Source organism: Coffea eugenioides, chromosome 2 (assembly GCF_003713205.1).
Source record: "Coffea eugenioides isolate CCC68of chromosome 2, Ceug_1.0, whole genome shotgun sequence".
Classification (NCBI taxonomy): Eukaryota; Viridiplantae; Streptophyta; class Magnoliopsida; order Gentianales; family Rubiaceae; genus Coffea; species Coffea eugenioides.
This window is the reverse complement of record NC_040036.1, coordinates 25,630,078-25,701,973: the sequence shown is the minus strand read 5'-3', so window position 1 is coordinate 25,701,973 and position 71,896 is coordinate 25,630,078. Positions and strand designations below refer to the sequence as shown.

Here is a 71,896-nt window from a genome sequence, read left to right as displayed (position 1 = left end):
TCATTGAAGATGGCCTCTGGCTTGATGGATGGACTTGGTTTGCTCAAACCAATACAAAATAAAGCATTACTATATTATTGTCAATAACAATGTTTGCCTTCCCCTAGATATCAATGATTTGGATGTTGTTTTTGGTATTATTTGAATTGTATTCTACCTCTTTAATTCATTTGCACTTTAGTTTATGTCATTTTATAATAGTTTTCAATTTTTTTCAATTTTTCTTATTTTGATTGGTTGCTATTAATGATAATAGTGGTTTATATGGTACTCTTTAAGATTTTTTTTTCCAGTTTAATACTAATACTTCAGTTATAAAGGTGTCATCATTTTTTGTATATTGAAATTCCATTGGGTGCAACATGAAAAATTCTTCATATTGGTAAAAAGGTGTATAATTGTAAATACTCGTGATATTTGTATGAAGATTGAAAATATACATATGAATATGGGTTTTCTTCTCCTTGTATGTTTCTCTATTTTCTGGAGAGTATCTATTTTTTGAAATTATACAATCTAGACTACTTACTAATAAGAGGATAGGAAAGGGAAGCGACATATGTGCCTGCTGTGGTGACAATGTGGAAACCATTGAACATATGTTATTCTTTTGCCCAACTGCCAAAGTGGTATGGAAACTTGCTCCAGTGAAATGGGACGGGATAGCTGAACTACAAGACAACTTTTGGAACTGGTGGGTTGCTGTGATGCAATCAGCAAAGGAGGCACATGGCCTGGACAGAATCCAGCTTACGGTTAGCATTTTATGGCAAGTGTGGAAGGCTAGAAACAAAATGACTTTCCAAGCTGAGAGGGGGAATACAAAACTGATTGTCGACAAAGCTCACAGTGAATGGCTTGAGTATGAAGCTTGCAATGAAACCAATGGAAGACCAGCTACACCAGCAGAGGAGAATGGGCAATCACAACAGAAATGGGAACCACCTAAAGAAGGTGTGATAAGGATAAACACGGATGCGGCACTCTCAGCTAAGATGGTCCGGACAGGCCTGGGGATCATTGCGCGGAATTGGCGTGGAAAGATAGTGAAAGCTAAAGGCATCATGACACGGAGGAGAGGAGCACCAGCAATCGAGGAAGCAATGGCAATAAGGAGTGCGTTGGAAATGGCCACAAATGCAGGATGGACTACAATAGAGGTCCAATCTGATTGCAAATGTGCGGTAAGCCTAATCAACTCAAGCAATAGACAGGATTGTAAGCTGCAAACGATCCTAGATGACATTGAAGACTTGAAGAAGAACTTTGACTGTTGTGTGTTTTTGTTTATTCCCAGGACTGCTAATACTTGTAGCCATGCTTTGGCTCAATTTGCAGTTAAGTCAGTTAGGATAATTGAATGGGAGAGATCATTCCCATCTTGGTTATCAGAACTAGCTAGGAAAGATATGGGGATAGTTACCCCATTTTGTAATTAACTCTTGTAATTTCAAGTGTTAATATATATAAAATTGGTATCTTTTGTTGGAAAAAAATTAAGAAATTTTGATACGTATAATAATTGGAGATGGAGTCTAAGGATAGGTAAATAGTTTTTAATGAGCAATGTTTAATTATAATTACCAATACTATTAAGATGTGATCAATTGGAGTGTTTTATTTCTTTTAATTAGTGCCACATTAAAATGCAATAATTCTAATTAAAAGACATGAGGGTAATTTAGGGATAACAAAAACTAAGATAAAAAAGTGATTACACTTGCACTCCCTAATACCAAAATTCATACTTTTTATATAGTAATGATAATGATGATAATGATAATGATGTGGGGAGGGAGGAGGAAGAAGGGGGAGGAAGAAAGAGAGGAGAAAGAGGAGGAGGAGGGAGGTGGATGGAGGAGAGAAGGGGAAGGGGCGGGTGGTGGTGTATTTTTTTTTTTTTTTTTTTTGTATATTTGGAGTTGTTTTTGATATATTGTATGGATGTGGTGTTCTTGAAGTTGTTTTTATTTATATATTACTGTAGCATTGTATATTAAAAACTTGTTTTTTCAGAAAGTGAAGAATCCAAACAGAAATGCATGCCTATTGAATGACATTTGGTTATACATAAAATATGAATAGCGGTGAATATAGAGCTATACAAGGTGGCCGTCTGCAAATGAAATTCATTAGCCTGATTTGACATCTTGTATGTGTAACATTCAAATATTCTTCAGACAACAGAATCATGACAAGTTCAAAACTCAGAAATATAAACATTTATCAGTAGTTCAATCAGCCAGAATTGAGTTTTGACAATATTGTCGTGAACGTACAAAAAAATCCATCAAAGTAAATAATAATAGTGTGGAACAGAAAAATAGTAGCATACTTGATTTGAAAAATAGCAATAGCTAGCCAACACCAATTCCATAAGCAATCAGAAGTTGTTAAGCATCAAATCTGATCACAGAAATTGATTTGGCAACAAATTCTTATATTTAAATCATGAAAACTGGGGTCTAGGCTAATAGTAAAAATTTAATTTCCCATTAACTGATGAGAATTGACTAGGCTGCGATCCATATTTCATGCAGGTCTTTCAGATTCAGAACACAGAAGTGCAGATACTAAGTTATAAAACAAGCTAGTCAACAAATTAGGTGTTTACTGTAGTGGATTCCAGTGTCCTTTTCACAATGCATAATGCATCGTGCAAAGCCCTGTCCATCTCATCCAGCATAAAGTCATTTGCACCTCTTAGTATCAATGAAACCTGAAAAAATTAAGAAGAATAATGTCATAAAACAATTGATATTGGCATCTGTAGCATTTGAGTTAAGTTTGGCAATCAACGTTATCTTTTCTTCTACCTCTTTTTTTTTTTTTTTAAGGTGCCCCTTGGGGAGATGTGGGAAGTATTCTACTTACCGCACTAGTTGTTTTGGTCCCTTTTATCATGATCACGTCATCATCAGCAACATGCTCTTCCACCACTTCATCGGCATGTCCAAGAAGTGATGGATCAAATGTTTCTTCACCTTCCATATCAGCGAATGTTGAGACCTGCAGAGTGGCAAATCCATCAACTCAACACAAATATAATCAATAAAATCAATTTTCAACACTTGTTATCTCTCTGATTCTGATATTAGACCCCCCAAATGGTCAAACTTTTCACAGCTGTAAGTAAACAAAAGTCATCAAGTTGATACTCTACACTTTTCCTTTGCTCCAATCACTGTTTCCTCATGAGGAAATGCACAAAGCATATTTAGGAAATGATGCAAATGATTTTACAACCTCTAAAATCATTCGCAATGACAGGACAGTTTTAAAAAAATTCAATAGAAAAGGAACTAATCACTCTTAATAGGACGAATTCAACTCTCTTCTCTATACTTAGCAACCTAATTTCTTCCATAATTCCCTCATAGAACAAAGACATTAGGTAAAATTTTATAATCCATTTATCCTTACTTTCTAGGGAAAATAGTTTCCTGAATGAACCTTCTCTATAGACACAAAGCATACGAGGTGAAATTCATTGCTTTCAGTACAACAATCCACTGATCTTGGTTTCTCCAATTGCAGCAGTTAGGACCACAGATTACAACTTGCTAGAGCAAAAGAAAAGTCCACTCAGATACCTTCAAAGGTGTCAGCTGGAAGCTATGTTACTCGGACTCTTCACTTTGCCCTGCCGTACCCATGGCCGACTCTTCTTTTTGCACTAGAATAGCCATGTCGTCAGGACTTGGTAGCAGAGTCCGAGTAATGTAGGCTGGAAGTACCTCAAAAAAACTAATACAGTGAAGAACAAGGTGCAAAATATTTCCACCCAAATTAACAACTACATCCCCTCCCATAAATTTGACTTAGTTGTGTGCCAACATAGCCCAAGAAACAAACACATCTACTGGTCCTGCGCATACTGCAGGAAAGATTTTACCGGTAAAAGCTTAGGTCTCCTCGCTTATACATAATCAACTAGTCATTTGAGACTGCAACTGACAAGGATACCATGTACAACTTTCTCTAACTAACATGCCAAAAATGTCAACTTTATAAGCTTTACAAGTGTAATCCAATCTTCCATCAGATCAGAGAAGTACAGAACAAGGAAAACCCAATAGAAGTATACAATTCAAGTTTATATAAGAGGCCAAGAAACATACCACAGTTGCTCCTGTAGCCTTGGCAACATGGCGTAAATCCTCTTTACGGACACGTCTAACAGCAATTGCACCAGCTCCTACAAAGTACTGAAACAACATAGCATGCTTGTTATCATACCATAATTGAGCAATGAGACATCCATACATGTGGTTGCCACAAGGGTTACGACAAGACAATTACTATGTGTGACATTATGAGATGAAGCAACCAAACAAAGTAACCCTAGTCCCCAGGATATTCAATAGTACTTCCACAGTTCCACTAGAAGTTTGATTGATCAACAGAACATAGGCCTAAAACGAGTAAAGGTTGGTAGTTTTCCCATGCATATTGTATGTATGGTTCGAAGACTCGGCCGAGACCGAGACGTCTCGGCCGAGTCGTAACCGTCTCGGCCTAGGCCGAGACGATACCGCGACGATTCGAGACCGAGATATTCGTCTCGCCGAGACGTCACCGCGACGGGTTGTCACGGTCGAGTCACCCCGAGTCATCCCGAGTCAAGGTGAATTTAACAAAAAATCTATAGAAAAAAAGCAAAAGGGACAGTACTATCACGTGAAAAGATGCGTTTTCTTTTCCACGTTAAAGTGAAGGTAGTACCTTCACTTTACTTTGAAGGGTCCACGTTCACTTTACTAAATTATTGGACTAGTAGTGTTGCAGAACGTAGTAATCCTTTCCGTTTCCTTCAATTCTTCTTCATGGTAACTTAACTCTGTCTTCTTGCCGAGCTTTGGAATTCCGCCCTCTGAAACAAAGTAGAATGTTGCAAAAAGATAGTGCCCAATGGAGTCATTTGGCCATACCTTCACAGAGATAACCCAGATGGTTGTGATTCATGTCCTTTTTGCCTTGTTCTCCCTTGCCTTGTCAAGCTTAAGCAGGTAATTGATTTTCTTATTGTACCTTCAGATATTCTGCTTGTAAGGTGCTCTAAGACATTAGAGTTATTAAAAGAAACTGATCCATTACAAGGGCCAACTGTAGCTTTCCCAGACAGTCGTTTCACTTATGATATGAATATACAGATTGGTTTAGGATAGAGTATCCATTTTGGAATGCTCCATTAAGTGTATCTGTATGAGTGCTAGTAGAATTTTGGGGTTGTTAATGTAATTTCACGTTCAGATAGGATGCATTTCATTGTTGATTACAATTTAATGCCACTAAGTTGTTGCTTTTTTTCCTTCATTTATTAGGACTATTAAGTTAACATTCAGATTGGATAATTTTCATTGTTGATTACAGTTTACTGCTGCCGAGTTGTTACTTTATTCCTTCATTTGTTAGGACTATTAAGTTAAATTTAGAGCTGGGCTGCTCAATCATCCAGTGACCTTTGCAGTATAGATTCTTCATTTTTTTTTACCAATCTATCTTGTTTGTTTTTTCCAAGATTGATTGTGGATTTTATCCTTTAGTTTGACCCATGAACTTGGCTAATCTTTCCACATTGTTAAGCATTTTGAGGCTTTACGCAGAACGTAGCATGCTGGTGTCCATGAAAAATCTCACGAGGGTTAGCAAATGAGCATGCTTCTTAGCTCATTCTAAAATTCCATTGCTCCATGCACTACTGTTCCTATTGCTTTTTCAGCATCCTCCCTCCAAGCATCATGTTGGGTTCAGGGCACTCAATTTTGTCCTAATAATTTGTGAGATTGGTCATTTTTGGTGAGCAATAGCTGTGTGGATGCATCAATCACGACATTATTGCTTTGCTCATGTGTTGTTCAGTTGATGCCAGTAAGGAATTATTGGGGGCCTAGGTTGTTGAATAGCTGGCCGTCCTGCTCTTCCCTCCTGCTGATAGGTATCCCCAGGTGGAAATTAGCAATCTGCATTCACAAGTGACTCCAAAGCGTGAGTAAATTTCTTGTCTTTTTACCGGCTTTTTAATGGTTAGTAATCTTGGAGGTTGGATTTGTACTTTGCTTACTAATCCATTGCGATGCTTACTAAATTATTCTTTTTTCCAAGAATAATTTTTCCTCTATAAATTTAGTAATCCTTATGTATAAAACAAAAACTTTTGTAATTCTTGGACGACTAGGTAGCAAAGTGAGTGAAAAATCATGTCTAGTTATATATATATATGACGATGGTTAACAAAGAAATTGGAGAGATATGAGAATTGCTTCCACTGTACGTGTATATTTTTGTGCTAATAGAGTGGGACATTTAGTATTATCTTCCAACTTATTATAATACATAATCATCCTGGTGATCATGATCATGAACTAAAAACTATAGGAAGATGGAGAGCTAAATTATATGTTTAAGTTAATCACCCATCAACAAACAAAATGCCGAAGTTCTTATAATAAATGAAAAAATGATCATTGTTGCAGGTTTACATTATAGATTAGATGTTTAACTTACTAATTTAATAGAAATAAATTATTATAATTACAAAATGTTAGAAACTGCTTGTTGTATTTTTTTCATATATCTTTAATTATTTTGTGATGTATTAACCATTTATATTGATATGTGTAATAGTTACAATGACGAGCAAGGATATTGGTTGGGAACATGGTAAACCCGTGGGAGGGAATAGAAAAATTGTGAGATGCAATTATTGTGGAAAAATAATGCATGGTGGCATTACAAGGTTGAAAGAACATGTCGGTCATGTCATAGGACAAGTTGAGCCTTGTCCAAGGGCCTCAAGTGAAGTTAGAGATTTAATGAAAATGCATCTAAAGATTGGTAAGATTCAAAGAGCTACAATAAAACAGAAAAAAGAAGAAATATTGAATTCTTTCCAACAAGAAAGTATGCATGGTAATTTCAACATGGTTGGCGACGAGGAGGACGAAGCCTTTTTTGAAATTGATGAAGAAAGTCGGATGGCGTTGGAAAAAAAACAAATGAAGCAAGCAATTAGAGAGAGCCAATACTTGCAATTTTTAGACGAACAACGAAGGCATTCGGTATCTGGGAGTCGACCTTCTATGTTTATGTCAGGTATGATTTGTAAACTAAAATATTATAACAAATTTGATACTATTTTATTAAATATAATTACATAAAGTTGCAATTTAGTCATTCATTTTTTATTTGTTAAATATTGTGAATTTTAGGGAATATGGGTGTTGGCACTTCAAACCCAACGACTTCTGAAAATAAAAGAGGATTGTCACGTAATTTCAGTGTCAGACAAGCAGATGAAATGACAAGCAGAGGAATTGAATCACATATGTTTCCTTCGAAACAAAAATCAGTCAAATTAATGTTTGCGAAGGAAAATATAAAAAGAGTTGGTAAGGCAGTTTCAAAGTTTTTTCATTTCAATGCTATACCATTTCATGCAGCTGACAATCCTTATTATCAATCGATGATTGATGAAATTGCCAAAGCTGGTTCTGGTATTAAAGGCCCTTCAGCTTATCAAATTGGAAATGAATATTTAGATGAAGAATTTGAAGAGCTTGAGAAATATCTTCGAGATATTTATGATAAATTTTCAACTTTTGGTTGTACACTTATGTGTGATGGGTGGAGCACTCGTACAAAACATCCAATAATAAATTTTATGGTATACTGTGATAGGCACATGATATACCATAGTTCAGTTGATTGTACCAATATTAAGAAAACTGCTGAATATATTTTCAAGTTAATGGATGAGGTAGTAGAGGTTGTGGGGGAAAAAAATGTTGTGCAAGTTGTGACAGATAGTGAATCTAGTATGAAAGCTGCTGGACAACTGTTGATGAAAAAAAGAAAAAATCTTTTCTGGTCACCTTGCGCTGCGCATTGTATAGATTTGATGTTGGAGGATATTGGCAAAATGGATAATGTAAAAGAAACTATTGCTCAGGGGAAGAAGATAACAAGTTTCATATATAACAGTGACAAAGTAGTGAATCTGATGAAGACATATACAAAAAAAAAGGGAACTGCTACGTCCAGGTATCACTAGATTTGCAACTGAATTCATTTCTATGGAAAGTCTTCTTCGGCATTGTACAGAACTGAAAAGAATGTGCACCTCAGATGAATGGGCAGAGTTTAATAACACTACCAAGAGAAAAGCAGAAGCTATTAAAGTAGCTGAGTTGATATTGTCAGAGAAGTTTTGGAAAAAAGTTAGAAATGTGTGTGCAATAATGGAGCCTCTGGTCAAAGTTTTAAAAACTATTGATCAAGATAATAAGCCAACATTGCCAATTATTTATGAGGCAATGGATAGAGCAAAAATGGCTATTCAAAAGTCGGTGAAATCTTGGAAAACAATTTGGGAAGTGATTGATAATAGATGGTACAATCAACTTCATCGGGATTTACATGCGGCAGGTAATTTAAAATATTACATCCAATTTAAATATGTAATTTATTTATTTATTTATTTTCTAATTTTGTTATTTTATTGTATTTAGCATATTTTTTGAACCCGATCCTTCAATATTCTGGAACTTGTGAGTTTAATCTGGATGAAGTTCGAAGAGGGTTAAAGAACGTCATTGCAAAGTTGGAGCCAAATTTAGATGCACAAGTTGATTCAATAAATGAGGTATTCTTTTGATTATTTTATTTATTTATATTAATCAACAAATTTTAAAATTTTAACACTTGTGTATACATTATTTTTGTAGATCAAAATTTTTGCAGACAAAAAGGGAGGCTTTGGAAGTGCTATTGCAGCAAGAGCATTACCAAAATCTTTACCAGGTTTCAACTTAATTCATACTTACATAAACATCCAAATCATATAAATGAAGTTAATATTTTTATAATATTAAAATAATAATAATAAATGAATGTTATTATTACTTTGTTTGTTTAGCTGAATGGTGGCTTAACTACGGTGAAGATGCGCCAAATTTAAGGAATATTGCAGTGAAAATATTGAGTCAAACCTGCACATCCTCTGGTTGTGAGCGAAATTGGAGTACATGGTCATTAATTCATACAAAACTACGCAACCGTTTGGCAGTTAAAAAATTGCATAAATTAGTTTTTGTGCATTACAATATGCGATTGAAGGTGAAAAATTTGATGCATCAAAGAGATACTGATGATTTCTACAACCCAATTGACTTGAATCACATTTTTCACCAAGATGATATATTGGATGATTGGATAAGAGAAAATGAACAACCCACATTGCCTGAAGATAATCTGGATTGGTTGGATAAGGGCATTCATCAAACTGAATCAAAAAGTAGTGAATATCAAGAACATGACAACGATGGTTTTGGTGATACATTGTCCCAATATATTACCAAAAGAAATAAGAAAGGTCTTGCTGCATCCTCAAGTAGGAAACAAAAAAGTAAGACTAAACAAACCAGTAAGCAGACTGTTCCGTCATCTTCAAATAAAAGTGACAGCAGTAATGATGATGATGACAATGGTGACAATGGAGATGGAGGGAACAATTCTTCCAGGCATAGTGGTTACAATCGAGATAGCCAACAAGCAGGAGGTATGTCATGGGCTCAAGGACAAGATAATTATTATGCCACTCAAGATACTGATCATGGCTATCGTCCTGGTATAGAAGCACAACGTCAATTCCTCAATGATTTAACTCAATTTTCAAGTGAGGATACTTTCTCTCACCATTCAGGGTCACAAAGATATAGAGGAGTCAATGATCAGATGCAAAATTTGGGTATATACTCAACTTATGAGCATGAATCTAATCAAAACCGTAGTACTAGTCAATTGGGATATGGCTATGACCAATCATATGGAATCACTCCTGACTATTACAGTGGATATCGGCCATTTGACAGACCTGGACAGGTTGAAAGGTCTACTAGCATTCATGGTAGTGGATACTATGAAAAGGAAATAGATAAGTCTCATGATGGTTCTTCTTTTGATTCCAATAACATTGGATTTTATGGTCATGATTCTACTGCATCATATGGTACCAGCGATAGTGTTAACTATCGAGGATTTGGATACTACCATCAACAAATCATCTCCAATCCAGAAGTTCTTCCGTCCAATGATTATGGAACATCTAGTCAATCCTCACATCCAGTAAATACACCAGATAACTCGTTTACACTACCTACTCAAGGTCCTATGCCACTTCCACATCTGTTTTACCATTCATCGACCAATCAGGATGATTTTGAACCACATCGTCATTCTACTTGGTATTAACAGGTACGAAAATATAAAGTACTAGTATATCTTTTTACATATTTACCTTTATCTAATATGATTTCTTTTTATTTTTGGCAGGAGATTGATCAAAATATTCCAACTTTATGCTATAAATAAATCTTTAGTTTGTATTGTTAATGGTTGATATTACTTTTGCAATTATTAGTTTTAAAATTGTGGTCTATGTTATTTTGATTTTATTTGTGATGCCATTGTTTTAAATAATTAAAAGTACTTATCGTGTGTAATATGTATAAAAATAGTACGTTTTACAAATTTTCTTTTGTTATTTTTTATTATTTTTGTTTAGCATATTTTTTTTTATATTATTAACAGTTTTTAGAATATTAAATGCTTTAAAATTTACGTCTCACCGAGACCGTGACCGATATGCCGAGACCGATGTGGAACGTTCCGGGCCGCGACCGCGACCGCGACCGCGACCGCGACCGCGACCGCGACCGCGACCGCGACTTTGAACCATGTAGATATCTAAAAGAGTACATGCATGAGTGGACTGAGGATAAGCTATTCATTTGATGTCGCACCAAAACAAAATTGCACACTTCAAGCACATCTAGTTATATATTCATTTTAGAAAGTGCAATGCAACATTACACAGGGCAAATAAAAGCAAGACACAATTTTCTACTCAAACAGGTTGAGGGTTTTCCCAAATGTGCCTACAGTTTCATTCAGCTACAGAATTGTCAAGTGCTGAATACAGCTGTGAAAGAAACACAACAATGCAGGAACTTACCTTCAGTGCCATGTCATCAATCCCTTTTGCAGTTAAAACAACGTTGGCCCCAGCCTTGAGAAGCTTTTCAATGCGTTCTTTTGTCATGTCAGCCTCTCTGTGAGAAAAATCTGTCAATGCTAAAATACACTACGAAGTATGATTACTAAAAGGATGTTTGCTTGATATGCTTTATGAGGAAGATATTTTTTTTGGAGAACATGGGTTTTCTGTTCACCACCTACCAAACGATGCATATATATGATACTGAAGCTCTTGCAGCCATAATTCAAATTGAAAATAAAGTATGACAGTGTAACATACTTCATCATAAAGAATCACCTTTGACGAATTTTTTCAAGCTCCCGGGGATCAGTGACTAAAACTTGAACACCCATTTGCATTTTTGTTTTCTGAAGATTAAAATCGAGGCAAGCAATCCGGGCAGGGGCAACTCTCATCTCATGGGCATCCCTTGGGCAGCACGTCCTGTATTCAAAGCATACCCTTTCAACAGATAGCTATCCCTTGCACTTTTTCCATGGGCTTTAAGTATGTTAATTCCCTGAAAAGAGGAAGTGTAAAAGTTAGTCAAGTCAAAAGAATGGAATGGATTTAGCAAAATTCTTATCCTCGACAGAGTCCACTTTATATGTTTTATGGAAAACCATTTTCCCCAACAGAAAGCAGATTCACAAGCTTAATTGATTCAAGATCTGATTATATACAACAAACTGTGCCAAGAGAAATTTAACAATACATGCGACCGACTTTGATCGGATATTTCACTTCACCCCGAGCATTCGTCATCTTTACCGCCTGTACTGCTTCAACAACCTAATCATAACACGGTTATCAAAAAGAAAAAAAAAAGACTCTTGATTTTAGATACTTCAAAATCAATCCAATTTAGAAAACATCAAGGAAACAAATCCAATCCGTGGAGAACCCTAATCAGATGTTCATCCTTCATGCATCACAGAATAGATGCTGGGTTTTCAGTTCTCAGTGTTCGTGGTTGCATCCTTGGACAGAAACGTCCTTTTCAAGAAGATGGTCACAATAAGATATTGCATGGAACATACGGGAAGAATACTGCAAGTGACATGAAAGCGTGATTATGATCCCGCAGCAGAATGCTCGGCACGTTCTATGTCGTGTGATCTTCAAACGTCATCCTCACAGTATGATAAGATACTACTGCCTGGCAGGCTCCTCAAGTTAATAATTCCACTCAAATTAGTCTACTACTTAGTCTGACTAGTCATCAGAAATGGCAATGGATAATGTGGATTACCAGATTCGAGCAAGGTTATAAAGCAAAGTTTGAGAGTTGTGCTTCAGCAGTCAATCCCGAAAGAAATCCAAGGGAAAAACATTGGTAAAGAACAAGTACGATATCATTAATGGAAGGTATGGTAACAAGGAAAACGCTGCATCAGTAATAAAGAAAATATTGCAAGATCACATGACAGGAAGAGTATCGTGAAAAAGCAAAGAAGTAGTGCAGGGTGTTGGAGAAAGTTAATCACGAATTGTACTTTCTCAAAGGATAATCCTTGACGTGAATCCTTCCGCCGCACGTGTAGAAACAGAAGAGAGTGCGGCTGGTCGAGACATGCACATCTAACTACTAATCATTATTATACTAATCTGAATCCGTATCTCGTCTATTTCGAACTGAGAAGAAGCTATCAGTGTGGAGGCAGAACAAAGGGGCTTCACCCCCTGGAATGTCAAAGCTTTTCAAGCTTTTCAATTTCCTAAATTCATTATGCTGGGAGCTGTAGCACCAAACATTCGGTTGCCACGTGAGTCCGGTCTCCATCCGATGCCCAGTCCTGTAAATTAGTAAGCTACCATCGCCATCGACATCCCCGACAACATCAATATCATGAAATTCATAGTCAAAACCTGGCAATGGAATGCTCAACTCTTTTATCCATGATGATGTCGTGGTGGTCTCCTGATACTTATCCTTTGTCAGCACCCATATATCCACCATGGAGGTGGGTTCTATAGTTGCTGCATATGGATCCACCAAACAAAGGTTTCCTTTCAATTCCACCAAACTTGGAAACCTACAGTAATCGTCTAGGTACCCGTTTAATAGCCCTCTAGCCGGTGGCCGGGGAACATCTTCAAATCTTTCTTCATCCAAATTGAAGGATAAGATGCGAATATTGTTGCCGTCTTCTGTCTCCACTCTCCAGTAAAAGATACCATCTACGAAAATTCCCCAACCCTCCAGATCAACAGCATCGATCTGATAAGGACACTTGCTACCAATCTTTTCCCATGATCCCCCTAATAATATACCACTACTACTACTATTGACATTATTAGTATCTCCAGCACCAGCAGCAGAAACGGCGGCCGAGATTCTCAGGATCTCACAACCAATGATAGGGCTTGGCCCGCTGGGTTTGGGAGCAATCAAGTGGATCACGATATATTCGTTCCTGGTGTCAATGAATCCGAAACCCCCTCCGTCGACATAGAGGCGCCCAACGGTGGGCTCTGGTAGCGTGATTAACTCTTTGAGGCTAGGGTTACACAGAAAATATCTGTGTGAATTGGCTAAGCACACTAGACCACGGGCCACTGAAGATGATGACAACATTCGAAGCCTGCCATCAATATGACTAATGCCAGTGCTAATCGTCATAATCTCATTGTTGCCGGCAGTTGGATCTTCCTGACCATCATCTAAATCCAAATTCGTGGAGTAAATTATGTCTCTGTCATCAAAGGTATAGGTATCCAAAACCAATAGCATAGGATGTTTCTTGGAGAGCTCATAGTGTAAACTTTGGAAAAGAGGGTCCGACAAAAGATTACGCCACTGTTTGCATACACACCTTAACTTGCACAGAGTCTTCACTCCAATAAATTCTGATAGTAATATCTTAGCCAGAAGATCGTCAGGCAGATCATCCCATGTCCTGCCTTCAGCCCAAAGCATATTTGGCGGCTGCTCCATGCAATCTCTGTAGTCGGCTACCACTGGAAAATGGGGTTAATTACTTTTCACCTTCCTTGAAACTATGCTTGTGTTGATACTGAAAAACCTGGTGCTCTGACAATTGAAACATAAAGGGTTTTTTTTTCTGGATAGGATCGGAGCCATGAGATTTAGTCGCGACCACCTTATTCTATCCCCAGTAGCATACGTCTTCTTATTTTTCAAACAGAAAAATAAAAAGGTTTCCTTCTTTGAGATGAAATTAAATACTAACCGATAAGCATTAAAGATCCCATTTTAATACGCAGAATCCATCACTTAGCCGAAAATCTTCAAGATTAGTTATCCAGCGTACTACTGAGATTAGTGTCCCCTTTCTGAATCACTTAGCCGAACATCTCTCTAAGATTCGTTATCTAGCGCACCACTGAGTCTAGTATTCTATCCCAAGTTCCACAGGTCTTCTGATTTTCCAAACAGAAAAATAAAAATGTTTCTTTCCTTGAGACTTTATTAAATACTAACTGATAAGTATTAAAGATCCCATCTTCGATAAGCATTAAAGATGCCATCTTTAATACGCAGAATCAATCACTTAGCCAAAAATCTCTTCAGGATTAGTTATCCAGTGCATCACTGAGATCACTTAGCCGAAAATCCCTCCAGCATTAGTTGTGTAGAGATTAGTGTCCTTTCTGAATCGACGTCCCAACTCACAAGTTCATGATAATAGTAATTTTCTTTTTAGTGTTAATATATAACTACGCTTCCCCCCGAGAAGTTTGACCAAATCAGGGGTCAATATTGTGGTTGATCTTCTTGAATGCAGTTCGAATACTGTGCTTGCAGAATCGTAGACCAGTTTAACGGATTTGGAATTATTTTACTCCCTCCGTCCCAGAAAGTGTGTCGCATTTCGGGAATTGTAATTATTATCAACAGTGCAAGACTTTTAAATGATTTGCATTTAAGTTCCGGCAATGGCCCTTGACTTTCAATATATTCATAACGTGGGTGAATGATAAAAGGGGCATAAGTTGTGATAAGACATGCGGGACCCAAAAGATTTAAATGTCTCCACACTACTTTGAAGGAAAGTGTCATGCACGATTGCTATTACCATTTCACGTGAGAGTCACGAACTATTGAGTGTAGTGTTGGTACTTGGTAAGTGAACAGAAATGTGTCACATTGGGCCCACTAAAAGGTAAGAAAAGGCTGTCACATTGAAGGGTATGGAGCGGAAATGTGTGAAAACTTTCATTGCCAATTTTAGTAAGTGACAATTATTTTGGGACGGATAAAAAAGGAAAGTATGACACTATCAATGGGACGGAGGGAGTATTTTTTATTAGTTTTCATTGCTTCTACTTGGCTTAAGCCTTGAATTGCAAAGCTTCCGGTTATTCTTTGCCTTTTTAATTTTAAAATTTTGAATATTACTCAATTACAGGCTTCCTAATCGAAATCAAATTATGCTGGTGTGCGATTAGCTAGCCAAGGTTCTTCTTGGACAAGGTTTAACTTTTAATAGGACACTCTCTAAGAGGTGGTCAAGAAATTAGCCAATGGCAAATTTAGAAAGGAAATAAGTTTTCGTTGTTTCAAACTTCAATGTGAAAATGAATACGCAAATGATGGCTGAATAGCTTTAACCCTTTCATGTTTTCCCAAGGTTTCTGGGGAATGTTCTGGAATGAAACCTAGATATTTTTTGAAGGGGCAGTTTGAGAACATATGAGTGTATGAATGGCAAGATGAGTTAAATTTTGTTATCTGGTTAATGGTAAGAGAAGTGATTGATAATATATAGTAATCTAGAAGGTAAATCTCTATTATCTCAAAATTGAGAAGGGAGGTGTATAGCATTTCTAAAAAATTAGAGGGGAGGTGAGTGTAATTTATCCTTAATTTTATTATAATTACAGGGGAGGAGAGTGTATAAATGTTAGGAAAGTTAGACAAACCTTAACTTAAGAAGCACCACTTTTGCCGTGATTTATTTACCTTTTTTCTTTTGTTTTCTGGTTCCATAAATTTGAGATCGTATCGCGCAAATTTGAGCTTTTAATCGAGAGAACTGCCACAATAAAAATCACCCCATCATAAATTAAATCCATCATGTGGTTCTCTCTTTGCAAGCCCTTCTTTAAATCCATATACGAAAACAGTTTCTTAATGCACCAGCAATTAGATTCTAGGTCATAGAGTTGTACATCGAATTAAATAGTTTGGTACTCGATTTGAACCCAACTTGAACTAAAATTCGCTCAAACTTGTTTGCTTAGGTATCAATTCAAATTTGAACATGACTTCAAACTCGAAAATATTAGCGAACCAATCACGATCTTCACGATATTCGACTCTATATGTTCAGAAAAATATAAAGCAAGTAAATTTCATAAAAACATACCTATAGTTTCCTTCCTTATTCCGCTTCTGTTCTTCCTATATATTATTGTTTATCTTATAAAATAGCAAGCATATAATACTCTTGTCTTTTAAATATGTATAATTGATTTTAATCACATCCCTAACTCATCGTAACAGATTTCTTGAATATGCAAAATTGACTTTAATCACATCCTTAATTCATCATAATAGATTTTTAAATATCATAGAGCAAAAATTAAGAGCAAAAAGCAACAAATTTGTGTGAAAATCTAATATAATGCAACACAAATTTCAAGCTAAGCCAAGTTTTGATTGTATGTGTTTGAATTTGACATTTTGACAAGCCCGGTCAAACTTTTCATGAACATATATTTGAAATTTCAAACCAAATTCGATCAGTTTCTTTCAAAAAATTATCAAATACAAATCAAGTTCAATTTTTTTTTTTAAAATTTTCAAACTAATTTTGAACATACCTCTGTTTGATTCGTTGAAACTTGTTTTCAGCCATAGCCAAGACAAACTTTTCATGAACATGCATCTAAAATTTCAAACCAAACTTGCTAAATGTCTTTCATAATATTATCAAACACAAGTTAAGTTCAAACGTTACTTTTAATCTTTAAACTAATTTTAAACATACCTCTGTCCGCATCGTTGAGACTTGTTTTCAGTCCTACTTGGTCAGAGTTCTACAAATCAGCATTTAACATTTAAATCATATATTTATCCAAGAAAAAGAAAAACATTTAATTCCATAAGGCGGTGGAGTTAGTTTTTTTTTTTTTTTTTGTCGGTAACGGTAGATGTCCTATAACCTAATCTAGGGGGAAGGGGTAAGGGGAGATGGTCAACTAAGACCAGCCACATATTGTGGCAAATTTGAGGGACGCAGGGGTAGAACCCCTGACCTCCAGCATCACCAAAGAGGGTGATGACCACTGAACCAAATGGCCAGTGGCAAAATGCAACTATCAAGATTCGAACTCAAGACCTTTGTAATAGAAAATCAATGTATTAACCGTTGCACCATCACATCTTAAAAAGATGGAAACGCTTTCGAATCACCAAAACCAAAACAATTTCAACGTCAATTTTGTTAGTACCCAATAACATGGCTGCAACGTGATGCTGCCCAGGATCGAACTGGGGACCTTTAGTGTGTAAGACTAACGTGGAGTTAGTTGTTATTCCGCTAAGTGGTATGTGACGACCCCACCTCCCCCTAAGGCGTACCAAAGGGTTCGGCGGACCGCCTGCCCAGCTCTCGCCAGGACTCACTCACTATCTCAATCGAGTCACGTACACACATCCATGAACCATAAATAACATTCCCAATTCAAGCTTATAATTTACATTAATAGAAATCGAAGTACAAAGTCTCAATACACCAAACTAGTTCAGAACGTATACAATCCAAGTACAACATGTTTCATTCGAGGAATAGCGCGAGTACAAGACCAAAAAGTCAAAAGTCAAACAAAAGGCTACGCTAGTCTTTTACAAGTCTCACGCATCACTCGTACCCCTGAAAGGAAAACAAATGGAGTGGAATGAGCTAAGAGCCCAGTGAGGTTCCAAATAGCAAATTGACCATTATTTATAAGTACGAGTTTTCGATATAGCAAAGTAACGAGTGCATAAAGTGTTCATAAATGTGAACAGTAGCACGTCAAGTAGCAATCTTAAAATGAGCGCATGTAGAAAATTTTTCAAAAGAAACAATAATCCAATAAACAATAATCATTCCAAAGTATAAGGATACGGATGACTCTCAGGAGTCAAATTCCCATTGCATTACCAGAAGCTTGATCCCGTAGTAGTTGACACTCCGTCAACTTTCAAGTAAGTAACCAATCCAGTAGAACACCACTTAAACGACTCTCCGTCCACCGTTCAACCCCCAGCTGGGCCCAAAATCCTCAAGAACACGGGTGGTAATACTCGAGTATACCGATTAGTCGAGGATATATCACTCCACTCGACGATACAAGAGACCCAGGGTTCGTTACCCAATCGACCAAGCCCTTGCCGGCTCGACTAGAGTAACTCGCCACAGGGTTTCTGGAATTCCAGGAAGTGCGCGCATCATAAACAAGTATATCAAGTCAATTGCAACAATAAACAAGTATATCACGTAAGGGCAAGTGCGATAAAGTACACTCTTGCCCTTACAATTCACGTATATAACATGTAATCAGATTGGTCACGTATCAAGTTCAAGTATCAAGTTCAATTCGGTATTTGAAAGCACTCACCCAAAAGATATAGTGCTACTGGTCACTTTCAGGTTATACTCCGAGTTCGGAGTCCAAATCTGCGATAAAACTCAATTTGAGAACTTTGAAACATGACTAGAGTTCGAAACTTAGACGTTTCGTTCAATAAGAATCAAGAAATTGAAATTCACTTGGAGAATACTCGTGAGATACTCGCTCACTTTTTAAATGATAAAACTTTGTAACATTTATACTTGAAATGGTCATGCGAGTCGAAAGTACAAGGGAAAACGTACTTTGAACAATCATTATTTCATTTCTCAAGGGTACAAGCTCGGCCAAGTCCTTACTTATATACCTCGAACAAGAAGACTCAAGTACCCTAGATGGTTCAAGTACTATTCATATCAACTCGACCCAAGTCGCAAGTGTATTTATATAGTCCTCGAGCGTAAATTTGGGCAGCATGCCCTTTGTGTTGACCTAATTTTCCAGCCATTTAGGCTTCATTATTTTTCTTCAACAACAGCCCAACAACATACATATCAGCAATTTATGTCAAGAGCCGTTCCATAGGCTCACAATATCATAACAACAAGAACCGCATCAAGTACAAGTGCAGAAATTCAATGTGGCACAAGACAGATTTGACGTATACAAGCGGAAATAACTTATCCAAGGCTACACTTATCGGATTAATACGAAACCTGTGCCATTTCGAAGCTAAGACACAAAGCTACAACATTTATGAAGGTCACTTAGTCCATTTCCTAATGTAACTTAGTAAAATCTCAGACTACTAAACCAGAAACCAATTCATCGGCTGTTTAAACGCATTATGCTGTAGCGGACCTAACTCAGTGTACACAAGTCCGAATCAGGTTTTCTTTGAGGCATTTTAAAGCTACTTCAGAACACTACAACTTTTATGTTTTGGCCCAGAGCTAAATCAGAATGGATCCTGATCAAAAATCGTGATAAACTGGACTGAACTGAAGAAACGGACTGCTGGGAAATTCTTAAAACAGCAAGGGTATTTTGGACTTTTCACGACCTCCGTTGCTCCGATTGAGCTGAAATTTTACAGGCACCTATAAAATGCCATTCTCTACAACTTTCCTTCTTTGACCAAAGGCCAATTCGGCCTCTAACATATAGGTACAATTTCGGACAGAATGCTTGGGAAATTTTCCAGAAATCTGGAATTTTTAGCTCTAAGTGTAATTTCCTTAAATTTCTGGTTCTAATCACCACTAAACAACCTTATATAACCTTAATTGCAACATTTACACATCATACATCACATTGAGCAGAAAATCAGAACCCCTAGTTCATCAAATAAATTGGGGAAAACCTCTAAATCATGCTAATCATCCATGATTCCACCACTATAATCAAACTACTAACTTAATTTAACAAAATCAAAAGCAAAACTTAGAGAGATGAGTTCTCTTACCTTGGTTAGAAGTCTCTAAAAGCAGCCCCAAGCTTTCCTTTTCCAAACTTTCACCACCAAACACTAACTAACCACTCAAAGACAAGATTAATCGGTTTCTTTTGTTTGATTTCTCACTTTGTTGGTGGATTGAAGAAGAAATGGAGAAGAGTTTTGTTTTTCCTCTCTTGTTCTTACTCTCTCTCTCTCTCGGCTCTTAGCAGCAGAAAATGAAGAGAAATGAAGCTGATTTTTGTCTTATAAGGAGTAAGAAGGTTAGAGTTAATTAAGACCACAATTTGGCTAACACTTGGACAATTCTTAGCCACTAATTTTTCTCTTTCTTCCCCTTGCTTATAAGCCACAAATTTCGGTCCCCTTAGCTGTAATATAAGAAGATATTTTGGCTCAAATATCAATAAGCTTGTGGTGCAAGAAAGTGGTGGTCCAGTGGTGCGTTCAAACGGTAGTGCGCGGGACCCGCCGGTTCGCGCCGTTTTTCTTAAAAACTCACGTACTAGGGTTTTTACTTCCCATTCACTAACCTTATTTTACTGCTACTACTCACATATTATTTTTCACTTAAAAGTCACTTTTAATCTCCAAATTTAATCCTTACTCTGTACCGAAAATTCATCCGGCGAAAAATCGCGAAAACCCTAATTTTACTCCAAACTTGAAACCAAAGCGTAAAACCTTATTTTCTAGGTTTATTTACACTTATCATGGGATAATTGGATAGTAGGGCTTTAATAAATGATAATCTTCAAATAAAAAGAAATTTTTAAGAAAACGTGAGGAATTTTCCAATTCCAGTAATTAAAATTAGGGTTTCAATTAAAATATGAGAGATTTCGGAAAACCGGTTAGTCACAAGTAAACTAGGGTTTTTGGCTACAATATTAGGGTTTCTAGTCTTTTAAACCAAAATAAGGTTTTAAATCAACCCAAAGAAATACACTTTAATATTTTCTTCACAAACAACCTCCTAATATTCGGGATGTTACAGGTACGTCCATGATGCTCTGGCACATCCTAGGCGTGGTGCCAGGAAAGTACTGGAACCCACTTCCAGCCCAATGCCCACGTTTCAGACCTGCCAGCCTTAGCTTTCTACTAGCTTTAATTGGAATTAGACATCACGCTCAAATTGGGATAAAACACAGTTTGTATTCAAAGAATAGTCATGCCATATGACCGATTACATAAATCAGTGGGTATTCAAAGAATAGTAATGCATGGTCTTCCTTTGTCTCTGCCTTTGATTTTTTCCTGCGCTCTATCCTATCCTAGCAGTCCGATTCAGCTCGACGACATTATAAATATCCACGCAGTCCAAGACGGGAAACAGAACCTTAGTAACTAGCAGCTAAGCTAAGAACTCCTGCTAAGAACTCCTAAAATCCCCAGACTTCAAACCCCATGGCGGATAGACTCCCACGCGTACAGCAACCCAACCCTCACCCACCAATGCCCGTCCAACTCCCCGAAAATGCAACTGGAGGGTCATTCTTCATATGCCGAACCAGATGGAATAAGGATAAAAACAAATTTGCATTCACCGGAGAAGCTCGCGACTGGATGAAGCAGCAAAATATAAAAGAGCAATGTAAAAATGGTATAGAGGCTCGACTGCTGTGGTTGGACCATTTACAAGGATTTACTGGTACCCTGAAATATTCAGGGAAAGAGCTTCGAATACAGGGGCCAGGACTCAAAGATTGGGTAGAAAATATTTCTCGGCTCGACGGAAAAGAGATCGTGGATATATGGAGCTATACTCTACCCTAGAGTAGAGTCTTTGTTCTTGGACGTCCTTCTGCTGCTGAGTAGAGTCTTTGTTCCTCCTGCCGCTGAGTAGAGTCTTCTTGGACGTTCTTGTTCTTTTGTTCTTGGACAAAAGATTACGCCACTGTTTGCATGCGCACATTAACTTGCACAGTGTCTTCACTCCTATAGTAATATTGCTGATAGTAATATCTTAGCCAGAAGATCGTCGGGAAGTTCATCCTATGTCGTGCCTTCCGCCCTACTATGCATTTTTGGCGGCTGCTCCATGCAATCTCTCTAGTAGGCTACCACTGGAAAATGGGGTTAATTACTTTTTACCCCCCTTGAAACTATGCTTGTGTTGATTGTATTGATATAAAAGACCTGTTGCATTCTTCTTGTACCGTGCTCTGACAATTGAAACACGAAGGTTTTTTTTTTTTTTTTTTTTTTGGGATAGGATCGGACCCATGAGATTTAGTCGCGATCACCGTATTCTATCCCAAGTACCACAGGTCTTCTAATTTTCCAAACAGAAAAATAAAAATGTTTTCCTTGCAACGAACACTACTCACTCAGAGATCAAGACAGGAACTATGGCGAAAATTTTTCACTGTATGTCTAACCTACTCAATTGGAGAGTAGGAAAACTTTAAAAGCCTGAATAGAAGTCCTCCGAAAAGGTACCAAAAAATAAAAATTGGAAGGTAATCTTAGGCTGGGAAGTTTAATAATCAAGAATGAAGTTGTATCCAATTTGTCAATGGTTCAAAAAGAGATGGGGAAAAGAAAAAAAAATCACAAGTACGAAGGTGAAATGGGAAGTAATGAAGAAAAACATCTGCCAAGAAATCAATTTCCAGAATTCTATATTGTTAATGTAAAAAATGGGGTTTTCCCAGCTCAATTGGTTTTTTTTTTTCAGAATATTTAACTAAGGTAAATTGTTCGGTTGTCTATATAAATTCGAGATTTGATTTGAGGTGCTTTTAGGGAACAAACTTTCTTCGTCCTAACATATCTTGGTTGAACTTCAGGGTTTTATAAATCTTTTAGATTTTTTGAGTTTTTTACCCTTTATTTTTTCTGTCCGAAATGATATACAGATATATCCGAATTGAACACACAAAAATACTATAATTAAACCTTTGGAATTCTGGCTCATCTGTCCATCCCTGAGAATCAACTTCCTCAAATGCATACAAATCAAACAAATCTATCTAAGACTCCGGTTAGTTCACTCTGGCCAGCGCAAGACCAGTTATACAGCGAGTCCTCAATCCTCTTCATTTTGGCTTTCATCTTTGACAAGCTTTATCATGTCATCGATTCGAAGAATAGTTATAGCAGCTTCAGTGGCAAACTGTCCAAAGAGAGAGACAAACACTACATTTGTCAGCAACTGAGTTGCAAAAAAAAATATATATATATCAATCAATTAAATACATTCCAAAGAATTTTGACCTGTATTATCTTTACTTTGCTCATTGCAGGCTCAATTACTCCAGCCTCCAAGTTATTGCGGACGGTTCCCTTCACCAGGTCAAGACCCATGCTATGATATTACAAAAAAAACACACACACACAAGTCAGAAATTTTACAAATATTCCAATTCACCTTACATCTCCAAAATACTCAAATTACAGTTGTTTAATGGAAACAGATGTTAGGAACCCCCCCCCCCCCAAAAAAAAAAAGACAAAAAGAAAGGACAATGATGTTGCAAAGTGCATCTTGAATGGAAAATGCAAATGGTCCACTGAAAGAAAGTATACTGCTGAAGTGAGGGAAATTGTCCAAATCTGTTTGTTCCCACTCTAGATAAGGCTGATCAAACTAAATGGATAGCTGGTTCCTGCAGAACATTTCACAACAGCTTTGAGACCTGCTGGAGCTAAGGTTGAATGGTGCAAATTTGTGTGGGATAAAGATGGCATTCCTCAGTTCTCCTTCATTCTTTGGTTGTTTTGCCACAAACATTTAGCAACCCCAGATACATCAAGGCAGTGGAGGTGCTTTAGTTAGTCAACCGAGTTTGTGCTTTGTAATGCTACTAGGAATCTATGGAACACCTACTTTTTGAATATGCTGTTTCTGGGTTGGTATGGAGCAGAGTCCAAGCTATGTGCTCTGTTTTTAGGGCATTGAGCTTAGCTGGATTTGCCAGCACTGGCAAACCAATTTCTTTGTTGATTGATTCAGAAGATTGGTTCTGGCTATGACTGTATATCAGGCTTGGAAGGCCAGATATGAAGTCATTTACAAGCATCTCTCTGCTACTGCTAAAGTAATCCTTGCTGCTATTGTGGGTGCTGTCAGGCTTATTGGTATTCTTGGAAGGAAATTCCACTCACTAAAGCTAATTGGGATATCATCGTGGACTAGGGTTTCACTCATATTTGTTTTGATAGGTGTATCATGTTGCTGATTATGTTTTCGTTGTTCATAGTACGGAATATATAGATATGTTTAGTGAGCTATTGATGTGGGCTGACTGCTCCACGTATAAGCTTTACAACCTGATTAATAAAACTTTCAAAATTAATAAAAATTACTATTTTGCTCCCAAAAAAAAATTTTGCAGTGAGCTCTCAGTATCTTCAGTTTTCCTCGTACACAGAAAGCAGAGGAAGACACAAGCGTGTCAGCCAAACAAGAATCTCTAGGTTATCCATTCAATTAATTACTTGAGTATAATGCATCAAAATTGTCATTACTCCAAGAAATTTTACATCAAATGGGTTGGGAAGTCTTAGGATCTTTGAGAATTCAAGTACAAAATCCTAGGAGTATGGAGTCTTTAAAAGTTTAAATTTCTGTTAATCTTGTACCAGGTATCTACACAACATTTTGGAAAAGCTAGATAGAGTTAGTTATACCAAACAAGAAGGCAGACAAAAGGAAAGCTACATAACCACGAGAAAGTCATGACTCCATATCTAGTAATGACAGGAAAACATGACCTAGTGATTTCAAATACATAGTAAATGCCTTCAGTTTTGTACAGAAGACCCGTGCTTTAGCATTTACATGAAAATGAATTTTGCATGAATGCAGATACCAGTTGACTCCATATTTCATAGTAATTGGAAGAAAATACCAAAGTGGTTTCAAAATGCATGGCAAATGCCATCAGATTTCTACACAAGACCAGTGTTTGAGCCGTTTACATTCCTGTCTAAATTCTCGTTTTCTCGTGAAAAAGGAAGGAAATGAATTTTGCATGATGAAGACCACTCATTTCACAAAACCACATCATTGCCAAGCAAAGAAAGAAGTAAAACTGTGAACTTTATAGCCTGCGATAGCCTGGTCAAATGAGAAAGAGATTTGGCCAGTTAAAGAAGCATCTCCAGTCTCAGAATTTAGCAAAAATTCCAACAAAATCACACTACTGTATCGGTTATACACAACTGTCCAGTACAAATAACAAACTCCGGATTATCATTACCACTCAAAAATTTTCCGGTATCAACTCAATAAAAGGTTATCCAAAGTCAGACCTTAATTTGTCAAGAACTACAACATTTCCAGAAGTGCAGTTGATAAAGGAAAAGAGATGACAATCTGATAGCTACAGAATGACATGTAAATTTGAAACAGACAGCAGTTTTCAGGGTTAAGAAAAGAATACCTTGATAGATTCTTCTTATCTGCCTTGGTTTGTGCAGTATGATGGTATGCACGTAGCCTTGCAACTAATTCAGTTGCATCTTTTGCAGCATTGACAGCAAGCACCTGCATTAGAAATATTACTCAGTTGCGATTAGGAATCCAAAGGAATGATAACAAAAAAAGTTAGATACTTCGCTTGTTATTATAGTTTGAACCTTGGGAATGATCAATAAAGATTCAGCAAATTCTGCAATAGCTAGCTGCTCCCGAGATCCTAATGTGGTAGCCAGGTTTTCCAAATAGACAGATAAGGCAGCTTCAACAGCACCACCTCCAGCAACAACCTGTTTTCATAAAATTCACTACAAATCAACAAGAGCTGTCACAACACATGAATAAGATAACATAGCTTGGCATTTCCGTTTGGATTAGCTGTTTATGGGTGTTTTTGAAATATTTTACTGTAGCAATGTAGGTAAAAAACTTTTACTATAGATGCGGGGAGGAAGGAGGACGGGAGGAAGAGGGAGGAGAAGGGAGGAGGAAGAAAGAGAGGAGAAAGAGGAGGGGAAGAGTGACGAGGAGGAGGGAGGTGGGAGGAGAGAAGGAGAAGGGGCGAGTGGTGGTGTATTTTTTTTTTTTTTTGTATATTTGGAATTCTTTTCAATATATTGTATAGATGTGGTGTTCTTGAAGTTGTTTTTGTTTATGTAATACTGTAACATTGTATATGAAAAACTTGTTTTTCAAAAAGTGAGGAATCCAAATGGAAATGCATGCTGATTGAATGACATTTGGCTATACATAAAATATGAATAGCGGTGAATATAGAGCTACACAAGGTGGCCCTCTGCAAATGAAATTCATTAGCCTGACTTGACATCTTGTTTGTGTAACATTCAAATATTCTTCAGACAACAGAATCATGACAAGTTCAAAACTCAGAAATATTAACATTTATAAGTAGTTCAATCAGCCAGAATTGAGTTTTGACAATATTGTTGTGAACGTACAAAAAAAAAATCCATCAAAGTAAATAATAATAGTGTGGAACAGATGAATAGTAGCATACTTGATTTGAAAAATAGCAATAGCTAGCCAACACCAATTCCAAAAGCAATCAGAAGTTGTTAAGCATCAAATCTGATCACAGAAATTGATTTGGCAACAAATTCTTATATTTAAATCATGAAAACTGTGGTCTAGGCTAATAGTAAAAATTTAATTTCCCATTAATTGATGAGAATTGACTAGGCTGCGATCCATATTTCATGCAGGTCTTTCAGATTCAGAACACAGAAGTGCAGATACTAAGTTATAAAACAAGCTAGTCAACAAATTAGGTGTTTACTGTAGTGGATTCCAGTGTCCTTTTCACAATGCATAATGCATCGTGCAAAGCCCTGTCCATCTCATCCAGCATAAAGTCATTTGCACCTCTTAGTATCAATGAAACCTGAAAAACATTAAGCATAATGTCATAAGACAATTGATATTGGTATCTGTAGCATTTGAGTTAAGTTTGGCATTCAACGTTATCTTTTCTTCTACCTCTTTTTTTCTTTTAAGGTGCCCCTTGGGGAGATGTGGGAAGTATTCTACTTACCCCACTAGTTGTTTTGGTCCCTTTGATCATAATCACGTCATCATCAGCAACATGCTCTTCCACCACTTCATCTGCATGTCCAAGAAGTGATGGATCAAATGTTTCTTCACCTTCCATATCAGCGAATGTTGAGACCTGCAGTGTGGCAAATCCATCAACTCAACACAAAAATAATCAATAAAATCGATTTTCAACACTTGTTATCTCTCTGATTCTGATATTAGACCCCCCAAATGGTCAAACTTTTCACAACTGTAAATAAAGGTCATCAAGTTGATACTCTACACTTTTCCTTTGCTCCAATCACTGTTTCATCATAAGGAAATGCACAGAGCATATTTAGGAAATGATGCAAATAATTTTACAACCTCTAAAATCATTCGCAATGACAGGACAGTTTTAAAAAAATGCAATAGAAAAGGAACTAATCACTCTTAATAGGACGAATTCAACTCTCTTCTCTATACTTAGCAACCTAATTTCTTCCATAATTCCCTCATATAACAAAGACATTAAGTAAAATTTTATAATCCATTTATCCTTCCTTTCTAGGGAAAATAGTTTCCTGAATGAACCTTCTCTATAGACACAAAGCATACGAGGTGAAATTTATTGCTTTCAGTACAACAATCCAATGATCTTGGTTTCTCCAATTGCAGCAGCTAGGACCACAGATTACAACTTGCTAGAGCAAAAGAAAAGTCCACTCAGATATCTTCAAAGGTTTCAGATGGAAGCTATGTTACTTGGACTCTTCACTTTGCCCTGCAGTACCCATGGCCAACTCTTCTTTTTGCACTAGAATAGCCATGTTGTCAGGACTTGGTAGCAGAGTCCGAGTAACATAGGCTGGAAGTACCTCAAAAAAACTAATACATTGAAGAAAAAGGTGCAAAATATTTCCACCCAAATTAACAACTATACATCCCCTCCCATAAATTTGACTTTAGTTGTGTACCAACATAGCCCAAGAAACAAACACATCTACTGGTCCTGTGTACACTGCAAGAAAGATTTTACCAGTAAAGCTTAGGTCTCCTTGCTTATACGTAATCAACTAGTCATTTGAGACTGCAACTGACAAGGATACCATGCATAACTCTCTAACTAACATGCCAAAAATGTCAACTTTATAAGCTTTACAAGTGTAATCCAATCTTCCATCAGATCAGAGAAGTACAGAACAAGGAAAACCCAATAGAAGTATACAATTCAAGTTTAAATAAGAGGCCAAGAAACATACCACAGTTGCTCCTGTAGCCTTGGCAACATGGCGTAAATCCTCCTTACGGACACGTCTAACAGCAATTGCACCAGCTTCTACAAAGTACTGAAACAACATAGCATGCTCATTATCATACCATAATTGAGCAATGAGACATCCATACATGCATAATCCTGAGCATGGTCGTCACAAGGGTTACGACAAGACAATTACTATTTGTTTGAACTATGTGTGACATTAGGAGATGAAGCAACCAAACAAAGTAACCCTAGTCCCCAGGTCATTCAATAGTACTTCCACAGTTCCACTAGAAGTTTGATTGATCAACAGAACAGTCCTAAAAGGAGTAAAGGTTGGTAGTTTTCCCATGCATATTTTATGAGAATAAATGTGTTAGACATCTAAAAGAGTACATGCATGAGTGGACTGAGGATAAGATATTTATTTGATGTCGCACCAAAACAAAATTGCACACTTCAAGCACATCTAGTTATATATTCATTTTAGCAAGTGCAATGCAACATTACACAGGACAAATAAAAGCAAGACACAATTTTCTACTCAAACAGGTTGAGGGTCTTCCCAAATGTGCCGACAGTTTCATTCGGCTACAGAAATTGTCAAGTGCTCATTACAGCCATGAAAGAAACACAACAATGCAGGAACTTACCTTCAGTGCCATGTCATCAATCCCTTTTGCAGTTAAAACAACGTTGGCCCCAGCCTTGAGAAGCTTTTCAATGCGTTCTTTTGTCATGTCAGCCTCTCTGTGAGAAAAATCTGTCAATGCTAAAATACACTACGAAGTATGATTACTAAAAGGATATTTGCTTGATATGCTTGATATTATGAGGAAGATATTTTTTTGGAGAATATGGGTTTTCTGTTCACCACCTACCAAATGATGCATATATATGATACTGAAGCTCTTGCAGCCATAATTCAAATTGAAAATAATGTATGACAGTGTAACATACTTCATCATAAAGAATCACCTTTGACGAATTTTTTCAAGCTCCCGGGGATCAGTGACTAAAACTTGAACACCCATTTGCATTTTTGTTTTCTGAAGATTAAAATCAAGGCAAGCAATCCGGGCAGGGGCAACTCTCATGGGCATCCCTTGGGCAGCACGTCCTGTATTCAAAGCATACCCTTTCAACAGATAGCTATCCCTTGCACTTTTTCCATGGGCTTTAAGTATGTTAATTCCCTGAAAAGAGGAAGTGTAAAAGTTAGTCAAGTCAAAAGAATGGAATGGATTTAGCAAAATTCTTATCCTCGACAGAGTCCACTTTATATATTTTACGGAAAACCATTTTCCCCAACAGAGAGCAGATTCACAAGCTTAATTGATTTAAGATCTGATTATATACAACAAACTGTGCCAAGAGAAATTTAACAATACATGCAACCGACCTTGATCGGATATTTTACTTCACCCCGAGCATTCGTCATCTTTACTGCCTGTACTGCTTCAACAACCTAATCATAACACAGCTATCAAATCAACCATTTTTATACCCCAAAAAGACAACAACTCCACTTGTACTTTTCCAATGAGAAAGAGATTTTCTAACAGGCACAAAACTTGATGAACCAAAAAAATCCAAATTAGTACAAACTCAAATCACATAAGAGGAGAGCAACAAAGAAAATATATGGAATTTGCAAATATTCAGTATAAACCAATATATAAACCTGTAAAGTTTTGCATAATGACCAGATTCTTGATCTTCTAAAACCTAGAGTTTATTTACAGAACTACCCTTTAACCCTTAGGATTATCCACAAGCATGCAAATCCAAATGGAGTTCACAAAATAAGTTTCACACGATTCCAAAGGTACAATTCAACTAGTTGAACCCTTCGCATCCACATTAGATCAATGAAAAATGACAAAAATCTGAGCAACACATGCATAATAACCATCAAAAGAAAGGTGGGGAGAAAAAAAGAAGAACCTTTGTAAGGTTCACCTCCAACATTCTAATGAAAAGATCAATATAGGAATGATCCTTCAACTAACTCCAAGGAGATTAGATTAAGCACACAACATTAGTTTAATATAATTTGCAAGCCCAGGATTGAATACTAATTGACATACCAGATTCGCAAAGAAGTCGCTATCACTGCCAATGAGCTTGGATGACATGCTTGTCTTGGCACAGTTGATGAGTGAATCTTTGCCGAGTTTCTCAACCTAGAGAGATGAAAGATACAGATTACATTAGTCCAGTCTTAAAATATCAGTATGCATTGCTGAGCCAAGTCTAATTCTTAATAATATAGAAGTAATTGCCTAGTAATTCTTTTGACAAGAGAAATCATTTCATACAAGAAACACAAGTTTTTATAGCTCAAAAAAATTGTGTGGGATGGTACTTCCTACAGATTCTAGTAGATCAATAACTGAAAGGTAAGACGAAGAATAAGCTCCCTTCCTTTATAAGTTCATCCAGTCAATACCGTCCAGGCACACTAGCATCTATTTATGTGCATCAAAATCGGGAATGAAGTTGCAGTTCTATGTTTCAAAACCATCGAACAAATCAATACCTTCACAGCCAACTTCTCATCAACATATTTGCATGCTTCCCTCATAGCTAGCTGCCACCAATCCAAATAGAAAAAAGGTGCATAAATAGAAAACAAAGTAGAATTACAAACAGATTTCTGAAAACAAAAATGGTGGGGTGATGAAGAAGTTACCGAAACTTAACACATACCCTGTATCCACTGATTATTGATGTTGGGTGAATCTTATTTCTCACCAAATCATTTGCTCTCTGCAGACATTGACAGTTGATCACTAAATTCTTACCAAATAACTTTTAAGAATACTGATCATCTGGCCAGGATTAAAAGTGAATTTCATTTTACCTTAAGTAGCTCTGCAGCTATAATTACCACAGAAGTTGTTCCATCTCCAACTTCCCGGTCTTGAAGTTCAGCCAACTCAACAAGGACCTGCAAAGATAAAAGGTATGAAATTTCAGCAGAGTCACAGGTAAGGCAAACTAATGAACCTTTACACAGTAAGGAAAAGATATTGATCTTCAGACCTTGGCAGCTGGATGCTCGACTTCTAACATCTTCAGTATCGTAGCACCATCATTAGTAATTGTCACATCACCAATGTCATCAACCAACATCTGACACCAAGGTTCACACTCAAAAAATGAGGTTAAATATAAATAACTTCAAGACTTAACTTTGGGCATAATGACCATAATATCACAGTTATCAGTGCTATATCCAATTCATCAAGATGTCAGTAAAGGATACATTGACAATTTTCTGTTCATATCTTACTTAGCTTAGCACTGGGCTATATATATCTCACCATGATTTTTGTATAACCTATCAAGTCCTTTCGGCAAGTTTGACACTAATCATTTCCTTCCTTTCATCCAATAAATCAACAAAGGATATATTCTAGTATAGCTTTTTTTTTTGGTGTCCAATGCAGCTCTGAGCTACAAATAACTCTGTATGGTTTTCAGATCACCAGTGGCACCTCATACAAATAAAAAGCCGGAACTTGTCGAGCAACTAGTGGTAAGGACAGTAGGGCACAAAAAGTGTAGAACTAAAAACAAATATCTCCACTATTGCAAAATTCGACCTTTTTCACTTCTTTATTTTCCTTCCTTCGTTGATCTTTTGAGCAAGCAGACTTTATGCTTTTTCCCTTCCATTATATTCCCCAATTTTCAATTCCTTCCTAAATATGTGTTCCGGCTCACCCAGGTTTTTTCTGTGTATTTGCAATTCAATGCCTCAAGTACCACTTCCAATTCGCATACAAAAATAATTAGAGAAGAAATTACAAAACTAAGCTAATAGATAAACAAATAAAGAGCTAAAAATTACCTTGTCGAGTCCAACAGGACCGAGCGAAGATTTGACAATATTAGCCACTGCTTGACATGCCATCACTGCCCATTCCCCCATAAAATCACCACATTAAGCCAAGCTCGTCAATAGATAACAAAATGTCCACATATTTGTAACCAACAAAAGGAGAGAGACAGCCGATAATTGATATAAAGGAACAAATTTTACCATTTTGAGTACGGACATCTTGTCCGGACTGGCGCTCGCCGAGGATATCGGGAGTTTGCGCCGCAATCGCCATTTAAATTTGCAACCAAAGAAAATAAAATCGAAGAAAACAATGCGAAGAAGCTACAACAGAAAACCCTAGATCGGTGCTCAGTGGAGCTGAGTTCCAACCGAGTTCACTTCACAGCAGCACAGCAACTCAGCAAGCGAAGAGAATTCTCTGGAAGGCTTTTATTAGTTGTGGGTGCCCTATTGCTAGTCGCTACTCTGCTGCTCTATTTTTGTTTGTTTGGACTTCGGACTCGGGAGGGTTTTTCAAGTTCCCCGGGCTCAGCTGGTGAGAGTAGAAAGTACTTTGAAATGCTACGGCGTCGTTTAGTACTTTGCTGTTGTTTCTTTCGTACATAACATTTTGGGTATAAATTAATGGGCTTGGACGGATTTGGGGCAGGGACGGTCATCAGTATGACCGTCCCTGCACGGTTAAGGGCCAAGATTTGCACTCAAAATTTTGTGCGGCTGAGATTACACCATGTAACTCGATTTTCGCGCCAAGTGTGGGGCCCACTACTATCTGTTCTGAAAATACATCATGTGAAAAAAAAGTTACACGATGTACAAAGAAAGTTACGCGCAGTTGATAATGATCAAAATTGTCCGGAACGGTTGCACCTGCAACCGTCCGTGCCCCGAGTCCGGCTTGGACCTGCTCGTTCTGGCACTGGTATTACCTTCTATTTAATGAGACTCTGAGGAATAATTCTTGTTAGGATCATAAATTTGTTGCCTGCTCCTTAAAAAAAATTGTTGCTACAATCAATTGTTTGGATTGAGATAATTTTAGATAAAATAGTTTGCTTCACAATTTCAATCACCATTTTTTCTTCTCAATCACTTTTTTATCTCACATACATCACATCATAAAAAATGTTACAGTAATTATCTCAAATAAATCATCCAAATAAACTTCTATCCAAAAACGATGGTACGGTTACAGGGAAACTAAGGAAGTTGGGAATTTAATGAACAGGCGTTATGAAAAGACCATGGTAGGGAAAATGAATGCAAAAGAAAATGCAAAGATGCTTTCTTTAGTCATGCCTGGGTGTGTCTATAGAATGTCTCCATTTGGTACTTTTTTTTCCCTTTTTTTTCACTTTTTGTTTAACATGTACTCCTTGTTTTCAATCCTAAATGGTACAATATCAAATAACTCGTCCAAATTTGCTGCTAAACAATGAAATTCAAATTCTTAAGTTATACACTTGCATACAACCTTAATTAGGGAAAAAAATATTAGTTAAGTATACGCAAGTGATCACATCATTGAGCAAGCTCTTTTTATAAATAAATTTTAGGAAATGTCTATTGTATACATGTAATTTAATATTTTTTTAATGTTTAATTCCAACTTCTACACTAACCTATTATATTAGAGGAGGGCTTAATTGGCCCAACGGAGATTAAATGGAGATGATTCCATTTCTAAATCATAGGGGTGCACAATTACATATTTTTTAGATTTTTATTGTAAGTATAGAAGTTTGAACTTTTGATCTACGGTCACGCTAGTACCTTCTTCATTGGCGTATGTGTACGCAAGGGCATAGTTATAAAGGTTAAATTTTGAACTTAACAGATTTCATTGAGTTTATTCGAGTCAAGTTGAACCCTTTTTATTAACCTATCACACTCAAGTAATAATCACCATTCCCGTTTTGAGAAAAAAAAAATAAAAGGAATAATCACCACACTCGTGGATGCCCAAAGTGAGATGAAGTACTTCAAGCTCCAACTAAAAGAGAAAAAATGATCTTAACTATGACTTCTGATTCTACCACTTTATTTGACAAGAAAAAAGAAAAAAATTCTACAGCTTTAATTTTATTTTATAATTAAAAGCAATAAGTTAGAGTTCTCCCTTGCTTTAGATTTTACAAAATTTGATTATGAACCGCGATTATAAGAAAATATCACAATCAATAAAATGGGAAGAAAACAACAGAAAATTATCGGGAAAAAAAAGGAAAAAATGGAAAACCAACAAAAACCCATTTTTTGATTAAATGAAAATATTCAAAGTCACGGCCACAAATTGGATTCTTTTCTACTGACTTCACAACCACTCAACCCATACACACAGCACGAACATGACGGCCAGAGGCCTTTACATTCCCGCCATACCCACCCCCAACCACCTCCCACCCTTCACTTCAAAATCCCCGCTATTCCCACCACCCTTCGGCCACCACCACCGTTTCTCCGCCACTACTCTCACCCGCTCTTCCCTCACAGACCAGCCCCAGACGCTCTCAGCTAAGAGCCACCTCCTCACCCTCATCAGTGACCAAGAACGCGGCCTCAACACCCAATCCAACCCACAAAAGCTCTCCCAGATCATCCAAGCCATTGATGCCGTAGCCGAGCTCGGCCGGGGCACAACCACCACCGACGACTCCCTCTCTGCCACGTGGCGGATGCTGTGGACCACGGAGAAAGAGCAGCTCTACATCATAAAAAACGCATCAGTTTTTGGTACCAAAGCCGGTGATGTTTTGCAAGTGATTGATGTCCAGAACAAAACCCTCAATAATGTCATCACTTTCCCACCTGATGGGGTCTTCTTCGTCCGGTCTACTATCGAAATCGCATCCTCACAGCGGGTGAATTTCAGGTACTTCACATACATACATATGTGTTTAAGTTACTCGTCTTAGATCGGAGTAATCTGACTATTGCAATTCATTTCCAATCCGTCCCTTTACCCAAAATTTCCATCAAAAAAAGGCAAAAAAAAAAAAAAAGAGTCTTTAATAGCTCATTAGTAGTAGTAAATTATTTAGATGGGGGTGGCTATTTTAGGATATGAATTGGACATGTATATATTGCACTGAATTGGCATTTGGGATTGGTTTCGTGAACTTTTAGTGTTACTGGGAACATTCTTGAATAATTTAATGCCTTTCTTTTGTTTTTAAATTGATGTTTTGGTTGAAAGTGTCTTTTATTTCTGTAGCAACTAGAGAATTCTACATATGCAAGTGATTTAGTACTCGTGACTTGTTCCTAAGCATTAACTTTTAAAGACTAAGAGCTTCCAATGCAGCGAATGCTTAGTCTAAGTTTAAAAACTTTGGGCGTATTTCATCAGTAGGGAAATATCAAAGTTGTCTCATTTGATGTGACATTATAGGTTTACGAGTGCAGTCCTTCGTGGGAAGAATTGGGAGTTGCCTTTGCCTCCTTTTGGCCAAGGGTGGTAAGATATCCTCTTTTCTTTTCTTTTTTTTTTTCCAACAGGCTTTTGTTGAAATGGCTGCATTTTCTTCTTATTGAAGTGGGAGAAGATTTTTTTTCTTTGGTTGAATTGAAAGGAAATGAAACTATAAATAAATTAATCAATCGAAGTTGAATAAATTTTTGAAAGGCTACATTTTTCATTTCTTAATATCGTTGATCGTATACTTGCTAGATTATAGATTTGACCATCGCTCACTTGTGCTTATTTGGTAGTACTATAACTTTTTGTCCCGGTTCAATCTAAAAGAGTCTTTGGTATTTTGACTTTGCAGTTTACATGTTGTACTCCATTGTTTTATTGGGATTAGTTTCATTTCATTCTCTTTTTATAGGTTTGAGACCCTGTACCTTGACAATGAGATTCGGGTTGTGAAAGATATTAGGGGAGACTATTTGGTTGTTGAACGGGCTCCCTATTCTTGGAAGGAATGATGGTGGATAACTTGATATCACCCCGTGACCTGTTTTGATTTGTGCCTATAAGCAAAACGTATCTTGAAAACCATATATTTTTGTACTCCATTGGTTGTTGAACGGGCTCCCTACTCTTGGAAGGAATGATGGTGGATATCACCCCGTGACCTGTTTTGATTTGTGCCTATAGGCAAAACGTATCTTGAAAACCATATATTTTTGTACTCCAACGACCAAATGTGCTTTGCAGTTTAGTACTAATCACAGTTCTTTTCAGACGATACTGCTATGCGGGTAAGAAATAAGAATCGCATCGGTTTCTCATATCCATTGAGAAGTCTCCTCCAATCTCACTTGTATTCGGATAACCAATCTTTAAGAGATTTTCAGCAGAGCACTTGATCCTGCGTAAATAATTGGATCGCCATTGTACATTATTGGATTCTCAGCGTAGTTTGCCCATGATACATGTAAAATGTAAAATGTACTGTTGATAATAGCTTTTCACCATTTCTCCCTCTCTCTCTCTCTCTCTCTCTCTCTCACTCGCTCTCTCTCTCCCTTCCCGATAAATAAATAGGAGATCTTGAATTCAATATCTCATACCTACAATCCTTTTCACTTAAAGAAAATAATAAACTTCGCTAATTTCATATTAAATATAATCTAAATAAAATTGTTCAGGACTTTTATTTGTCCAATCAGTGCGATTTTATAGGTCAAAGACCTATAATTGGATAGCAAATTTCAGCCAAGTCTGATTACTGAATTTTGAAGCGTATAAAGAAGAGTTCCACATCATGTGGCTAGAATTAGGGACCGTCATCATGATGATAGTTTCCTATAAAGAACAATGAAATGATCGAAGCACCAACAACAATAATATACTAAAAGGCATAATCTATTTAGCATTAGCTGTTAGGACAAGATTTTCAATAACGTGGAAATCAGGATTTCCTTGGTAGGTTCAAACAGGGAATTAATTTTCATGTAAACTTAGTTTGTCTGGCATCAGGCTTGGGGTGGCCACTATCAAGTGGGCTCCGTCAGATTCTAAAAGGCCAATTAGCCCGTTTGATTAAAAGGATATTACACTTCATGCAACTTTCGGGCAAATGTCTGGCCCAAGTCTCAAATGGTGCGTTACAAAGTAGATACAAACACGGAAAAAGACACAATTGAATCAAGTTGTGGTCACTTCATGTACCTTTTCCACCGCAAGACATTAATATTTTTTCTTGGGACAGTTTCCAGCTTTGTTAGCTAAATCCATTTGGATAGGAGATTATTTGAAAATAAATTTATTTGAAATAATATTAATAACTTTTTTGTGATATAATATATATGAGACAAAATAGAGTTTAAAATTGTGTTTATAATACAAACAAAACAAAATTTTATTGGTTTTTTACAAAACTCAGAGGTTGTTTGGATTGCGGTGCCTTACAAAGAAACATATCTGATACATATTTTTATCAAGAGTGCTTTTACGTTACCAAATACTGGACTTCTTAAATTACGAGAAATTAGTTATCAACTATCCTAAAAATATTATTAGTGCATAAAACCGTTCTTTTTTAAAAAAATATATATATAAAAACACCGCCCCATCAAACGGAACTTTAATAAGTTACGTACGCTTTTCCACCGCAAGATCATATCTACGTAGATGAGGTCAGTTTTGGGTGGGAGCCCACCAGCCTTCGGCTTGACGAGGAGGCCTTTTAGGTTGATTATGGACCACAAGCTCTTTTTCCCCCACCAGTGCTAGTCAATGTTTGGGAAGCAGGTTAACAGAAATATACGGCGATGAAAGAAAAAGCTGCCTTTTTAATTCACTTGGTGGCCTCTAATGTGGGAATCATGGAGGGGTTGAAAATGACTGCGGATACCATGGTGCTGAGGTGAAGAGGAAGATGTTGATGTTGGCTTTGTTGTTTCTTGTAATTTACTATTTTTTGACAAGACAATGATGTAAAACTGACCACTTATACGGGGTAAATTTTTTGTGGGGGGAAGGCGGAGCATATGAAGAGTGTCGATTTGTGGCTGCATGTCACATCCATCTTTCTCTTGGATGTCCAATTATGGGCTCACATAAGATTTCAATCTATGTTTAATCAATTTAGTTGTGGAGTGGACTGATCTGATGTATCCAGTGGGCATGACGTTGATTTTTATCAAAAAGAAATGAATGGCCTTGTTGAAAATTATGATTTTGATGTATTTTCTTGTTTATTTTTTTTTTCTCTAGTTGCTTGTGTATTATTAGAGGTAAATGAATCATAAATTGGTGCCAAATTCTATTTCAATATTTGCCAAAGGATATCACTTGTCCATATGGCAAACTAATGTCACGCGGCCTGAAAATTTATATCAGAACATCATTTTGCCATCCCATTTAGTACAGGTTTATTCAACTACCTTAGAAAATAGTACTTAACCAGTATTATTGGTTTGGTTACTAATTTTGGCACCCCTTTTGGTTGCAGGGATCGTAACGAAGGCACGTGTGCGATGAGAACGTCTTCTGATGGGTATGGTATCGGTGGTGAGGAGACATGAAAGTCGACAGAGATCTTGCAGCAGTGGGAGCATTATTGGTAGAAATCTTTTGTGGTCCCTAATTTCTTGGATCAGTATAACGTGGACGAGGAAACTGCAAAAGAAAGGGGAAACGGAGGCCGAAGGAGGCCAGTACGAGGAGTAATCATCTTTTAGGAAACTCTGGGCTTTGTACATTTATGGTTACCCAAGCGTCTTGGATGGGAATGGGAGGAGGTGAAAATGTGATTGTTTATGGGAGGAAGATGTTCATTTCTGAGTTTGAAATTAATTTCCTCGTCTTTTAATAAGCTTCTTTGGCTACGGAAACGTTAGGGATGGGATGGAAAACCCGCTTCACTTGTAAAGACATGACCACAATGCAACGCTTGCATGCAAAGGATAATTCATGTTTCAAATCCAATGGAGTGCTCCAGTGGCCATCTGTCGAAAACAGATGGAATTTTGAAGGACTGCAGAGAGACTGTTTGGTAGTTTTAGTTAATAAAATAGGCTTTTTTTCTAGGTTGGTTCGCTTTAGATAATGTTTTGCGTGTCGGGATGATAATGTTCTACCTTTCTAAGAGCCTACTACCTAAATGTGTGTTTGCTGCTGAAGCGTAAAGAGAGGATAAAAGTTGAAATCCATCGAGGTCCGGGTTAGGTTGTATCAGCGAATTGGGAAAAAGAATCCATGCAAATTATGAATGCATAAGGTGGAAAGATTCCAATCCTTGGGGATGCTTGCAGGCCGTTCGTTTTCCAACTAGGGTGCTCCTCAATTGACGTAGGGGTGTCTTTCTTGAGGAGAATGTGCATAATTATAATGTCACTTCTCCTCAGGAGTGAGTAAGTAAGTAGATACGGTGATATTTGTTCCCGGCATAAAATCTCATATCCGAATTATTCGTGCAAAAAGACATTGAGATACCCTACATATTCCAAACAAAAAGGATTTAGGGATGAATATAAAAACTGGTAATTAAGATAGGTACACTAATAAGTTATTTACATTTTGCTTTTTAATTGGTAGCATCCTGCCCGTCGCTATGGTTCAAAAGTTTTACATGGACACACAAATCTATAGATTTAATTGCAGTTTGCATCCCTAAACTGTTCAGCAATTGCACTTTACATCTTAAACTTTTAATTTTAGCAGTTTACAACTTTCAACTTTTGATTTTTGGCAATCTACTACAATCCACTAAACTTTGGCAATTAAAAGGACCATTATCATATTTTGTTCCAAAAGTACCCTTTTTCATCCATATAATAGATGCATAAATTTGGCACCAATAATTAGCTAATAAGTAAAGGGTTTCAAATAAAAAAAAATTCCCTAACTTGCAGATTCAGCCATCAGAGTCCCACAAAACCCCATCATAGAATTATCTCAAAAAATAGTTCTATTTGGATTAGTTGTTTTTTAGGGTATTTTTGAAAAATTTTACCGTAGCAGTATATATGAAAAATTTTTACTATAAATATATTTTGAAATATTTGATATATCGCATGAATGAGATTTTTTTGAGTTATTTTTATTTGTGTACTATTGTAACATTATATTTGAAAAACTTATTTTTTAAAAAATGGTCAATCCAAACGGACCCAATGGAAACCTAACTCCTCACTTTTTGTCCTCTGCTCAGTTGGCCCCAATCCCAAAGAAGAAGCAGCAACACTCTACCACCTCTCCCACCTCCACTCTCTTCACGCTTCCGGCTTCCTATCTCGAGGAAGGGCTTTATGCCTCCCATATTAGTGATGAGGAGCAGAGCGAAGGTGGTGTGAATTTTTTTTTTAAATTTTTTGAGCAAAAAGTGGATCTTGGAGGGGTTAGAATCAAGATCTATTGTTGAAGGATTGGAATTGAGAAAATGGTGCTGATAAAAAAAATTAGAAATAAGGTTTTACTTTTTTTTTTTGAGGGAAAGATGGCCATACTAATGGATTCCAAAGGTTAAGAGGTTATGGTAATGGTCTGCCTATTATGACAAGATTTGTGTAAGGAATATTTTGTAATTGATTTTCTTTTTTTGTTTGCTGATCTTTTGGAATTAATTCATCAAATGAGTTTTAAAAGGCTTTGATGGTGCTAAAGTTGAGAGATTACAGTGGTGGTGGTATGGCTATTTATGGTGATAAGATTTGGATATAGAATTTTTGATCTTTTTTTTTGTCTGATAATTTTTTGGGCATTAATTTGTTTGGTCCGATAATAAGGTCTTCTTTTTCCTTATCGGCTATATTTTTTGATATTAATTTGTTTGATATGATAAGGTGGTGGTGGTGGTGGTGGTGAAGAGGGTGTAGTGGTGTGGGAAGAAGTTACGATGGTTGTTCACCGTATTGATGGTGGTGAAATTTGATATATGTTATGTTTCATTTTTTTCCCTTTTGTTTATGTATTTGAAGGCAATTCTAGAGATTTATTTGTCCTTGTTAATATGAAAATGAAATGGTTATTTTTGGAGGTTTAATAGGAAATTGAGGCAAAACCAGTACAATCATTCTTTTCTTGATTAGGTTTAGCTTGATTTGTTAATTGTTCTAAAAATCAGAAGTCGAAGGTAAAAGATTGTCGAAATTGAAAGTTCAAAGTCTGATAGCCAAATTGTTGAGGGGTGCAAACTGCAATTAACCCCAAATCTATATTGTTATGCTTTATAGCTATTGTTACTTTCTAGGGATAATTTCAGAAACCTCCCCTATGGTTTCTGACAATTTAACTCACCACCCTTCAAATTTGAATAATTACGCTAACCTCCTTTCATGTAGTAAAATGACTACAATATTCTTCACTTATAAATAATTCCTACAAAAAACCCTACAACTACAACTAGTATTTCATTCTAAAACAACGGCTATCACACAAAATAAACTCTTATTCTCTCTCCTATCTTTTTTCTCTTACATGTCATAATCCACTATTTTCCATATTATTATGAGAAATAGATCCTCATTATTATGAAAATAGATCCTTTCTCCCTTTATTTGTTTTCCTTTTTTTGTAAGTATTATTAAATTGAAATTGTCAAATGACAAGTTGTCAGATTAGATTTGTTGTTAAACTAAATGAAGGTGAAAAGGATGGCAGTGATAAAAAGTACAAACAAGAAAATAAAAGTGATAGTTAAAAGGGAATGTGGATTGAGGAAGGTTACGTTATTATGCCAATTACGTAAAAAAGAATTTTGGGATATAAAAACTACAATCAGATTTGCCTAAAAACATGGGGCGTGGTCTCTAGTATTGCTTTTGATTACTCCGTATTGGTATTCTTGGTGGGTTAGAATATTTTAGCATCCACAAGGTTGCAGCCATTTAAATTGAGTTTGAATAGTGACATTGGTCAATTTAAATACTAAATTTAGGCCAAAAAAAAGAGCCTAAAGATTAGGTTGAATGCAAACTTTAATTGTCACCGTTGATTTGCATGGGAAGCTTTGGGGCGCAATAGTAGGCTGTCAAAATTGTGAGAATATGGGGATTAAACTGAAGTAGTTTATTGAATTTGTTAGAGTAATGATTATGTCGTTTACAATAATTGCAACGTGGAAGAAATTTATTAGTGAGTTTTTCCCCCTTCTAAGTAACAAAGGGGTATTTTAGGATTTTTGAGAACAAATTTAGCATATTAGGTCTATATTGTTACTAAAATGCTAATCATAGGGGAGGTAAATGTAATTTTTTAAACTAGAGAGGAACTTTTTAAAATAATCAGAAACCTCAGAGAGGTTTCTGAAATTATCTCTACTTTCTATCGCCTCGCAATTTAACCGCATACATAAATTTCTATGATATAGGGCAGATTTAACCAAAATTTAGAGATAAATCAAAGAGAATAAATTTAAGAGGTTGAATAGATAATATAATTGCTTTAGAACACAACATCAATGATTAGGAAGTGTCCACAACTTCCGGTGCAGGTGAGGTTACTATTTTCCTTAAACTTTTAGGGAGTAGGGCACACTACAATAATTCTCGTCTTGTTTCAATATTCTGCCTTTCAAATTTGTAAGCTGCACATTAAATCTGGAACTGATATCATCTTACCATAAATGTCAAATCCAGCTCTGTAATTAGTCCTTTTTTGCGGAAAGCAAAGCGCATCCTTGTCCCCTAATAGTTATTGGAAGTTCCAGCGGTGCATTTGGTGATTCCATCCCAGCATCGCAAAAGAAATACAGAACAGGATTGATTGTCGACTGACGTCCCATGACATTGACAAAAAGATCACTACTTCGACTTCTACCCACGATAACAAGCTCTTCCATGGATGTAGGATGAACTGGGGCCTTAGAGCATGGTCCAACACCTTATTAGTCGACAATTGCATAATGGGAAGGTGAATGGCGAAACCACTATAAAAAGTGTGAAAAGCCAAATGCCTTCGAAATCTAATTTGTTGGTATATATTCATCATTAGGTAATTGTGAAGTCTCAACTGATTTGACTCTTAAATCTTTTTTATTTCTCATCCCTCCTCTTTATAAGGTTTAGAGTCTTTCTTGAAATTGTGAAGTCTCTGCTGATTTGATTCTTAAATCCTTTCTTCTGGCATTCCTCTTTATAAGGCTTTGAATTTTTTCTTGAATTAAAAAAAATACAAATTGTCAAAGTAATGTTCAACCTTTTTAAGTAGGTGCATGTTGTCAGATCATGCTCAACAGCCAATTTACCACAGCTTAAATAGTCTTGGTGCATGCAGTTATACCGTTTGCCTCTTGGGATGATTCATTCAGTACCATAACTAATTTTTTTTAGCGTTATCATTAACTTCAAATTCCATTAATTAAAGTCTCCACTAATCATTTGGTGTTCCGGGGATATGCTTCTCCTTTCTATGCATGTGATTTAGACGTCGATACTTAATGGATAAATTATTTTTATATGCATGTCACATATATAAAATTTAACGTTAAAAGTCAAAGTAAGGTAATGTAATATATATTTAGACTTGTAAGTACACACACTGTTTATATAGAAAGATTAATTCATACTTTATTAATTGGGAAGTTTTTTTTTTCTATAATAACTTTGGAGATACAAAAGTAAATTCTCACAAGAACACGAATGCTTCGATTGAAGCATTCGTGTTTCTCTTTTTATTTAATGGAAACAAATTTCCTTTTTCTTGGAGAAAAGAAGAACTTAATTTTTTTTTTCAAAAAAGAATTCTGTACAGAAATATTTGTTCCCCGGTTTCGTACTCACATCAGCCGGCATTGGGGGATATTCTGTAGCAAGCTAGGGGAGACCCTTTTGAAGTGCATGCCATCCAAGCTAAGCCTATAGGGAAATCGTCACATCAAATAAAAAGAAATGGGAAAGCAGCAAGATTACATCTTCCCTGTGGTTCTGGGTGGGATGCAGAACATGTTCTTTGCTGTCCATTGTCTTCCCAACGTTAAGTACTTTTTATGGTGATTGCTCCCCACATGATCAGTAAAAAGAACTTTTCCCTCTCAACTGCATTTTGTGATCATCGGTGACTTGGATGCAACTGTCCACGGCTAATTCCTTGGCTACTTGCTGCCGAAGTTATCTTTCTCAAAATCAATTGTGTTATTTTGGTGTTCATAAAGTGTATTTTGGGAAAAACTTTTAGGGGGAAAAAATGGCAATTCAAACATTTGATGAAAAAGAACCCAAGTCAAGTGAAGTGGAACCAGGGGCGGATTTAAGGTGTGCCTCCAGTGCCCCTTAAATTCCTATAATACTTATACAATTTTGACATAATTTTAAGTGTGTTCCTAGAGTTTTTTTTAGAAAAGATATGAAAGAATGGGTCACAAAATTTAGTTTAGTTACTTATATTGAGAAAAATATACTTCATGAAATTCAAAATGAGAAAGTTATAAACCGTTATCAAAATATGAAAACTCGTCGTAAGCAATTGTAAATAGTTTAGTTTGTTTTTGAAATAAAATTATTATTACATTAATAATTTTGAGTTTGTCTTTTTATGTTTTTCATGGAATATACGTATCATTTGTACTTGTTGGTGAATTTTTTTTTTTTTTTTTGCTTAAAAAACTAGAAAAAAAGTAGATAAAAAATTTTAATATTATTTTTGCTCCCACTAAGATTTTTTTCTAGCTCCGCCACTGAGTGGAATTCATGATTGAGAAGCTCAATTACCCAAAACAGGATACAACACGATAGTAGAAAATCTTTTTATATTCGTACATAGAAGCCACTGTTTGAGTTACCTTCTAGTTGTCTAAAAACATGTCACGAAATTTGTGTCAAAATGGTTTGAAATTAGATTAATGGCCAATCTTATTGTGGACTGAGTAGCTGTTATATTTTTTTTTAAAATTTTTTTAGTGGAAGAGCGGTGAGATTTAATAAGTGGAGAGGAGAAAAATGGATTTAAATACAGAATCTTCAAATCTTGAAGTTAAAAATTTGGCCACTAAATCAAGGCATCATCAGCACTGCTTAAGTATTTGTTAATAAAGTACTTAGACATGCACAACGGCAAGCTTTAGTTTCATTTGATGGAATTTTCATATTTATGAAGCTCATTAATATATTAAATTTCTCCTTGCTGTCTACGCAGATCGCATGAAGGGTGGCAATCTATCAAATCCATCCTTGACATTCTAAAAATATTAAATATTGTTTGGACGGTATTAATGTTGGTAGGAATGTTTCTTCTGAGATCTGAAATCCCTTTTCTTTTTATTTGTTGCACGAAGCTGAGATCTCAAATCTTATCTTGAAATCCAAATATGGGGCAATTAATTTTCTGAACATAAATAATGTTTAGGGCCAAATAGGGTGGACCGACGTCATTTTGTAGCCGATCATGTACCAAGCATGTTGCTATCAAGCCCCAACCAAAGTTTCTGAATCAGGACTCATAAGTGAATCAAATAAAGTTTCTGGTTCACAATTGAATCGGTTCAATCTCAGGTCAAAGACTAATTTATTTTCTATTTTAATATTAAATAATTTGGATATTATTGACATATATATTCAAAAAAGGACAAAATTAGTTGGAACCAGTTCAATAGTCTATTTTTATCAATTTTGTCAAGTTCAATTTATTTGTGTGATCTAATTTAATCAATTCAATTGATTTTTTGAGTCTAATAGATAATCAAACCAATTCAATGATTGCTTCACCCGTCAAATCGACCGGTCCAATTTGATTTTGAAAACATTGGCCCAGCTAATCAACCCAACCCCGCCTTTCCACGACATCATGTAGATTATGAATGTCTTGGATTTTTATTTTTTGTTTAAATATAAACTTGTTTTCTTTTTTTTTTTTCGCTGGAGACTCTAAACATAATAATTCTAAAGCAAAAAGTGAAAAATTTGAAAATCGAACCATCAACTCAGGGGAGTAGGGTTTCGGGAACAGATAACTTGCTTTCTACCACTAAAAGAGAATCAAAAGGAAAAGTTAGCGTACACTGACGGGAATACAATTTCCCAAGTGAAAGATATGGGTTAATTAAAGTTTGTGCCCTTGAAGGTGACCCTTATAACATTTTTTTTCCCTTAACTTCAACTATATATAATTTGCCTTCTTCATTGATCAATCAAACATTAATGAGCAATTTTTCATTTCAAATTATGACAAAATGATATTAATGCTCATACATAATGGTTGTAGAATAATCATGTTATACTTTAAGTCATAATATGGAGCATCTTATTGGAAAAATATGGAATTAGATGATATAAAAAATTAAAACATTTAAAGATGATGAAATACCAAAAAGTTGAAAATTTGTGCTGCGGGGTAAAAAACAAATTTAAAATCCCTCAAAGTTTCTACAAAAATTTCCCATCTCTTCTCTTCCTTCCTTTAAATTATAAACTGATTAGTCTTGATAATTTTCATTTGCCTTGTAACTTTCGCAAGATTTTCACGAGTCTAAAAGATGCAAACTGCTATTTTTATGCCACAATCGTATTATATTTTATTTGATTCCACAATAGTTGGGAAAAAAATTTTGAGACTCTTTATACATGTTTCTCACAACATTTTTATTTTTCCGTCACGTTTTTATCATGTATAAATCACATTATAAAAAGTGTCACATTAAAAAAAAATTCTCAAGTAATTTACATACTAAGTGCACAAAATTAATATTTTATTTCACCTAAAGTAAGCATTACTTTTAGTATTGAGATAAACGCATTAAATCACTTAAATTTTTTTTTTTTACAAAATTATTAATTTTTTTCCTAAAAGGTCGAATAAATGGTGTAGTTGTGTTTAAATAGATTTGGCAACTGTTAAAAAAAAATAGTCATTCACTAGATTATAGTTGCTATATGTGTTCAAGAATTAGCTAAGGGTATTTTGATCATGCAAAATATTATAATTTCATCTTAACACCATCAACAAGTTAACCACAAGATATATATATATATATATATATATATGGCTTTTTTGGGGGGGGGGGTGCAGGAGGGGCAAAGTTTAATTAGCCCGAAAGATATTGTACATGGTACGGTGGAGCTTGCTAGTTTACATTTGTTTGGATTTCAAGAGTGTCTATTTTGAAGGATTCATTGCTTTTAAAAAGAAAGATATGAATGGACTTGAGAATTTTGGAGCAACGGATTCTTTACGCACGCCCTTTAGTTTACCCTCCTGGGTACATACTCCAATAATTTTAATTAGCTTGAACTTGAATCATGGAAAATTCTGCTTATACTCTTCCACTTAAACAATAATTTTTGAGGGCTGGTTGCAAGACTTTTTCATGTTCTGGCATTTTGAGTGGAACAAGTTTGGATTGTTGAGTTTTTCAAAAACTAGTTTTTCAAATACTATATAAAATTTTTAGAAAGTACTCTAAAACATACTCTAAAAAGTAGTCTAAATTTTTTTAATATTTAAAAAATATCCCAAAATGTATTCTAAAAACTCTTCTACTCTTAAATATTCCAAAATATTTTCTAAAAAAATTTCAAAATATACTATAAAAACTTTGCTACAGCAAAATTTTTTAAAAATACCTTCAAATATAGCTAACCCAAACGGGCCTTTAAAACTCTAAAGCATAATGAGAAAGCATACTAATGGTTGAACCTTCTTTTTTTTTTCACTAATGTTGTGAGGGGAAAAGACTACCTACACGGGCCTAAGCTTAACAACCACGGAATTGTTTTTCTTCAATGAACGTACGAACTTTTAAACACGTCTCTGTCCTGGGAAAAGACTTTTGACAAGCAAAATTACAGTTTTTAAAAAAAGTTTACTTATATGGTTAACCGAAGTGATGATACTTTTCCATGTACTAAAACGCTTTCCACATGAAACTCTTGTTTCTACTGCTCTGTGAAAACGTTTCGCGTCTGCCCAAATAAACCTTGAAGCCATTCTTAGAACAGTCAGAAAGGTTTATTATTATTATTATGAATGTAGTTAGTGTGTTATCATAGTTACTTTATTTTTTTTTATTTTCTCATTTCATGGACGCGAATACGTTCCTCTCTTCTGGCCCATTTTCTAGTATTTTAGCGAAACCATTGGCTTTTAAAGATGTTTTTGAAACGGCTAACTAAGAAAGAACTGTACATGGGTTATACATTAAATATTTTCAATTCATACCAGAAATAATAAAAATGACAAGCACGTCTCACCTATCTAATGACAACCACAGATACAAGTTGACTAATTTTCTAGTTTTTGGATGATTAATTTGGCGTTGTGGTAATTTACTTTTATTACTGTTTCAACAATCCAATCCACTGTTATAAATAGTCGGAATAACTAAACCCTTTTCCTCACACACACTTTCACAGAACGTCTAGTACACTTCTTTTTGGGTACCATAAAGGTTGAGTAGGGATACGCCTAATCTCCTAAGATTCTATCAAATGGCTTTTAAATAAGGAGGGATCTTTTTCAACGTAGAAATGTGAGTCGAATTTGAACTCTGTTCGTCACGCTGAGGATCACAACTCCCTTCCGCCTTGTCCAACCACCACCATTGGTGTCTAGTATACTTTTCAGAAATGAACACCACCACAAGCTTGTAGTTTTCATTTGGGACCGGGAGTTTTCCTAGTGAGACTTTTAGGTCTTCATTTCCTCTCCGATCCAATTTATGTACATGTCCGGATAGAGGGTTGAAAGAATTGTGTATTTACAGGGTATATCATATACTTAAAGCATCCCTAACAAAAAAAAAAAAAAAAAGAAGGAAGAAAAGAAAATAAAGCACGGAACCTAATCTTCTTGATTACTTTATAAACTTCCACCGTAAGTAGGTATTAGGTAAGATAGGGCATATCTGATAAGCATTTTAACTTTTTCTCCTCAAATGAGTGTTGAGGCCTTGGTAATACTGCTTAAATTGTCAAAAGATGAGGATTTTGATTAGTTTCGTATCAAGTGTTAGGTTTAACCTAATTTGTGTCCAAAGTTTGTAAAATTTCAAATTAAAGGGAAAATTTTTGGTCTGGGCAAATCCAGCTTTAGTTTCGTTCCTACTCAAGCTTGTCCTCCAGACTAGGTTTTGACATTTTAAGTCACAGCCTTTGTTTTGGTAGGAATGAGGACAAAGAGGGATGGATCATTTACAAGAAAGAACGGAGGTTAGTAGCTAGGTAACCTCTAATCTACGCACCACCAAAGCAATTATTAAGGCATTATTTGAACCGAATTTGTAGATATATATCCTGTAACATCGCATTACTGTTATAAATGGGCTTTGGTACGGCAGTACAGGTTTACTTCTTTCTCAATCTGATGAAATGTGTCAAGGGTTTAAGGATTAGGCTAGCCATCGTAAGGTTTCGCAAAGCTGAAACAAGTCCGCAACAGCTTTTATAAACTCGGAAAAAAACTTGTTTACATTCAACCAACATTTTTTTTTTATAGCGAAAGAGGGAGGTCTCAAATATGAAAATTTTCACGTATGCTTCCTCCGTCCGTGCCACTCAACTCATCCCTTCCCCCATTCAACCAATATTTGTTCGCTCATATGTAACGCGTAAAATTTATTACACTAATATCAAATATTTTGTCTAGGTTTGCATTGGTGGTCCAAATCCCCCCATCAATCTTCTCAACTGGTCATGCAATTCCGTCTTTGGCTAGTCAATCAACATAATCAATTATTTGAAAATTGCCATTATAGGCATTTTTGTATACCAAAAAAATCAAACAAGTGCCAATTATCATCCAAGTTGAGTGTGTAGAAGATTGTTTGGAATAATTCTTTGAAAACAAAATATTGTAATATTTTCTTAATGTGATGTATGTAAGATAAAAAGGTGATTAAAAATGTAACAAATTTTTAGAAATAATACACTATCCAAACAAATCTGAGTCAAGCTGCCTTGGGAAAAGTACATTGTCCAAAGCGATGATGAAATTCTATCTTTATCCTTTATTATGTTCACGACTACTTCCTCGTTATCAAATCATAAATAAGATAACATTTTTATCTTTTCATACAAGCAAAAAAAAAAAAAAAAACTCAATAAGGGTGCCATAAAAAAATTCTGCATTTCATGTTATGTATTATGTGTAAAATTATTTGGTGTAATATAATTCCTCTTTGTCCACACCAAAAACCAACAAAGAAAAAAGCAAACTGGATGGGCATTGTACTACTAGATCAAGATAGACACAAGAGCAAGCCATGTGTGGATTGATACATGGCACGCGGCTTTATTATTTTGTTCAATCACTTTTCATAGGACGACTGGCATTTTAGATAAACCACTCATGCCGTGTTCAAATCAATCAAATCTTCATCGTTCGTGAACCATGAAGCAATATGGCTACAAGTGAAATTGGCAAGACATACTAAAACTCGAGAATAGACACTTAGAATTTCTCCAAAAAAAAAAAAGAAGAAGAAGAAGAAGAAACCCTTAGAATGTCGGTCACTGGGGACTACTTGGTGCTTTTATACCTACTAGAAAGTTACGTACATTTGATTCTTCAAAATTGAGAAATGCAGTTAAAAAGAAGTTGGAACAAGAACATGATGGTGCTTATTGCACTGGGATAGAACCACCATACCATTTGTCAGGGGGACAGAAACAAAGAGTAAAGGACAACTATAGATTGCTTTTTATGTTTCTTGATTGCACATTTAACCTCTTATCGGTATATATGTTTCTCGTGTCCCCATTAAAAGTCAATCGTCACATTAATAACAAGACAAGCATAACGTACAATTCTAGTGCAAAAGGGATAATTGGTTAAATTGCTTTTCCTACGACAGATTGATTGCCTCTTTGCTTTTCAAATTAACTGGTTACACTTACATTGGCAAAACTTAGTTACTGTAGGGGCTAAAAAGAAAAGTTGCTAAGTATATGTTCCATTTTCTCATGTCACCCCAAACTAGAATATTTTTTTATTCCCCAACAAACTATATATAACATTTAGACGTGCCAAAGCGCATCTAGATTAGATTAAAGGCGTGAACTTGGACATACTAAAATGTGAATCGTGAAGTTTGAACCATCGTCGTACAATTTTTTAAATCTTTTTTGATGATCAACTTGCCATTAAGGCTTTACTAAGTTAATTGGTAACCAATTTCACACAAATTATGCTTCATACATACAAATATAGGGTGGTGAATCCTAATATTGCTGATCTCGAGTTCTCTTTAAACGAGTGTTTCTCCCCTATGCTTTAAATTCAGCTTGAGATAAAAAAGAATGGTATATTTGTGTGTCTTCTGTAGCATTATTTCTCAAAAAAGCTTAAAAAAAAGGATAGAAAATGGCAAATTGTTGAACAAATAAGAAAAAAAGAAAGAGATAGAAAATGACAAGGGAGAGAAAGAGAATGGTAAGGGATAAAATCAAGCAAGCTGCAAGCTCAGCAAGGGGACATAACAGTCATTTTCATCCCACACATTTTAAGGTTCACATTTCTTTCTCTGTGCCTCACACCACACACATACACGCACAACTGAAAACGACTGCAAGTAACCTGTGGTCTACCCGTAGATATCTCTTATGCACAGCACCCCATTTTAACTATTTATTAGAAGTAATAATACTTAACTCTCTCTCTCTCTCTCTCTCTGTCTGCGGATAAATATATGAATATATACATATATATATTTTTATTTCGTTTCAATTATTTTATTATGTTTCACAAATTTTAACTTTTTAAAAATAGTAATTTAACTATGATATTTATATTTTTTTAATTTTATCTTCATAAATTTAAAATTTAAATTTTAATGATAATATTAAAGAGGGAGATTATATTGAAATGAAAGATTAAAAAATAATTTGATTTTTTCTTGACAAACATTTTAAAATATTCTAAAATGATACTTCCAGTGGAACCAAAGGAGTATATATATATATATATAAATGATACACCGACTCAGAAGCCAACCATAACTCCTCTCTCTTTGCCAGATTTCTTTCTTCCTTCTTTCCATTCTTACTTCTTGGGTGGTCTTCTTTGTCATCATCATAACAATTCAAGCATCAATAATACAAATGGTGGATTATGAGATAGTCTGTTCCATGTGCGGCGATGTTGGCTTCCCGGAAAAGCTCTTCCGCTGCAACAAGTGCCGCAACCGCTTCCAACACTCGTATGCTCCGCCACCAACCCCACTCGCTGCCATCCCCAATTCTTTAGCAAATAGTTTTGGCCTCCCACACACACACGTATTACTCCAATCACACCCCTTAAGAGCCCATCCAGAAATTTCTACACTTATGTGTGTAATACACGTGTGTGTGTCCTGATGGGCTCTTCAAGGGGTGTGATTAGTGATTATTGATTAGTATGGTCATTTTAGTATGCATGCATGTTTATAGATTAGAATTTCCATAATCCTTGCTGATTATCGAGGCATACCCACGTTTCAGCCCTACCTTAGTTAAACAAAAATAGTACTACTCCGACTGCACAGCTCACGACCTTAACCACCGCCCGCTCAAGGGAACATCCAAGGCTCTCTGATTAGTCTAACAAATCACCCCATCAAAACGATTATGATTAGCATGATAGTTGACTTGAGCGGGATCATTCTAATTTGTTTTTTTTTTAACAACAATCTAGTTGGTTAAATTGGTTCTATGGTTACCGTGAGAATCCCCGTGTGTGTTTATTTTTACTTTTTTTTTCCAGAAAAAAAAAAAATTTTTTAGTGAGTCTTTGCTAATTGGATTGTTTTGGCCCAAAAAAAAAATTTTTTTACAGGTATTGCAGCAACTACTATCGTGAATCATCAGAGCCAACAGAAGTATGTGATTGGTGTAAAAGTGAGGAAAGGAATAGTGGTCGGCACGGTGGCTCATCGTCGAGGAAATCTTCGGCCGGAAATGATGGGGGGATGAACAGCAGATCAGATTACTCAGGCGAGAGAGTCAAGCAGCACGATCGCCAAGAGGGCTCTGAAAGAGGAGGAAAAAATCCCAGCGGCACGCCTTCCCCCCGCCCCGGAACTCGCAGGTACAAGCTTCTCAAGGATGTAATGTGCTAAGTCATGTCGAGAAAGAAACCAAGAAAGATGCCAAACGGGCCTTGTGTTAATATCACTAGTCATATAGTTTTTCAAGTTCTTATTCTAATAAGAAAGAGCTTAATCAACTGAGTTTTTTCTGGCTTTCTTTTCCCCTTATTAATAAGCTGTTGAAAACACTCGCGTTAATCATATGGTTCGTTCTTCCTATAAACTGATTAAAGCTGCAGTTCACAGTGCACAAAGTCAGGAATTCGATTTTTTTTTTTTTTTATTCTTCTTGATAACTCCAATACCAAACATTTTTGTCAAATATTTCATGCAAGCTTTATTAATAAGAGGTTGATAGTTGTCTATCGTAAGCGATACCAACAGGTACAGCGAAAGTATGGTAAATTGGACAGTGGTTCCAGTGGAGAGATTTTAACTCGTACAAAGTTATGATGGCATTTGGGTGCTGACCTAGATTTCTTTAAATGGTAGGGTTTGTGTGTGTGGGGCGTGGGGGGTTTGTCTTTGGCCCAAATTGGGGCTATAGGTGGAAGTTGCACCCTCTCTCATTTGCTTTGCCTTAATTTGTTGAGTCTCTTAAGGAGAATTGAATGCGCTTGGATTCCTTTATGCCAAAGAATTCATAGTACCTAAAGCTGGTAACTTTTTTCCAGATTCATTGAAGGTATTTATGAGACCCCCACAATTATTGTTTCCTCGGTTACCATAAATGGACCAAAAAAAAAAAGTCGAAACTAATTCCCACCACAAATCCAAATTCTAATCCCCCACTGCTCTCTTCCTGTTTATTAATCAAGCACAAAAATTAGGTTCAATCTACTTATTTTTTTCCCTCCTCACCCTATAACGAAGAAAATAAATTGAATAGGAGCTAGCTAGCTAATTAACCAATTAATATCAGTCTCTGCTTGGTCCATCATCCTAGCTAGCTGCTGCCTCATCCGATGTCCTGTTTGACCCTTGACTCTATGATCTTGAAAGTACATCAGACGAAACAGTCTCCTCCTCCACCACCACCGCCACCACTACTACTACCTGTTTTGTCCGTTTATGAAACCAACTCCAACAACGGAGAGACTAAGACTATGGAGTCTTCAATTGACTTTTTAACCACGTTTCCTTTCCTAACGACCGTAGCCTTTTTACGTTTTAACATATTCTGCCAGTTTTCCCCTTCCCTACAATTGTTACCATTTACTTAGGCGTCGCCCCACACTTGCCTTCATTTTCTCATCATTACGCGGAAATGGATTGGTATGGCATATCCATGTGAAGGTGAATAGGTTATTTGAAGAGCAAGGAAACTCTCATGGAAGCAGGATTTTTTTACGTCATCTCATCTATCTACCTTAACAATGCTTCTTTTTGTTCCCTCGCAAAGTAACCATCATATATCATCCAGTTGAAGTCACATGGATAGACAGGCATATGTGGTTGCTTGGCTTTGCAAGTTCACTTCTTCCCACCTCTTCTTTCCGACTCGCAAGCAAAGCAGCAGCCAACATGTGGAACTGTGCAGCAAGTTCTACTGGCTGCTAGCACACAATTCATGATCATGGATCCACATGCAGTTATCAGTCTAGCTAACCCTTCACGTATTCGAGATAATATATGTTTATTCTGGCCTTCATCGACTTGTCTGCTAGGGTCTGTGCATGGTTGCAAATTTGGTCTAAATCTTTTCCTTGATTCGTTGGCAGAGTATAACTTTGTCGATCCACAACTAATTGCTTTCTTAATCCATGCGTTATTCTTTTTGTTGTGCATCTTCGTGAAACTGATGGTGGTGGTGGTGGGAGATGTAGGTCTGGTTATTCGGACAAAACGTTATGTCACCTTCCATCTACCACTACCACGTTTTGTTTAGCCTCATCATACAAAAGTCGGTTGCTGCTTACGTGTTTCTCTTGTTTGTATGTAGTAACAAGCCTGTCTCTTGAAACGAAGAAACATGTTTTAATTTGGAGAACACCAAGAATATTTAATATATCCCATGCTTCACGCCAAACTGCACAATGCCAAACAGTTTTAAGGTTGCAATTCTATCAGATGGGATATACATATACATATATATATATATATATATATATATATACACACACCACATTTCTACTAGTAAATTTTGATATTCTTTATAGTTTGTCAGTTGTGATGTCCTATTAATCTGTTGGGGTGTACACTTATCTTCTTTTCATCGACTCCACTGCAACTTAATTCTTTAAGAACTTGTGATTTATACAAGGACGTGGCAATATTTCACCATGCACCACGCTCGCAGCTATTAAGCCTATGCTATTCAGGCCCCAAATTCGTCATGTCATCACCTTAGGCGACATTCAACTTTTTCCTTGGAGGAGGACATTTCAGTTCTGGTGGATCAACCCTTGCAATGTGGACGTATTTAAGTTCGCTGTTATGCTGGACCTTGCAAGTTCAAGACCGGAAGGATGCTCCGCAACACAACTTGAATGTTATGTCATCCATGGTGGTGGTGCGAAGCCTCTTGTTATATCTCACGAGCTAAATTTTTATGGTCTCCAGCGTTACTTCTTGAGGCAAACCTGACAATCTTTAATTAGCATGGCATTATTCGGTTGTGCAAAATGAACAAATTTTTTGAGGGGTGCTTTAAGGCACCATTTGGGTTGAACTGTTGAAGGAAAGGAAGAGAGAGGAAAAGAAAGGATACCAATGGAGAAAAAGGGAAGCAGAATAGAGAAAAGTGGCTTACATTCATCTTATTTGGATCAAGTATGGTAGGAAAAGAAAGGAAATGCTGAGTTTTTATTTGGATTGAAAAAGGAAAAGAGGAAACATATTGATACATCAAAGAAGATAGAGGAAAAATGATCTTTTGATCTTTTATAAAAATATAAATTATTTTAATTCATTTAATTTTATTTTCCTTCAAGCAGAAATCATAACTCAACAAAATAACTCGACTCTTCCCCTCCCTATCCTTTCTTTTCCCTCCTCAAAAATCAATTCAAACAACAAAAATCAAATCACTCCAATTTCTGTCGTCTTCTTTTCCTTCCATTCCCTTAATCCAAACCGTGCCTAAAAGGCACAGTACTTTTTTTTTTTTTGTTAAAGAATTCATTTTTCTTATAGACATCTAACGGATATTTATTAATACAGTTAACCTATCGCTTCCATGGACATACTCATATTTATTTACTTCACTTTTCATTCAGCCATGTCATTTGATAACGCTTAAGCTGTTTCAGAACATCCGATGACCAATTCGACAAATCCATTTACTAAGAAATACTTGCACGAACCGACAATAAAAAGGACAACTGTCTCGGAGCAAAAATAATAATTTTCAATAACTAATAGAAATCTTGGAATGCGTGCTGCTGGTACCCGCAAATTATGACATTGGTACAACAGCCATCACAGGAAGGTTCAAAAAAAAAAAAAAAAAAAAAAAGCGCTATCACAGGAGATTATAATACTGATTTTTGTTTACATTGAATTCTTTATAGACGTCCGTTTGCATCAGATTCTTAATTTCGTCATATTTGAAAAAAACAGTATGGATACTAAGAGCTACCATTTTATTCATAAAAATGAAGTAATCTCACGCAGAATATCACGTTAAGTTCAATGATTTCAACGGATAATCCGGATCAACTTATCATTTTTAGTAATGGTTCATGAAACTATCATACTTCTACGCCAGAATCTCTTTGGGGTTCCTTAATTGGTCTTATCCCTCATATTACTGATTGGCATGCTTTGAGTTATCTCTCTCTTAATCTCCTTTGGATGTTTAACTCCGTAAAAGTACATCCTTTTCGAGAAAAGATTTTTCTTTTCTTTTATAAGGAATGTTCGCCTAGATTCAGCTTCGGTTACTACCACGACATGTTTTCGAAATCATAAAAACAGGAGTCTTTACCGATCCTGTCAACACAATCTCCACATCAATAGCTAGATTCGAATACTCAATTTTCTATAAAAAGATAATTATTGCTTAATAACTGAATCAACTTATATTAACATTGCGAAAAGAAATCGAGATCGCAGAAATCACCCAAAATCATCTAACAAGATGCTAACGTCTTCAAAGGATAACTACATTGATGCTCGAGGTTAAATCTCTAACCTCAATAACGCCTCCCCTCCTCCTCCAAAAAAAAAAAAAAAAAAAAAAAAACTAAAAAGTAACGTGATGGAGACACATAAGCTTCAGCATTTGGACCTCAAATCAATTATTCATTATTGAAAGCAAGGGTTTAACGGATACAATCAGAAATGTACAGCGTCCTACTCGGCTTCGTGGTTATGCTACTCCCCATAGACTTTATAGGCTGTGGGGCAATACCTTAGTACAATTGCATGGCTTGTAATTGGGGGGGTTAGTTGCAATCTTTAACGCATTCAAAGAATTATGTGGTTGAAAATGGCGGATGTTGACTCACAGCTCATCACACGTGGAGATCTCTCTGGTTGACATCTGGATGCCACTAGGACGAAAGTTGTCAACTTTGCGATGCACATATTTCTATTCTAGATTAGTGTTTAACGCACGATGATAGTGATGTTGGGGTGCACAATGATGGATCACCTCACTTTCAGACCCTAATTATAATTACTTGGAGTACTAAATACCTTCCATGGATACAATTAACAAACATGTACTGGTATTAGTTTAATATATTTAATTTCTCACTGTCTTTTAAGTTTTGGATGACGACTTGGCGATTACATCGATGATAACTATGTTCTCGAGACATTAAACTAATTTGCTAGTCAAGATCCTACTTGATTAAAGTAAAAACTATAATAGTCAAGATAGTAACTGTGGGTTATCTTGCTTAACTTTTTGTTTGCATACCCTCCAAAGTCCAATAAATCTCTTAACACAGTAAGAAAAGTTTTCTAACAAGAAAATGATAAATAAGTGTTGGTTTTTCCTTTGGAGGTATGCAACATATCTCTCCTATCTTCTCATAATGTCCAACTTTGCGCCGAGAAATTTTAAAAATTATATAAGTTTTGAATTCAAATTTTCCTTTCTATTTCCTGCTTTTTAGATTGGGAAATTTGCCAAATTGGTCCCTAACATTTACCAAAAACACTTTTTTAGTTCCTAACATATAAAATCAGCCAAAATTGTCCTTCACATTTAAATTGTGATCCAATTTGGTCCTAATGCTCGTTTTTGCTCCTTTCTCCGGCTAAAAATAGCACGCCCCTCTAACGTGGTCATATTTTCAAGAGCAAAATTGGAAAACACAAATCCCAGATCCACTGGGGACGATCCCTGACCTCACGATCTTTATCTTGCTTCGACTCTCTAAGGACAGGATCACCACAACGGTGACTGAGTTCACCTGAACAGAAGCATATTTGGAGGTGATCAGAAGAGGTGCCGCGTGTCGCTGGTGGAGGCGCGAGGAGAGAGAAGAGGGAGTGAAGTAAGGTGAGGTGAGGTACGCGACGCGCGCCAGTGGCGTCGAGCAGTGGCGGCGGCTGCTTCTCGTGGATGGGGGCTGCGGCGGCTGCTTCTCGTGGATGCGGGCTGCGGCGTCGGGGCAGGCGGAGGATGAAAGAGAGCCGCGCAGTGGCGACGCGCTGACCAGCGGGCGGCGTGCGCTGGGGTCGCGGGTGAGCGGGTGGAAGGATGTGGTCAACTAGAGAGAGAGACGAGAGCAGTGCGCAGGGCAGCGGAGCAGAGATCGCGTGACAGTAGAGAGAGGCAGCGGACAAGCGAGGTTGGAGGGGCGGAGGATGCGGCGGCGGTGATGAGGGCTCTCGGTTGCGATGGAGAAGAAGAAACAGGGGAAAAGAAGAAAGAAGAAAGCTTTTGTTTTCCAATTTTGCCCTTGAAAATATGACCACGTGAGAGGGGCGTGCTATTTTTAGCCGGAGAAAGGAGCAAAAACGAGCATTAGGACCAAATTGAATCACAATTTAAATGTGAAGGACAATTTTGGCTGATTTTATATGTTAGGGACTAAAAAAGTGTTTTTGGTAAATATTAGGGACCAATTTGACAAATTTCCCCTTTAGATTACACTTCTTTCCTAATGAGAAAAAGAAAAGAAGAACTCTACTGTTATGTAGGTTAACGGAAGAGGACGACTCGTTCGTTCTCCTAAAGTTGTGCGACTTCCGTGCCAATGTTCCATCCCATCCAACTTGCTGTACATTGCAAGACAGAAGATGAAGTTAGCATTTAATCAATTCCCTACTCTGTGAAAGTAGTACATTATGGAGAGTAGGCCAGTGGAGGTGGTTGGGGATTGGTACATGCTTAGGGCTCCATAAGAAGAAGAATGCGTGCAAACCTGATCACTATAGAGCTAAAAAAATACTCCATCATGTTAGATGGCCGTCGCTGAGATTCTTGAGATGTAGTCCTTATCTTATTTTGTGATGATTACAGTTTCCAAGTACTGCTTAGGCCTCAGTTGACAAGCTTGATTCGGGGTCCATTTCGCTGACTAATGTCGTCTACTTTGTTAGAAAATCATTCCAAAGATTCTAACCAAATCCGATTTAGTCAAATTTAATCATGACATTCTGGCCTTGCCATATCTTTCAATAGTTTTAACTGCGAATCAAACTAAAAATTAGTGGTAAATCTATGGATACACCAAGTAATATACCATGACAAATCAATAAACATCATTGCGTCTGCATAATTGTGTAAAGAATTTTTTACATTGTCAACGTATAAAAATTTTTGTCCGGTGCACAATATCATATTTATTTAATTTTTGTCCCATCTACGTTGCACAATGTCATATTTATTGGTTTCTTTGTATTCAGGCAATTTTACCATTTAACTTTACTTTTATAAAAAATGAAAGCAACACCAAGAACCCACTTTTTTTTTTTTTTTTTTTTAAATCTCTTGTCGCCTATCCCCCACTTTCTAACTGCTAGTACAAAGGATTCAAACATTGAATCTGAAAGCGAGAGAGACCTTATGAGCCCTCTCTACGTGAGTTGTGGTTTAAGAGCATTCATTAGACAATTTCTTCTACAAAAATTTAATACTTTGTCTAATAGTCCTCAAGAAGTCCTTCGACCCTATTAATGCTCTTCAAACTTTGTAAAAATAAACCAGGAATTTTGGACCTCATATTACTCACTCCATAGCGTTCTCTTTATTTGAAAGTTCTTTCGCTTAAATTTTTTTTTTCTAAATCTTAAGCAGGTTAAACATGGTAAATGGAATATATATATATGAAAGCAAAAATTGTAATTCGAGGAACTAGCTCCACTTCATTTTCTTGGTTTGTTGTTACTCATTTTTTTCAGGAGCGAAAAAAGATTTGTAGAACTCCCTTAGTAGGATAAGAAAATTTTTTGTTGAGGGTAAAATACACCACTAAGTTAAGAAATACTCCGACCCTCTTGAGTCTTGACTCAGTAGGCTGAAGCCTTGATGCAAGTGCGACTGCAAGATTAACTCAAGTTTTCTTTCGGCTTTTAAGCTGGCCCAGCCCCTGACAAGTTTTGGACTGCCAGCATCTTCAATCACTAAATTCGCCCAGCCCCTGCGGTCAAACTCGTTAATCACGATCCACGAGAGACAACCCGTACACTTTGCTTGAAGATCACCACATCGCACAATCTCAAGAGGATTTTTGAAATTTGGCCGAGTAATTTCAACCCACCAGTTAAAGGATTAATGGATGGCAAATTTTTTTTTTAATAGGTGCTCAGTTGATATTCGCTAATACACTCTAACTTACTGTGTCATCATGCACAATTATAATTATTACACCCTGCATTTAGATACTTTTTAAAATTAACTATCAAAATTTTTTTCAAAAAATTAACACTCGAAACTTCTCTTCACGAATGTAAATGATTTAATTCATTGACCTTTTAAAGGTTGATTACATTAGCCGATTTGACGCACATTTTTTAAATCTTCTTTATACACATGTGACATGTATATAGAATTATCAATATTGTCAATATTCGAAATTAAGTTTCCTATGTTAAACACCGTTAATTGTGGAGAAACAAAAGGGTTCGCAATAATTTCCAACTTAAGGGATCTAGTTATGTTAAATAGGGAGTTGAAAAAGCAGGCATCGGCCAAATGCTGGGATTGATGCGTTATTTATGCACTAACTTCTTTCTTTCTCCACAGTGGCAAGGACTTATAGATTACTAGTGGTTGGTATTGGCGCACTCAGTCCCCGCAGTCAGTCAGTCAGTCAGTCACTCACTGCATGCCCAAAGTTTCGAGTAAAAGACAGACAAACAAAGATAAGATGAAAGTTAAAGGAAGTTAAAAGAGGATCCTTTGCCTATCCGATTGACAAAAGTCATGTCATCGAGAGCACTCTTGACAAACCCTTGGGGTGGCGCGGCTGGTGTTGGGGTGCTTTCTTAGATTCTGATATCGTGTGGTCGTGTTCGATTCTTGTTATTTTCTTGTGTCTTTTGGGGGGTGGGACACAAAGCGGAGTAAGAATAATCGGGCTTGAAAATATAATCCGTCAAATTTCGAATATCTACTATGTCGGGAAAAAAAAAAAAAAAAGAGCACTCTTGACAAGCACTACGCGTGTTACACGAAAAGCTTAGTCAGACTTCACTAGAGTGGTGACATATCTTTACTATACTAAAGGTGGGAGTTCGGATTGCTACAGTGAATTTGGGCTGGTTATCATGCGATTGTGGTGACTTTGAGGGGCAGGTTGGTCTTTTGTCATTAAGTGGTAGTGGCTTTGCTGGAAATTTGCTGCTTGGCTTTGTGGTGGGCGGTGAGTTTGTTGCTATCAGCTGTCTGCATGGCCCTGGAAATTCGATGCTGTCTGCGTGGTTTTGTTGTGAGCGGTGAGTTTGTTGCTATCAGCTATCTGCATGGCTTTTGGAAATTCGATGTTGTCTGCGTGGCTTTGTTGTGGGTGATGCGTTGGCTGCCATCAGCTGTCTCCATGGCTTTTGTTCGCTGCTGTCCGCCCGGTGGCTTTGTGCTCGATGATTCTTAGCGATGTAGGTGGTGCGTTAGCTGCTGTTCGCTGTTTGCATGGACTTCAGCCAGGTGTTTTTATTTGTAGTACACCTGTACAGCTACGTGCATGATATGCAAGGTTTATGAACTACGTGTCGTGTTCTCTTTTCACGCCACATTATTCTATCGTTTGTTTTTCTTGCGGCCATTCTATACAAAGCTTGCTATGGATTCTTTAGTCCACGCCCGCGTTCGTTAGTAGCTGCAAGAGTTAGTCCTTCATTCTTGTGCTCTTGTACTTTTTACGCATGTTTTCTTTCAGTTTGAGTTAGCTAATGCCGTAGTTTATTGTTTGTTAACTGCGAAAATTATGAAGAGGCCGTTACTGTTATCTCTAACATTTCATCTCCAGGAATCATTGATGCGCGTCACTAAAAACGCATACAAGTTTTCTAAGCCCCAAATTAGCTGCTAACTATCGGACAGAGCTTGCGCTGAGAAATGAGATTGCTACAATCGAATTATCCATTGATCCGTCACACACAAACCATGGCTCTTTAAAGGTCATCACCCAATTCATTCTCCACAAAGCTTTCTGATCACAAATCCTCCTATTCTTCCATTCCTAATTGGTATGTTTTCTTTTGATTATTCTTGTATTATATAAGTTTTTGACAAATTTTGAAGTAGATTAGTCATGTTGTAATTCTTCCTTTTTCTGTAGCAACTTTATTTTGCTTTTTCTGATTTGCTTTTTCTGATTATTTGCATTTTTAGCACTTGTTTTCTTTCTTCTGAATGTGTTTCCTGAAAGCATGTTGCGGTCAAAACCTTCTTCACAAACAAGCTCTTCCCATAATTTTTTGTCTGTCATGTGAGGGTGATGAATCCATAAAGCTGTCTATGGGGAGGTCTTTCAATTTCTTCAAACTTTGGCCACCTTTTTTTAATCATTTTCGTCAAATATTTCAAATAGTTGAATTATTGAATGGAAATTAAAGTATAATAGGAAGGAACATCTATCAAATTTTGACTTGCAGCCGCTGCATATTATGTAAGTAAAATTTCATTTTCTTTGTTGATGACCTGTATTTGCTTATATAATTGAACAAGGTAAACTTTCTTATTGAAGTTATTAAGCTTTTGTAGGACTGAGACTACAAAACTCAAATGTTTGTTTGCCACTTACCGTTTTCCTTTGCTTCGCTAATCTTTTTGATAGTGAAGGGCATCATTCCTTCTCTTCTCCTTGCTGTACTTCGATAGAGACGGTAATTGAAAATAAGAAGTTACCAGTCTGTCTTTGGTCCTTGCTGCTGAGCTCAAGTTCCTCTATTTTATATTGTCTACTAATTTATATTGTCAGGTAAGAAGTTTTCTTTCCCGTTGGTGTTCTTTTTTGACAGTTTGATGATTAGCCATGCTATTGGTTATTATCAACTGTCATGCCAATTGATTGAATTTGGAGGCCTAATGTTTTTTTACCTAACCTTTATTTACTCATTGTTGCATCTTTGTTTTCTTGTTCTACTAGATTTCTTAACACCATACATGTTGATAATTATCTCTTTATTGCAAGTGGTAATAGTTTGAGCATTGCATGGTTTTCACCTAAACTTTTTGCTTAGTTGTGGCCAATTCCCTGGACTTATGCTGTTAGCCTTAGAAATCTAACTTTCTAACACAATCGCTTATCAAATTGCACACAAAAACCTGACACAGTTCATCACATTTTGACAACGCAAATATGTGACACCAAACTACCCGCTAGAAATGTAGAAATCCAAAAACTCCGATTTACCGCTCAAATCCGAATTGAATCCAGAATTTTCAATTGAATAGTTCAATAATTCAGAATGGAAATCGAAAGATCCAATTTTTTTCGAATTAATCGAATTCAAGTCAAATTCAGTAATGAGATCTTTCAAATAAAAAATTTCGATTTCCAATTGACAAATCGAAATCAAAATCAAAATTCCAAATTCCTATTTCGATTTCAAATCTATTTATCATGTATATATTAATATCATATGAATAGAATAATAATATAACAATAATCATAATTTTTATATTCATGAATTTCGTGAAATCAAAATTTGCCAAACTCCAAATAGAATTTATAACAAATTCAAATTCAAAATGAGTAAATACGAAATGGAAACCAACCAAAATTTGTAATACCAGAATATCAAAAACTTCCAATTTCAAAATTTAGAATTATCGATTTCAATTTTGATTCACACTCCTATTACCTGCTATCAATTAAATTGGATTAACACAAATTCAGGGCACCCTCGCGCGTAGCGCGAGGCTGAAAAAACTAGTAATAGGTAAAAACCACGACATATAAGCTCATACGTCACATCGTTCTCATTCAGGAGAAATGAGACGGTAAATCTTTTTGTATAAATTAAGGAAGTGTATTGACAAATATTTTTGTTGTTTGATTAAAGATCCAACGCAGAACTCTGAAGAAAACTCATGCATTTAACGTAATCCATAGTCTTTTTTTTTTTTTGACGTAGTAGGTATCTGAGATTTGACGGATTATATTTTCGGGCCCAACTATTCCCATTCCATAGTCATTATATTTAACGGATTATATTTAACGTAATCCATAGTCATTATATCGCGGTTTCGCAGTTGCTGCCCATGTCAACATTTCAAGATTATCGGAAAATCGAAAATCGATGTTTTGCATAGCCGGTAGAAATGGCTAGAGAAGGAGTAACAAATCAGAAAGGATTCAAATGGAACTCGTATGTTTTGCTAAGAAAGTCGAAAAGTATATACCATATTTTTACGTCCCAATTTCAAGCTTTTTCCTCCTTCTTCAGTCACTGTTACGAGTCAAAACATGTCTCGAAAATTGTAGATAATTTATAGAGGTTTTTGCAGATTGTTCATTAACACAGCTCTTATATCGACAGTAGAATTCGAACACATGATTTTTTATGAAAAAATGATCCGTTCTTACAAGACAGTAAATTGAGTAGAGGAGAGGAGGAGGAGGAGAGGGATCAGAACTAGAATGTGATGAGGAAAAAGAAAGATGAAATGTATTGCAAGTTTGCAACACCTACAAAATCAGCAATAATGCAATTAACTCAATTCTGAAATGTTGATCTGTATATAATACCGTAGTTGTTTTTTGGATTTTTTGTAAAAAGATATAATGTAGCGATTTTATGTGCATAAAATAAAAAAATAATTAAAAAATATGTTAATAAAAAGCGTAAAATTTTTTTACTTGTTTGGATTAGTTATTTTTGGGAGTATTTTTGAAAAATTTTACTATAATAGAGTTTTTAGAGTATATTTTGGGATATTTTTAGAATATATTTTGGGATATTTAAGAGTAGTAGAGTTTTTAGAATATATTTTGGGATATTTAAGAGTAGTAGAGTTTTTAGAATATATTTTGGGATATTTTTTAAACATTAAAAAAATTTAGACTATTTTTTAAGTATCTTTTAGGGTACTTTTTAAAAATTTTCATAGTATTTAAAAAATTAATTTTCAAAAAACTGATGGTTACAAACAGAATATTAAAATGTTTCTTCGCTGTTTCCCACGGAGGACTGTTTCATCGCTGGCTGGTCAAAACGGAGATGTGTGAGGCCGCCCATGTTGGACATCACCCAATAACGGGTCACCAACACGCAATAAAGGGCGATGACCTTTACTTGGGGAATTTGACACCTAAACTCACAGTCGATGAGTGCACCAACCACAAGACTGTGTACTATTTTATGTTTTTCTTTAAAATATTTTCCGATAGGAAATTATGCAGATACTACCTTTCATCTTTTTGCTTTTTAATCGAACAGTAAATTCAGTGTGACCGGATTTTACAAAAATGTTGACTGTCAACTAATCTAGTTATCATGATAATAATTAATAATTGCTTTTCATGAACATGGAAGAGGCAGATAAAGGGCATGTCATGAGATTTGGAAATCTACGTAGCAAAAGGTACAATTGCACTATAGAAACTTGAAAATAATAGATATTTTGAGATGTTGCGGGCGGGAGCTCCCTTTCTTGCAACAGTTCAACACCACCTCATCACAACAACAAATCAAATGACTAGATATCATCATAATTAATAAGCCTCCTGTCGTTGTGCTAATCCTTGTTCTGGAAAGAATAAAGAGGGGAAAATGTGGTTTAAAGAACAAACGCGATAAGGGGTAATTTCAGGAACGTCAGAATTATGAAAAATTAAGATTAATCTCACTGTATACTCCCAAACTTCTAAACTATTCTTACTTTATACCCGAAATTTCAAATTTTGATATTTTGTACTCTAACCTCTCATATTTGTACCACTTAAATCCAATCAACAACATTGATAGTAAATTTACGAAATGCAGAATAGTGCGAATCAATGACACTGTATCATTTCGTATAATCTGCGATCCTTTGATCTTTTTTGATCGTTTTTAGTGTATTATCATTAATTTGTACGGTTCTCTATTCCATTAATTTTGCTAATGTTATTGTTGATTGGACTTAAGTCAAACAAATCTAAGAGTTTAAGATTCAAAGTGTATCCAAAATTAAAATTTAAGGTGTAAAGTGAAAATGTGATACAAGTTTAGAGCTACAAAGTGGATTTAGTCCAAAAAATTATAATAAACTCAAGAGGAATGTATCATAATTACATTTCTCTTTGAATTATGGTTATCAACTCCCCAAAAAAAATACATAAATGTCAAAAAGTTGAAGCTAATACATCAGCTATTAATCGATTAGCTGATCACTACCTCAAATTAAGCAATCCAAACAAATATTTTCAATGGGCGTTCTACATTAACTTTCAATATCCCTTTGGCTTTTCCTTTTTCCCTAATGTTTTTTGGTTGTGTAAACTAACTAATCACGGTAGTGAGAACAGTGGTGCCCAGTTAAAGACACAAGAATGACACCAGTCCCAGAAGCAAGACACAACAAGTTGACAACGAACCAATTCTTAAATCAACTGCATAGTTTGAGGATAGATCAGATTCTGACAAATTCTGAATACTGAAATTAGGATTCGAACCATAAAGAGCTTGTATCCCCCTAATATCATCAAGCTTCAAGTCAATCTTCTTTTCTCTGGGCTTCAAACTTGGGTACATAACAGCTTCCTTAACTGAAGTGTGTGCCAACCCTAACAAATGCCCAATTTCATGCGTAGCCACGGACTCCAAGTCAATCGCCTCGTCCGACTTCTCCACTTGAAAATCCACAGCCCATGTCTCAGCTGCATCAAGGTGAAATCTCCCGCTCTCTGGTGAAAATGCATGACCCAGAATCCCAAGCACTCCGTCAAAAGCCTCCTCATCTCCGTGATCACCCCTGTAAAACCCTATTTTGATATCTGCAAAACCGTAATCATCCGTTTCCACGAATGTCACGGGAATAACTGATGCCCAATGTCCAAAGGCACGTTTGCAAGCATCCCTTATATCTTGCAGGCTCAAAGAAGTGATCAAATTCACAGGAGAAAATGCATAAGTTAGAGTCATCGGTATGCTCCGATCCCACCTCGGCTGGCCTCCGAAAAATGCATAATGCCTTGTTGCGTGCAACATTTTAGGCACGTCTCTTACGCCACACCTAGGTGACATGATTTGATCAATTGTTTTGGAGTCTAGCTTACCTGTAACTGGAAGGCCTAACTTTGCTTGGTATTTATTCACGGCTAGCTCAAATTTTTCATCGAATAAATCGGTGAAGTTCATTTCTTCTTCAACCTTCAGATAGCCAAAATGATGGAAATATTTCTTGAGCTCGGACATGTCACTAACTTGGCTTCCTCTGCTGGCATCTAGGAATTTTTCAAAATTTTGCCATTTGTAGGTGTAATTTTTAGCGGGTAAGGTTCTATCTTGGTAGATTGGAGTTGTTCTAGCAGAGAGGCATGGTGAGGAAATGAGAAGAGGCAGGAGAACAAATCCAAAAAATAACGAAAACATGGTGGGCTTGTTTGGTGCGAGGACCGGAAGATGGATATATGTAGGAATCTCACATTACAATTAAGAAAAAGGTAATGTTTCAACATTCTGATTTGGGAAGTAGATACGTCACTAAGAAGCTATTTAATCGTCATTGAGATATTGTTAGCTATGATGTAGGAATAATTGACAATGAAGTCAATATAATATCCCATCCATCTGCTCAACAAAAGATATCATGGAGAAGTTGGGTTGAATCTTCTTGTTTGTGCGTGTTGGTTGGGTATCTTTTTCATGGGCACATAGAATCTGACTTTTGGACTAAAATGGTTGATGATTTCCATTATTAACTCCTTTAGCTTATTTTCCATTTGTGCCCAAGAAAGGCAAGGAGATAGGAGTAGTATCTTATGCTCCTGGTGCCATGAGGCAACCAATAGTAATTTGTTGGCCCCGGACGGGAATAAAAAGTCGCATAATTTCAATATAGTTTGTCATATAACTAAATTTATTCTTCTAAATGAAATTAAAGTTGAGTGTTAGATCAGCACAAAATGTATTTCATTTTCTCAACTATATAGTTATTAGCAAAAAAAGAAAAAAAAAATGCCAGCAATCTTGAAGTCTTGGAGGTGTCAGAAGCAAGCAGAAGTTTTTGGTACGGCAGAACGTGATTTTTTTCAGTTGTTTCATGTTCAAGTTAAGGTTGGCTAACCTTTTGAAGCAACTAGCATCGCACCTCAGTACCAGAACATAGCTGCAGGTCGTTAAAGGTTATGATTGATTTATTGCTGCCCTTGTTTTGACGGGTCGTTTGTAAAAGGATCCAATACGGGATATTGCAGTGGTAGTTCGAGAAGTGTAAAAGACTCAAAGGCGTCAACAGCATCAAAAAAGTCTCTAGTCAATTTCTCATCTGTTTTATACCTCTCCAATTTGGGTTCCTAGAATGACTTTTGACCCCAAAAAAAAAAAACAGAGAGAGAAAGGGTTCCTGGAAAGACTAGGTGCAACTCTTGGAAAAAGTCTTATTAACTTCTCGTCTTCTCGGCTTCCTCTTCTTCAATACGTATTAATTAGCAAAACTAGTTCAATCTTCAAAATACATGCATTGTATGTAACAAAACTTGATTGCTAAAAACTAGATCATTTTGATTTTTCTCATGGAGGCTCTTGACTCTTGATTGCCTAGCAACTTTGCTTTTTGATTTCATTTTGTTTCTTTAGCACGATGCTTTTTAAGTCAATTAGGAGTAGAGAACGTAAATTCACAATTTTGGCAGCCAAAATTAGGCGGAATTTGATCTTTCTCATGGAAGCTCTCGACTCTTTGATTAACTTATTACTTTCCAGTCTTTCCTACCAATTTTCCCACTGCTTTTTGCAGCCAAATTTTACTAACATGAAACATTTCCATAATCAGAAGCTTAACAAGAAACGTCCTTTAATTCTATTTGGGAATATTACTCCCTCCGTCCCATTTTGTTAGTCTTGGTTTTTTTTTCACACAGATTAAGAAAGTGTAATTAATTTGGTTGGAAACATAAATTTAAATTAATAATTTCCTAAAATACCCTTATGCTAATCACGAAGAGTGCCAATTAATATCAGTTACAGCTAATGGTGCCAATAAATATCAGTTACCGCCAATAGTGCACCTGATTGTTTCAATTACCACCAATAGTGCCAATAAATAACAAAGATAGACTTTTCATTTATCTATGTATTGGAAAAGCTCAATGTATTCAATGTAGTGGGTTAGTATTTAATAACAATGTATTAATAACAAGATATTTAATAAGGGTATTTTAGACAATTTGAAAGATTACTATATTCCTTAATGGGAAAGTGGACTACAATTTGGGACAGACGAAAAAGGAAAACAAAACTAACAAAATCGGACGGAGGGAGTAAGATAGTTTGAACACGGTTACCACACGAAATTATGCGTTCAACTGTTTTTGTGGGGACTTGTCCCCTATATGAGACTGGATGACCTGTTGACTCGTACTGTTGGATGATCCATCTTTTGTGAATCATACGACTGTGATTCGCGAAACACTACTATGCGAATTTATCTTCTATTTTTACGTTCATGATGTAGTATATAGTATACTCTTTCTTATAATATATAGTTGTCCCACTATATATGAAGATTTGTTTTTTTTTTTTTTTTAATAAAGAACTATGGATATTATTATCAACTAATGTCCGCATTAAGAGCGGAAATAACAAAGTTGGGAGAGTAGAATCCCACCTAGAAACGTGAGCTATATGTTTTGCACGTTGTTAAGTGTTCTTGGAATCCAATTGGCTTTCCAAGTGACAAAATGAACTAAAGTACTGGAAATGTCATCTAAAACTAGACCGATCTCAGATTGATCACCCTCCATTGAAATAATGCTCTTAGTAATTGCTTGAGAATCGGCCTCGAGGATAATATCAAGAAACCAATTTAATGATTGCTTGAGAATCGCCCTTGAGGATAATATCATGATTTAGTTGTAATTTGTTATATTGATCACACAATTGCGAAATATATGTGTGTATGTACGTGTCTGTCTGCACTATATGCGAGAGTCAACTATTATTATCACAGTTAAATTTTTTGATGTTACAATAGTTTTTATTGAAGTGACAAAATTACTATTCCAAAAAATTATGATGACACTTGAACTGGTTTGCAAAGGATAAATAGAGTATACCATTAGTAAAAAATTGTTGTGTGACAAAAATTGCAATTTAAACACGACCATCAGCAATATCACATGTCTATTCGAAAGTTTCACGTATAGCTACATTTTAGGCTGCTGCTTCATTGAGGCAAAAAAAATTACTAGGCCCTTAACGTAGGTGGGCCGAAGTACAATGAAGTTTCCAAGGAAAAAGAGGGAGGAGTGATTTTTACTGACGCTTTGGGGGTTCAATTTAGGGTACCGAAACCCAACTTATGCCTCAAGAAACCAAAACCACAAGAGATGTGATTTTTACTTACATTTTTCCATCTATTTTTACTCAACATTCACACTTCCAACCGAAACTATAGTTTCAATAACCATACTTAAGTTGTTATTGTTCAATAGCTGTTACGAACCATCATCTATTTGCTCAACGGCGAATGGGAGACACCATAGTGCATGCTTTTGCGATCATAGAAGCCTCTTACGTCGCAGAAATGTAAGAAGATATATATTTTTTTTTTTTCCAAATTGCTAATTTCTTGTTGTTCTCACGTTAGCTGACAGGCTCACCAAGCATTGTTGGGAAAAAACCCAAATAATAGGTTTTGTCTGCGAAGCCTTACATTGTACTTGGGCCATGGTGTCTTTCTTCCTGCGCGGAGGATCGATAGATGGGGGGACGAGGCTTTGTAACTTGTGTACCTGTTTTCTAGCTTCTCAACTTCATATCCAACTACTATTATTGGCTAACAGTCTACTTTCTTTCTTTTTTTTTTTTTTTTTTTTTATCTATTGTCAGCTCCTATTTCTATTCGTATTCTAACTTATATTAGGAGAGGGCCTATCTTAGATAGGAGTGTTAGAGAAAAAGAATCCCATTTTTTTATCAAAAGAGTAAACTATTGTATACCCTTTGGATTTTAGTACAAGTGCTAGGGTTTGAACCCATGATCTGTTTGCACTTTGAATTTTATTGTGGGTGCCAGAGTTTGAACCAATGTTTTGCTGCGAGATCTACACCTTATGCTTTACTTGATGGCCAACTTGCAAAAAGAAAATTGGTTTGCCCCAAGATTTTCGGAGGGTGAAATGATAGTAAAACTATAAAACATCAACACGTAGCTAATGTGCATGAGATCCGAAGTGTTACACCTTGTTTGGTTTAACTCAAGCATCAGGGGTTGACAAGTAATCCCACCTAATATACTTCTTGTCTTTAAGAGGTAATGAATTAGTGTATTCAGTATAATCTGTGAATTAGTGTATCTTGAAATGAAATTAGAGAGGAGATTGCCTAAAGAAAGAAAAATGATATTAGACATCAAATTGAACAGAC

At 36.2% G+C, this 71,896-nt stretch overlaps 6 protein-coding genes across 6 annotated transcripts; 3 read left to right on the top strand and 3 right to left on the bottom strand.

Moving 5' to 3' along the window:
- Positions 1–599: 599 nt before the first annotated feature.
- Positions 600–1,439, top strand: LOC113759331. Its single transcript, XM_027301897.1, has one exon. The coding sequence runs from the start codon at positions 600–602 to the stop codon at positions 1,437–1,439; it is 840 nt and encodes a 279-aa protein (XP_027157698.1).
- Positions 1,440–2,537: 1,098 nt separating this feature from the next.
- LOC113759330 (T-complex protein 1 subunit alpha-like) lies at positions 2,538–4,268 on the bottom strand. Its single transcript, XM_027301895.1, has 3 exons — positions 4,122–4,268; positions 2,875–3,009; positions 2,538–2,719 (listed from the first exon to the last, which is right to left on the bottom strand). The coding sequence occupies exons 1-3, from the start codon at positions 4,266–4,268 to the stop codon at positions 2,603–2,605; spliced, it is 399 nt and encodes a 132-aa protein (XP_027157696.1). The 3' UTR covers positions 2,538–2,602.
- Positions 4,269–22,885: 18,617 nt separating this feature from the next.
- Positions 22,886–32,584, bottom strand: LOC113760412 (T-complex protein 1 subunit alpha). Its single transcript, XM_027302977.1, has 17 exons — positions 32,292–32,584; positions 32,100–32,164; positions 31,289–31,378; positions 31,107–31,193; positions 30,953–31,012; positions 30,783–30,833; positions 30,331–30,426; positions 29,643–29,708; positions 29,219–29,436; positions 28,894–28,990; positions 28,242–28,328; positions 26,999–27,133; positions 26,744–26,848; positions 25,608–25,736; positions 25,412–25,515; positions 23,241–23,331; positions 22,886–23,139 (listed from the first exon to the last, which is right to left on the bottom strand). The coding sequence occupies exons 1-17, from the start codon at positions 32,362–32,364 to the stop codon at positions 23,053–23,055; spliced, it is 1,641 nt and encodes a 546-aa protein (XP_027158778.1). The 5' UTR covers positions 32,365–32,584; the 3' UTR covers positions 22,886–23,052.
- Positions 32,585–34,407: 1,823 nt separating this feature from the next.
- Positions 34,408–36,515, top strand: LOC113760413 (probable plastid-lipid-associated protein 11, chloroplastic). The gene is made up of 3 exons (XM_027302978.1): positions 34,408–34,965; positions 35,485–35,550; positions 35,924–36,515. The coding sequence occupies exons 1-3, from the start codon at positions 34,442–34,444 to the stop codon at positions 36,021–36,023; spliced, it is 690 nt and encodes a 229-aa protein (XP_027158779.1). The 5' UTR covers positions 34,408–34,441; the 3' UTR covers positions 36,024–36,515.
- Positions 36,516–51,912: 15,397 nt separating this feature from the next.
- On the top strand, positions 51,913–53,216 carry LOC113763172. Its single transcript, XM_027306907.1, has 2 exons — positions 51,913–52,111; positions 52,726–53,216. Exons 1-2 carry the CDS (start codon positions 52,014–52,016, stop codon positions 53,006–53,008), a joined length of 381 nt encoding a protein of 126 aa, XP_027162708.1. The 5' UTR covers positions 51,913–52,013; the 3' UTR covers positions 53,009–53,216.
- Positions 53,217–66,571: 13,355 nt separating this feature from the next.
- Positions 66,572–67,900, bottom strand: LOC113759328 (metalloendoproteinase 4-MMP-like). The gene has a single exon (XM_027301893.1). The coding sequence runs from the start codon at positions 67,898–67,900 to the stop codon at positions 66,845–66,847; it is 1,056 nt and encodes a 351-aa protein (XP_027157694.1). The 3' UTR covers positions 66,572–66,844.
- Between the last annotated feature and the right edge of the window lie 3,996 nt (positions 67,901–71,896).

What these genes read in the sequence shown, in the direction of transcription:
- LOC113759331 (XM_027301897.1), top strand. Translation starts at nt 600, where the DNA reads ATGTTATTCTTTTGCCCAACTGCCAAAGTGGTATGGAAACTTGCTCCA.
- LOC113760413 (XM_027302978.1), top strand. Translation starts at nt 34,442, where the DNA reads ATGACGGCCAGAGGCCTTTACATTCCCGCCATACCCACCCCCAACCAC. An exon ending in TCACAGCGGGTGAATTTCAG is followed by an intron (nt 34,966 to 35,484) that starts GTACTTCACATA and finishes GTGACATTATAG; the next exon opens with GTTTACGAGTGCAGTCCTTC. An exon ending in CCTCCTTTTGGCCAAGGGTG is followed by an intron (nt 35,551 to 35,923) that starts GTAAGATATCCT and finishes CTCTTTTTATAG; the next exon opens with GTTTGAGACCCTGTACCTTG.
- LOC113760412 (XM_027302977.1), bottom strand. Translation starts at nt 32,364, where the DNA reads ATGGCGATTGCGGCGCAAACTCCCGATATCCTCGGCGAGCGCCAGTCC. An exon ending in CAATAATCAGTGGATACAGG is followed by an intron (nt 30,834 to 30,952) that starts GTATGTGTTAAG and finishes GATTGGTGGCAG; the next exon opens with CTAGCTATGAGGGAAGCATG. An exon ending in GGACCAAAACAACTAGTGGG is followed by an intron (nt 26,849 to 26,998) that starts GTAAGTAGAATA and finishes AATGTTTTTCAG; the next exon opens with GTTTCATTGATACTAAGAGG.
- LOC113759330 (XM_027301895.1), bottom strand. Translation starts at nt 4,268, where the DNA reads ATGTATGGATGTCTCATTGCTCAATTATGGTATGATAACAAGCATGCT. An exon ending in AGGCTACAGGAGCAACTGTG is followed by an intron (nt 3,010 to 4,121) that starts GTATGTTTCTTG and finishes GCCACTCTGCAG; the next exon opens with GTCTCAACATTCGCTGATAT. An exon ending in GGACCAAAACAACTAGTGCG is followed by an intron (nt 2,720 to 2,874) that starts GTAAGTAGAATA and finishes TAATTTTTTCAG; the next exon opens with GTTTCATTGATACTAAGAGG.
- LOC113763172 (XM_027306907.1), top strand. Translation starts at nt 52,014, where the DNA reads ATGGTGGATTATGAGATAGTCTGTTCCATGTGCGGCGATGTTGGCTTC. An exon ending in CGCAACCGCTTCCAACACTC is followed by an intron (nt 52,112 to 52,725) that starts GTATGCTCCGCC and finishes ATTTTTTTACAG; the next exon opens with GTATTGCAGCAACTACTATC.
- LOC113759328 (XM_027301893.1), bottom strand. Translation starts at nt 67,900, where the DNA reads ATGTTTTCGTTATTTTTTGGATTTGTTCTCCTGCCTCTTCTCATTTCC.